General features: G+C 44.4%; 4 protein-coding genes and 2 pseudogenes across 7 annotated transcripts; 3 read left to right on the forward strand and 3 right to left on the reverse strand.

Annotated features, from left to right (window-relative positions):
• The first annotated feature begins 6,619 nt into the window (after positions 1-6,619).
• Positions 6,620-12,738, forward strand: LOC136464159 (uncharacterized). 3 transcript variants are annotated; one of them, XM_066463115.1, is made up of 8 exons: positions 6,620-6,908; positions 7,430-7,528; positions 8,637-9,000; positions 9,464-9,598; positions 9,860-9,942; positions 10,089-10,194; positions 10,298-10,397; positions 12,305-12,738. In XM_066463115.1, the coding sequence occupies exons 1-7, from the start codon at positions 6,754-6,756 to the stop codon at positions 10,388-10,390; spliced, it is 1,035 nt and encodes a 344-aa protein (XP_066319212.1). In that variant the 5' UTR covers positions 6,620-6,753; the 3' UTR covers positions 10,391-10,397; positions 12,305-12,738. The 3 variants fall into 3 exon arrangements, with proteins under 3 accessions (XP_066319212.1, XP_066319213.1, XP_066319211.1); XM_066463116.1 differs by lacking the exon at positions 12,305-12,738 and adding an exon at positions 10,913-11,433; XM_066463114.1 differs by lacking the exon at positions 12,305-12,738 and having other exon boundaries at positions 10,298-10,905.
• Positions 12,739-19,576: 6,838 nt separating this feature from the next.
• On the forward strand, positions 19,577-22,076 carry LOC136467493 (PH, RCC1 and FYVE domains-containing protein 1-like). The gene is made up of 5 exons (XM_066466209.1): positions 19,577-19,708; positions 20,413-20,499; positions 21,572-21,661; positions 21,769-21,855; positions 21,945-22,076. Exons 1-5 carry the CDS (start codon positions 19,652-19,654, stop codon positions 22,011-22,013), a joined length of 390 nt encoding a protein of 129 aa, XP_066322306.1. The 5' UTR covers positions 19,577-19,651; the 3' UTR covers positions 22,014-22,076.
• A 914-nt stretch (positions 22,077-22,990) lies between these two features.
• LOC136467489 (PH, RCC1 and FYVE domains-containing protein 1-like) lies at positions 22,991-26,517 on the forward strand. Of its 2 annotated transcripts, none has more exons than XM_066466206.1 (4): positions 22,991-25,053; positions 25,183-25,332; positions 25,420-25,790; positions 25,887-26,517. In XM_066466206.1, the coding sequence occupies exons 1-4, from the start codon at positions 23,011-23,013 to the stop codon at positions 25,984-25,986; spliced, it is 2,664 nt and encodes an 887-aa protein (XP_066322303.1). In that variant the 5' UTR covers positions 22,991-23,010; the 3' UTR covers positions 25,987-26,517. The 2 variants fall into 2 exon arrangements, with proteins under 2 accessions (XP_066322303.1, XP_066322304.1); XM_066466207.1 differs by having other exon boundaries at positions 25,186-25,332.
• Positions 26,518-26,817: 300 nt separating this feature from the next.
• Positions 26,818-30,024, reverse strand: LOC136467490 (protein REVEILLE 1-like). Its single transcript, XM_066466208.1, has 6 exons — positions 29,558-30,024; positions 29,266-29,397; positions 29,045-29,156; positions 28,865-28,926; positions 28,206-28,619; positions 26,818-27,807 (listed from the first exon to the last, which is right to left on the reverse strand). Exons 1-6 carry the CDS (start codon positions 29,570-29,572, stop codon positions 27,184-27,186), a joined length of 1,359 nt encoding a protein of 452 aa, XP_066322305.1. The 5' UTR covers positions 29,573-30,024; the 3' UTR covers positions 26,818-27,183.
• Positions 30,025-33,893: 3,869 nt separating this feature from the next.
• LOC136464160 (beta-amylase 2, chloroplastic-like) lies at positions 33,894-34,904 on the reverse strand (annotated as a pseudogene).
• A 268-nt stretch (positions 34,905-35,172) lies between these two features.
• LOC136466022 (phenylalanine ammonia-lyase-like) lies at positions 35,173-36,452 on the reverse strand (annotated as a pseudogene).
• Positions 36,453-71,095: the final 34,643 nt, after the last annotated feature.

Here is a 71,095-nt window from a genome sequence, read left to right on the forward strand (position 1 = left end):
TAATAGTGTGTCCTTAAGGTCAAATTTTACTAGCAGTCATGATTACTTTATTAGCTAACCTTTCTTAGTAACTGTTCTACCTTCAAGCAAGGGTTGAGCAAACAAAACCATTTTACCATCTTTCATATTCTAGTTCTTACTATGGTGCTAGATCGTAGTCAAGTCATGTCGTCTCACGAAAATGGTGATTCGTGAACCAATGTATCCCAGCTGGGTACCCAAAAACACACGCCTTACTTGTACTCTAGGCACAAACGAGACCAACCCATTTCACTCCTGTCGAGGGGTATAGGTCCCCGTCCAAACTTGGACACCATGCCCCCACACTTGAGACCTAGTCTTAGTGTGGTGTTTAGACCTCCACCTTTTCCACCTCTAATCAGTTAGTCCAGACAGAGCCAAAGCCTACGACAAGAGCGCAATGAGCCTTCCCGCTTCTATAAGCAAGTATGTGCTCATGATAATAAGTATGTGACCTAACTACCATCCACAGTAATGGAAGGTCCTCAATCGACACGGATAGGGAAAATAGTATAACCAAGCTAAGCCTCATTGGCCACAGGACACAACTTGTTACACCCACCAATATCTCATTCCTTATCCCTGCCTGGTCACCATTTTCTTCCATCATTTTATCAGGAGAATAATAATATTCCCTACTTGTGAGTAACGATAGGTTACCCACGCTACCGATAGCCTAAGCATAGCAGCTACTCGAACCTGCACTAGTAAGACTCTTAGGATGATATATATATATATATATATATATATATATATGCATGTGGTTTTCATAAAACTCCTGCAACATAAATGCACAACACATATATATATACGGTGAATATGAAAAATAGAGGTTATGCACGAGGGCTTACCTTGGGTAGGCGTGGTGTCAGCTAAGTCAGTTAGTGGCAGCTCCGGGACCTCCTCCTGCATGAGAATCTCCTCCTCGACGATCTCCTTGAACTCATGCTCACCAGTGGTCACAATCTCCGCCGACTCGTTCTCTATATGCATGCGATGATGATGATGCAATGACTTAGTACTTAGGCAACAACTCTTAAAATAAAAACACATATGTCATACTAACAAGCTAGCTCTAATGACTAAGATATTAAGCTAACCATCAGCTCTATCAAATCAAGTGTCAAGCTCACCCTGACAAGTGCTTTATTTCATAAGTCAATATTCTTCTCTTATTCATATTGAAGGTTTAATGGATATTTAGCTACCCTAATAAACAAGCTATCTTAGGGCTACAAAATTTATAGTAAGCACATAATAATACAATGAAGCTACTGTAAAAATTTAGGATTAAAGCTATCACCAATTTACCACAAAAATTCATACAATAATTACCCTAATAATATTAAGTACATTCAAACGATTTTAATAGCCCTTAGTTCCAACACAGATATGTATGAACTAACTATACCAATAGATAGACAATAATTTTAGGAACCTAACAACATTTGTTTTGCAATTTTTGGGCACCTACATGATTTTATATTAATTACCAAAGATTAGCTCAGAAATTGAAATAAAAAGCTATCACTAATTCCCTAATAAAAAGAAAAACGGATTCCACCGCGTGGCCCACAAACGCGTGGCCCGTGGAAGCATGGCCCACACGCAACACAGCCCACAACGAGGGAGCCCACGCGTGCTGGCGCTTTTGCAGAAGAGCCCTCGGACTTCCCCCAAATTACCCCTAAGTTCTAATAATATTCTTCCCTTTCTCAGACAATCTCATTTAACCCCCTAAGTTATCACTAATTTCCTCGCACGCACCCCCAGCAACCCTGTGCACGGCGACGCGCGCGGGCCTCTACACCGTCCACCTAGGACCTGTGCGGACCCATCTAGCGGGCCGATCACCATCTCTAACTTAGACAACTACGCTGGGTGGCGGTGATGGGTGGTGGAGCTCACTAGTGAGGGCTACAGCGACGTGCGTCCATCAACATCGGCGGTGTGACCATTCTGGTGAACTAGGGCCACTACAAGCCTAACCAGCTAACGTGCGAGCATCAGGGGCTTACCGTGGACTCGATAGAAGTGATCATTGGGGTAGATGATGACGAAGGAGGGCTAGCCGCGTGCGACCTAGCCGCACGGCGACGCACCACGGCGGACATAGTCGCATCAACGGCGCTAGGGTATTGGTAGTGGTTTAGATGACGAGCGTAGGGCGAAGAGGGAGTCGTGGTAAAACTAATGGCGTAGCTGAACCGGCCTCTCATGGCTACATTGGTGAGTTGCCACCCGCACCGGTCGGGCGCGGCCTTAATGGCACGGGAAACGACCAAATTGAGGCTTGGCCGGGCTCAACTCAAGGCGTGATGGGGTCGGGCAGCTAGGTGGCTTAATGGCGAGGCTGTGGACGTGTTGAATCGGATTGAGGTGATCTCTCTCTGGTTGATTTCGTGGGTGCGGCTCAGACGGCAGAAGCGGCAGGGAGAAGGGGTAGGTCCGAGCTCTGGTCGTCCTCGCCTTGTCGGCAAGCGACCAGCTGGACCCGAGACATCACCTACGCGCTCGCTATGAGACAACGCAACCAGATAACGTGTAAGCAGTTAGGGAAGCACAGCATGTGCGGCCACAGTGCCATTAAGGTGAGGCGACAACGTGAAGCAACAGGGGCTAGCCCACGTGCGCGCGGCAATGAGGTGCTCATATTAGCACAACATGGTGCCACAATGGTAGCAGCACCGCATGGTAGCAGCCAAAGGCGGCTGTGGTTATGCCCCAATAGATCGACAAGGCAGCAGCGGCGGTGGCAGCAGCACTGTAGCCCGCAACGCCCAGGCCATAGCCAGACTACGGCTAGACCAAGGACAGCCTCGGCCGGCCAACACACAGCAACGTGCGTGCACACGGTGCGGCCAACGTGGCGATGTCGCGCTCGCGAGCGTGGTGACCGCGCACACCCGACCAGACAACCCGAGGTCGTGTTTGGACATGAATTTTAAAGCACGTCTAGAAACTAATCTAACACAGTTGAGGCTCAACCACCTAAACCATGCTAAAGAGGGTACATCAGATTACCATACGAAACAAAAACATAGCACTGACCTTTAGCTAATTTTTTCAAAATTAATTCACTAATATGGCATTGTCACACTGTTTTCAAACTTAAAAATTTTTCTAAGTCTTGAATTAGATTTGATTTCAAGTTCTATTTCTAAGCTATTAGAAATACTAGCTAGCAATATTATTTTCCAAAGGCAAAAGTTGTATTGTCACCTACAAAGTTTGTACTTTAAACTTTATTTAGATGTCACACACATGTTCTATAATATTTTTGCTCAATAAAAAGTGGTTTTCAACCCTACTTGGCATAACCTGAGCTATTAAATCAATTTTCATTTAACATTTTTATTATTCATTTTAGGTTACAAGAAATTTATCTACACACTCTATCACATGTATTATCACATAAACATGATGCTCATGACATGATTTAGTAGTTTGTTTAGGGTGTAACACTGAGGGTGTTACAGCCAGCAAGCTCGGGTTAGGGGATGTCGATAGCAACAGTCCAGCGTACACCTCAAGCGTAGTGTGCATGCCTACCTTTCCTGCCGACTGGTGCACTAGATGGGGGTGCGGGCACAAGCTTGCCCAGGCGTAGGCCTCCCCCGCCTCTCTATAGGGATGAGATGATGGACTAAAGGGGATGAATAGTCATTTTTAAAATTAATCGCACCGGCTAACCAAAATAAATGCGAAATTAAAACTAACGGTTTAGCCAAGACTATATCCCTCTATCTAAGTTCTCTGACACCTTACAAAGATACTAATTAAGCAACTAAGGTGCCGGGCTAGTTAAAGCTCATCTAATCAATTTGAGAAGCAAGGTCACACAAACCTAAGCAACTAGTACTTCAAGCACGGGGAGCGCCTACACATGCTAGTAGCAAAAGCACTAAGCTCCTAAGCTCACTAACAATGCTCAATAATAAAGCTATACAAGCCAAATTAGAGAGCACAAATTGCTTAGCTACACAAACTAAGCAATGTGACTAACAAGGTTACTCAAACTAAATTAGTCACACAAGAGAGCTACTTCTATGCTACACAAGCAAGAAGGTAACTAGTAAGCTACACAAGCTAACTAATTACTAGAGCACTACACAAGCACAATGTATGAAATATAAATACAAGCTTGTGTGAAGGGGAATGCAAACCAACAGGATGACAATGTTGACATGATGATTTTTATTCCGAGGTTTACGTGTTTGTCAACATGCTAGTTCCCATTGAGACAAGCTTCAAGATTGCCGCCAGTCCTCTTGCTAGCGGTGACCCGCAAGTCACACTCTCCCACGTGGAGTGCTTACCACAAGCTCTAGCACTTGACCTGACCGGACCACTTGTCGCCCTCCACGTCTCTCTCTACTAGAATTGCTCTTCGCGACTCTCACGGGATGAGCACAATCCCCTTACAATCACTTCTTCGAAGCACCGTACAATTTTCTTTGCGTGCTTTGATGAAGGCCACCACCAAGCCATCTAGAAGGTGGCAACCTCCAAGAGTAACAAACACCACCGGCTTGCAACTCAATCACCTAGTACCACTTGATGTAATCTCTCAATGCAATCGCACTAGAATCACTCACTCACAATTGATTCGTACTCTTGCAAGCATAAGCGAGTTAGAGGCTCTCCTAGCACTCCCCAAGTATGGACACTAAGTCCTAAGGATGCCAAGCATGTGTTAAGGCCAACCACACACTCCTTTTATAGCCCAAGGGCTAAAATAGCCGTTACACCCTTCAACCTGATTTCTGCGCACTGACTGGATTCGCTGACCGGACTCACCCTAGAGTCTGGTCTAGAGTTCGGTCACTGAGATGCAGCCACGTAGCCTCACTGTTTAAAGATGACCATTGCTCGCAAACGGCTAGTTCCCGCGTGCGCATACTCCTGATCGGACACGCTGAGGCTGAGTCCGGTCACCAACGTGCCTCTACACAATTGACCAGACTCTCCTTTCTTCTATGACCGGACTCGACTCTCCCAGAGTTCGGTCACTTACAGAGAGGATCCAGAGAGCTCTTATGATGACCGGACGCGTCAGGTCATCACTGATCGGACTCTCCTAGCGTCCAGTCGCTTCTGCTCACCAAAAAAGCACTGACCGCAACTCTCGACCGGATTCGTAGGCACTGACCGGACGCGTCCAGTCACAGAGTCCGGTTACAGACCTTTCATCACTAAAACGATCATAACTCTTAGCTCTGGAGTCCAATTTCGATGATCTTGAATATTTTGGAAAGCTTTTTCAGAGGGTACACATCCCACTTGCATATATGATCCAAAGCACAATAGATCAATGCAGAATTCTAATCTAAGAACCATCCCATAGTTTAGAGTACACCGAAAAATATTTTTCTCTTCTCCAAGTTGATCCAATTCGACTCTAATAATTTCTCCTTTGCAAATATGCCAACACCACCAAGTGTACATCACTATGTGAATATGTGTTAACATTTTCATAAATATTTTTCAAAGGATTACTCACTCAATTCACCACGCCGCTCGATCCTAGCAACAACATAAAGTTAGATCGTTCAAGTGGCACTAGATGACCGATATGCAAACAAGTTTGTCCCTCTTGATAGTACGACCATCTATCCTAAACCCGATCATAAACTTTTCTACACAACATTTGACCGGTGAAATGAAATACCATACAAATATACATTTGTCTTACGCATTCCATTCCATCTTCTTTGATGTTAATGCAACATATGCACCAACTTGATCAACAAACGATATGATCCACTTCATATCATCACATGATCATATTGGTTCATCGATCTTAGCCTCACTTGCTTTTCACCGTTGCCTCGGTCCATCGATACCAAGTTCTCGATTTGTCCTTTCACACTTGCAACCGGTCCATCAAGCCAAGCCTTATCTTGATCTTCTCCACCTTAGTCACATGACTCAATGTCATGTCTCATATGCAATGAGCTCCTTCATCACGTGTGTGAACTTTACAACAAATCCAAGTCATTTTACCTCCATGACATGTATTGCTCACACACATGTACCTGTGGACTAATCACACATGTATATTTCACTTAAACATATATTAGTTCACCTAAGTTGATACTCAATTATCAAAATCAAATAAGAACCTTTCACTCTCCTTATGCGATGGGCAAGGTGAATAGAGGCATGGCACGGGACGCTAAGCAGTGCGGGATGTGGTCGGGCGTGACGATGAAGAGGAAGGCGGACGAGAGACGCGGTGGAGCGTGATCATGAAGCACAGTCACGAACTTGTGGCACTGAGGCGATATTTTTTTAAAAAAATTATGGTGCCCAAAGAAAACGGATATAAGATTAGATAAGAAAACCTCCTGGCATCACGGTCCAACGAAGGGGCCATCGACGAACGTCTCGCAGAGAACATTACTGTTTTTTAAGCGGAAGCAATTTGTAGAAGCTTATAACACAGCTGAACCTCGCGGCTAAGTTTTACATATTTGCCATTATTACAGATGACATCTTATACTGTGTCACTAACATATGAATCACTGACATAGTACTTTTTATACCACTTATATCATAATGATGGTAAATAAGTAAATAATCCAAACACCAGCGGGCGAGTTCAACCGTGTCCGTCCTCCCCGCTCCGTGCCTCCGTGCAACCGCCGAACCAAACCTGCCACCGTGCGGTTCTCGAATCCACTCCCTGACCTGTGCGGCGTGCCCGTGCCCCGCCGGAATACCGATCGCATGGCCTGCGCCGGCGCCGCGCGGAAGGTCTCGGCGGTGCTCTACCACTACCCGTGCCCGGACGGCGCGTTCGCCGCGCTCGCCGCTCACCTCTATTTTTCCGCCGCCGGCCACCCGGTCCGCTTCTTCCCCAATACCGTCTACGACCCCATCAGGTACCACGATGCCCTCTTTCGCTTCTAGCTGCTATCCACTGCGAACTCCAATGCACGCAACGGGTGTCTGCTGAGATCTGCAACACCGCAGGACGCACCTACGTTTCTGGTGTTTACTCTTGCAGTACTGTAGATTTGAACAAAGTTTTACCATACTTCCATACTGCAACTATTGACTGTGGCTGCAGGCTTTCAATTATCTGATTCCAAATGTGTGGCGATCTAATTGTCAATGGAAGTGTGAGCCTTAAGTGATTGTAGGCATTAGAAAAGTTCTGCTTAGGACTCTTCTAGTTGTATTTTGTTGAGGGAAAGATTCAATCTGTACTAGGTTTAGTATAATCAGAGCTAATGGAACTACCTTTGTTGGATTTCATTAAATCATAGGACACACACCACCTCTTTTGGTACTTTTGTGGGTTTTTTTTTATCTTTGTGAAACAAACTCTTGTGCAGTTGTGCTGATACTTTTGTTCTGGTATATTCTTCCTGCTATGACATTTTCTTTTTCTGTTTTGTAGGAGTGATTCACTTTCGTTGGAAGAAATAAAAGATGTTTACCTTCTTGACTTTGTGGGGCCTCCTGGTTTTGTTGAAGATATATCCACTAAAGTCGAAAGGTCTGTAAGCATCTGCACCCAGTTTTCAAATCCTGAACATAGGAATTGCTTTATGTGAGCAAATGTAGTGAAGTCACCTCCATTCTTGATTCTATCTCGCCAGAGGGAGGTAAAATCACAATCTAGATAAAATCACATATGTAAATCCAGTTAAGATAAAAAGGTCCTGTTCAAAGTTAGCCTTCGTAAACAAATGTGAGCTGGGGCTGCCAATGTAGCTCAGGGATAGAACACAGTTTTGTGCTGACCTACCGACTGCATCTGTGTTTTTTTAAAGAAAAATCGGCAAGAGAGTTGCCGAGTTATATTATTATAGAAAGGAAAAGTACCAAAACAAAACATACAACAACCAAAGTAAAAATACATGCAGCTGTGCAACTGCTTGGGGACTAACAACACCTCTCCTACAACTACTACTAAAAGACCAGCCAAAAGTACAACTATAAAAAGCTCAAAACCAAAGAGGGTGGCACTTGGAGGAAACTGCTTGGAGCTATTGGAATAATGATCCATGAGCCTTGGGGTCCCAGCTTTTTGCCAAACGAAATTTCCTGATATCCTCCTGAATGATGTAAGCTCATTGAACCAGTTGGAGACCGACTTTTTGGAATGTTCTTCGATTCCTTTCTTTCCACAGATTCCACCAAAACTAGATAGTTACCCCATCCAAATTCCTTCTGTCCTCTTTGGGGACACTAAGCCTGCTTTTGCTCCATCACTGATAAATCGAAGTTGCCATCAGAATAACCTGTAGGTTTGATAGACCATTCAGAATTGAGATGTCCTTGCATACTTTTGGTTTCAAAATCCTTGTTCTCCTTCACAGATAGTGCACATTAACTCTCCATGTTGTCATATTCTTTAATGCATATGAGAGTATGCATGCGAGATGTCATGTGTAGCTCAACAGTGATTACCTTGCCATATTCTGTTGCATGAAATTCATTAATCAAAATCTAAGAGATTTCTGTTGAACTCTTTGTACACTATGCAGTCATTTGGAACACTGAAACTTTCAATATGTATTTGATCCTTTTTGTTGATATTTTTAATTTTCAAACCCCTGTCCGATTGAACACTATTCACTTAAATATTTATCCTTTTTCAGAGTTACGATCCTGGACCATCATAAGACTGCTTTTGAAAGTTTGTGTGGGAATGCTACACTTGGGCAAAATGTGACCAAGGTGATAGACATGCAGTGTAGTGGTGCGACAATTGCATTTGACTTCTTTAGAAACAAGCTCTTGACAGAAGTTACCACCTTACGGGGTAATGAAAGTGGTAAAGATGTAGCCGAGGTCAAATATGTACCTGACGACAAGGTTGAAACAGTGCAAAAGCTTTTCAAGTTTATTGAAGATGGGGACTTATGGAGATGGAAAATTCCAAATAGCAAGGCCTTCAGCAGTGGTCTTAAAGATTTGGACATTGAATTCAATGTCAATGCAAATACTAAATTGTTTGATCAGGTAACACCTGCCTGATGTTAGTTCTTTTGTGCAGCAGTGACTTCTCACAAAAAGGAATTCCATTGTTCTTCCTTTTATCGCCTGATATTGTTTCATACCCAAATTATTGATTAGTTGAAGTTATTATATTAACATCTCAAGCTTAATGTCTACGAAACAATTGCTTAAATAACCGGTATTTCCATTTGATGTATAATCAAGAGGTTTCATGATTTTTGGTTTTAGTTGAATAATATGCATCTGATCATCTCAAAGTTTTCCAGTCAATGGAAAAAATATTTAAATTTTCACCATAAAGTGAGAAAAATCAGGAAAATGTTTTATGAAATGTTGTCATCCAATACAGGATAACTGTGTTGTATCTAGTGCTCCTACAAAAACAGTAGACCAGATAGTTTGGATATTGGACATATGGTGTCTTCTGCTTGACTGCTCCTAATGTTTTCTCACCTTGCTGTGACAGTTGCTGGAGTTGGATCCTGAGCATGTCGTTTCCCATGGACAAGTGACATTATTAGAGAAGCAAAGATTAATAGATGATTGTCTGGAGAAGGCCTATGAAATTTCCCTGGGATGTGGCCAGTTTGGGAATTGCCTGGTAATTATGTCACACATTATTTTTCACATTTTCTGTTTATTATCGAAGTTCAATTTTTAGTGACCATTTTGTTTTATTCATGCTCTTCCTACTTTTGTACTATTAGGCTATTAGCAGGTACAAAGCCAATTGGTTTTATATGGAGTCTAGTTGATCCTGTATAAGACTATGTTACATTTTTATTTTTTATTACTACCTTTGTATTTAGTCACAGGTACTACTTGTTTACTGATATAATTTTGCCTTTTCATGGTCCATTAGGCTGTTGATGCTGATGCTATTTCAAATTTGAGAAGCGAACTTGGAAATCAGCTAGCTAGCAAGAGCCGTAATTTGAATCTAAGGCAAGTTTTCCCCCTCCTATTGATATATGTATCCAGCCTCAGCCTTTTCTTGTATTGCTTCTTGATCAATATTCACTATCTAGCACGTTATTTGGACTTCGTTACACCATAGTTTCAATGATGTGAGTTGTGCCTTTTTGTTTCAGGGGTATTGGGGCTGTTGTATACAAAGTCCCTGAGTTGAATAATGACCAGATGCTGAAAATAAGTCTAAGAAGTTTAGAGCAGGAAGACACAACTTGTATCTCTCAGGTACATCTTTTCCCTGATGATGAGGTTTATAAGGCTGTTTTTACCTCATCTAACAAGAAGACACTACATAGATGTATTGATGCTTGATATTGCTTGTTTGTAGGAATATTGTGGTGGGGGACATCGTAATGCAAGCTCGTTTATGTTGAGTGTGACTGAGTTTGACAGGTGGAAGGTCAGAGCTGGACCTTCTTGACCAAAAGGTGCACAACCATTTGGCTTTCTTCATTGCTCTAAACTTCTATTAATCAAGAAGATTAATGAAGAAACGCATGCGGAGGAACAAAACCCCAAACTTGGGGTTGTGAGGCATGAGAAACATCATACCCACATAGTAGACAATTCTTGAAACTTATGCAACATTCTGCTACCATGCCATATCTTACCCTATGATAGTTATTAATAGGCTGCCGTGTGGTCACTCGCTTTTAGAAAACCTTCTGAAATCATAATTGCAGAGCTCTATGTCTCACATACTAGCTTAGACCCTGAATATGTTTTATTAGTGCTTAAATGCATCTTTTTAGATTTTATTTAAGCAAGTGCCACCGTGATTGATTTGTAGCTCTGTAAGAACATATGAGCATCGCATCTGTTACACTGTTTTGCGTGCTAACCACATGTATCACCCAATCTGCTGAAAGCATGAAACTGGGCTTAACATCCAAGAGGGTATTTATGTCTTCTCTAAATTCATTAGTGCTTCTGCCTTCCTCAGCCTCGCTTGAGTTGCCCTTGTCAGCTCCTGGTCCTGGGGCTTGCAGTAGCCACAACAACATAGGGTTCACAGCTCCTGGTCCCGCGTAACCCGCAAATATTAAGAGCCCCTTTGGAACAGAGGAATTGTATGATAATTTCACAGGAATCAGTTAATTTTCACATGAAAAACAGAAAACAGGAAATTTTCATAGGAATTGTACAAGCATGGCATGAGATCAAGGTCATGGTCATGTCTCATGGAGCTGCTTGGTGGGTGTATGTGGTGGACGATGACTTGCTGTCGTCATCCTATATCCACCAGGGCACCATGAATGTAGGTGTTGGAAATTGGTAATAACTTAAGATGGAAGCTGTTGTATATTTAGTTATTTGGTCTTGATAAACTTGGAAATGTGTAGCTGTATGGAAATGTATCAGCATTTAAATTTGATATTGCGGAGTTCAAATTGTGCTGATGCTGCTGTAGCTGTACCGAAGAATGTGAACGCGAGAAATGTGTCTCCATAATAAATTGTTTCTGGCTCAGGAATGGTGCATGTTGGATGTGATGGTATGTGTGTTAACAAATGGTTTTCAGCTAATAAAATTGGTGTCAATGTGTATCTGGAACTTCAGACAACTTATGAAAAACTGAGCCTTTAATGCTACGTATATTAATCTTGTAAAAACTGAGCGAGGATATAGAAGAACAAGGTAGTGTTTAGTTTTCAAAATTTTGCCAAATTTTTTAAGATTCCTCATCACATCGAATCTTTGGACGCATGCATGAAGCATTAAATATAAATAAAAAATAAAACTAATTACACAGTTTAGACGAAATTCACGAGACGAATCTTTTAAGCCTAATTAGACTATGATTGGACACTAATTGTCAAATAACAACGAAAGTGCTACCGTGCCATTTCCTAAAAGACTCTGGGGGCATCTGCGGTCGCACTTCTGAATTCTGACGCTGATTGTTCTTCTGTATCATGGGTTATTGTTGCTCGGGGGCTGAGGCCTTGTTTAGTTGGGTGAAATTTGAGAATTTGGCTACTGTACGTTTTTATTTGGCAATTAATGTTCAATCATAGACTAATTAGGCTCAAAACGTTCGTCTCGTGATTTCCAACCAAACTATGCAATTAGTTTTTTTTCGTCTACATTTAATGCTTCATATACGTATTACAAGATTCGATATGATGGTTACTATAGCATTTTTTGGAAAAACTTTTTGGAACTAAACAAGGCCTGAACCGCATGTCAGATACTCGTCAGGTTTGCTTCCGCAGAATTCAGAAGAACAGTCACCCGTGATACAGAAGAACAAGCAGTGCTGTTGTGAAATTCTCCTGTACAGAAGGAACTTAATTTGTATGTTTAGATTTTTACAAGTCACATGCTTCCGCAGGGTGCCGTCGGTGCACGCCAGCGTCTCTGCGACACGGCCCACGGGTAAGATAAGAATCACAGCGTGACGATTACAGGCCGGAGCTCGTTGCCGCAGCGGCGGTCGTGTCCGTCTATGGTGCCGAAGTACGCAGAGCCGGGCCTAGCGATCTCGACTGAGCGAGGTAGGTAGCAAGCCGGTTGCTGGTAACAGGGCGGCGCGGGCCAACTCGGGAAGCTTGTTCACGATGCACGGCCTTACTTGATCAGGATATGTGCTTGGCTGATGAATTGATGACACACATAACATTTGGGTCAGAGCGTGACTAATCAATAATGGCGAGATGAGATGCTGAGATCTATTCGGTGCTGTAGAGGATCATACCCTGTGAAGCTTTGCTTGCCTGGGTTTAGAGATGGCAACAGCCAACGACGGTACAAATTTTTCCTACTTTGTTTACGTTAGTGACTGGGGGATTTCGGGGAAGGCCTATGTGGGGTACCTTTCGGGTGTGGGATGCTCGTTTAACTTCTGTATTCATCTTGTTCCTTATTGGTGCACTGCGTTTTCAAAAGCTTCCTGTCGAACCGGCTCTTATTTCAATCCGTGCTGGACCGATCCATATACCAAATAATAAAGTCTCCAGTCAACTGGTGGAATGCATCGCATGAACCTGGGAGCATTAGCCGATCTGGTACATCAATACATGTTCCTATGCCCATTCCAATCTTGTCTAACTTTGCTAACTTTCCCTTCTCTACCCGTATCTTGTTCGTTTTGGAAACACGTCTTCCTATTCCATCTTTTCCCGAATCTCCCTTAACGGAAGAAATAGAAGCTCGAGAAGTAATACCACTAAAAACCTAGTTCGCTCTCAAATAAAAACCCAGTTCACTCGCTAAAGCATCCATGGCTGAATGGTTAAAGCGCCCACCAACCTAGAAAGGCTAAATGGGTAAAAAAGTAGGTTCGATTCCTGCCGGATGCACTGCCTCTTAAAGACAGAAACAGAGGAGGGAAAGAAGGCAGTATAGAGAACTTGCTTTTGGATTCTTATCGAAAGTGAATCCCTCTAACACTTCAGTTAGTGTTTTATGAGAAAATCTTTGCAGTCTAGACACAACAAGTGTGAAAATCTTAGTCACTGGGCAAGAATGGAAAGAGCTTCTTTACCTGCTTCAGGGAGTTTTACCAACCCAAACCCATGTCCATGAACATAAAAATCTACCCATTAAAAAACCCATCACGGGTATAATTTTGTGTCCAAATCCATGCCCACAGTCATGGGTACAATTTTGATCCCAAACCCATGCCCGCGGGTCACCCATGCCCACAAAACAGGTGCACCATGTCACAAACAGTGAGCTAATAGAAGAACATTTTTCTTGACCAGTTCCTCAGCTTTCATTTTTCTGGCGGCAAATTTCGAGGCAAATTTCAAATTTTCCAATAATAATACATTGCAGGGACTACGTCAATGCTGTGTCCTGTGCAGGTGGATGATTGAAGCATCCGTGGTTTATATAACATTGTAGCCTGTGTCTTCCTGTTGTCCAAGCAAGGTGGGACTTTTCCTACTATACATGAAGCAATCCGAGCAGCGCTGCAACGTATGTCCACAAACCGGTTTGGCTTTTTACCCATGAACAAACCCACGGGTAGAGAAGTTGAACCATACCCATGCCCTAATAGGATTAAATCCGTAGGGTTTCGGGTACCCGTTGCCATCTTTACTTGGGTTTGGTCACTCGAAGGAGGAACATTTTTTCTCAAAAGCTAGACATTTTTACCTGTGTAGATGGAGGGTGGTCTGTGCTTAAAAAAGAAGTGTTCTATCTTTATGAGAAAAATATATCTTTAACGAAATGTTCTCTAAATATATCTAAGTTGTGGCTTTTTTCTTGATAGATTTATTGCAAGAAGCACAATGGTGGAATCGAAATTTTAATTTGCATCTTTGGTTTATAAAGTAGGGCTTAAAGTTTCATACAAATAGTGATGTAACGAACTTGGCAATCAAAGAGGTTCTTTGATGGGCTTTTTAAAGCAGGGCTGGGCCGTCTTTAGCGGGGAGGACTGCAGGTGTGATGGCTGGGGGCCATACCACGGAGGGGCTAATGGGTATATGTATGAGTTTATGTATTTGGTATACCAGGAGCATACTCCGCGCGTTGCCATGGGAATTGCGGATTAGTGGATTTGCGTGATATGATGAGTGGACAACAAAATGTTTATTTATCTTGTTGACGTGGATGTTGTAGTTGTATGTGCTAGTGGATTTTAATCGTATGTGATAGTGCATTGTCTAGTTGGATAGCTTGCATGTTGAGATAAATAGCTAGTACGGTTTTGCTTAGTGGATTTTAATTCTATGTGATAGGCCTCGTTGGACAGCTTGCATGTCTAGATAAATAGCCAGTGTGATTTTACTTTATAAGAGTATAAGATTGAAATAAAAAGTTTAAATTCCCATGCACTTCGCAGTCCGCACAAGTCTAGCAACTAGGATTTAGCTTACCATCATCTTTTATTCTGATGTTTGGCTATTCTCGATCGCTATTCTGATCGATGCATCGTTTCACCTCCCTATCGCCTAGCCCAATCGCAAGACGCGGCGAAGCATATGCACGGGCTTTAGCAGCACAGTCCTCCACTCCTACAATCCACTATAGGCCCAGCCGGCCCACCTCTACACTAACCATGGCGTCCCCCTACGCGCCATGGGCGTTTGTTGTGTTCACGCCATGTCCGGCACGCGACGCGACCACCCTCAACCGGTCATCCATGTCTCTCTTTACCCACCTTTTCACCGCATGTACGCCTGCGAGAGACGCACACAAAGAGAGAGAGAGTAGTACGTTGAAAGATTCGGTTCTTACTCGATGGAGCGGGGTTCTTTTCACTTGGGTGAGACCAAAGCGGCCCCCACCACGGACGCATGCGTTGGTGTCGGCGAGGACATGTGACACTCGCCCTCGTGTGAGTCGTGTACTGGGACTGGGGGTGTGCAGGGCAGGGCACAGCACGCTGCTCTTCTTCACTGTTTTTGAACCGGTCGATCGATCGCTCGTCTCGTCTCGTCCGTGCTCCACCCAATTATTATTACCGCGCGCGGGGAAGGACGCATGGGCTGGAAGGGGCCCTGCGAATCAATGCGAACCTAAGATGGGTAGGGCATGGGCAGCAAAAAGGACCACCGCGGAGAGACGGACGATTTCGACAGCCCCAAGATAAGATCAGTGCTAACCTGGCTTTGCTAAAGAAAGACTAGCAGATCACAAGCCATCGACCTGCACTGCTCCTACGTATATACTGTACAAGTTCATAAGGCTGAACAATGACCAAAGAACGGGGGACAAACACGCAACATTCAGACGCCTGTTTCCTCTTTGGCTTTGGAGGGATCCGATCCTTTCGTGGTGGAGCATCGCAGAGCGGACGGCAAGAACGGGGCGTGTGCCTCGCTTTCAAGAGCTTTATGTTGTCGGGGTGCCCTAAAGAGGAGGCAGCGAGGTGAGAGAGCAGCAGCAGCAATCGATGGCTCCCTTTTGATCCTCCTGTGCCAAATGCATGCTCGCCCTCGCACGAATTGTTGTGCTGCCTGGGGACAGCTCTGTCACTGTAATGAGTACTGTAAATAGACTTGCCCTGCAACCTGCATGCACGCTTCGTCGCGCTTGCCGGCTTCGTCTGAACGGTAGCAACCGAAAGGGAAATGCATGCACTGCTAGCCTACAACAGTGCCTACGTGTATGCCCAGAAACTCTGGATTGTAGATGCGCAAATGCACATTCGTCTGGACGGTAGCAACTGATGGAAGCTGGCAGATTTTGGTGCCCAAATTTCAGTAACGTCAAAGCAAAGCAGCGCCACTGATGATGCGTTCCGGGTACGCTGCTACACTTTGTCAGGTTATACGTTACCTGAAGAATCTGAAGAACTGAACAGGACGCGCGCACCTGGGACGACATGGCCAGATCGCCAGATCTTACAAACCCCTGGTATGAAGCGACGACACCAGTGCTCCGTATTTTCAGTAATCGTCATCAGTAGCAATGAGGCCCAGCTCGCCGAGGGAGAGGGACCTGCCTACTGGTAGCATCAACTAATTTAGGCCAAATCACCCATAATGCCGAGTCGAATCAGTGTCAGTGATACGTTCTTTCACCTAGGAGGGGCTAGGATGGATGCCTGGATGGGTATGCTTCACATGCCAGGCCCGGTCCCCTCACAGTTCCATTGCCCAGCCGTGAATCTTTTGGTTTGATTTACTTTGAGGTTCGCTAGTTTTGACGCAGCTACCAGTATATATTGGGAGATTACTGCAAAGCCTAACAATCAGAAGCTACAGTTAGATACTAGGACACCAGATCAAGAGTAGAATAGGACACATCAATAGTGCCGGATTGCTGCTGTCTTTGGATGTGGGAGGATATGACTAGTAGCTGCTAACATCACCAATTCACCAGCATCGTTTCGATCGGAGCATCATACAATTCGCTACGGCAGCACAGGTGGTCCAGTAAAATCTCTGCAGTGGCTACTGTACAGTTTGGTCGCCCTCAGTCCTTTATTGGCGACGCACACGGACACATCGATGATGACGATGAACGGGCAGTAAATGGAGACGTCGTGAGCGGCCAGTACCGCACGGGGGTACATAGGGCCTGTTTGGTTGCTGTCCCCTTTAAAGCCGGGCAAGGATTAAAATTTGGGTAGGCTTGGTCTGGTTCCATCAAGTCAACGTACACTTATTTGGTTGCATAGACTATCTAAGTCTGATGTAGAATTGGTGTGTTTCGTTCCCTGAATTGGTGTGTATCAAGTCTGAATTCAGTTTTCAGTTTGTTTTTCCTGTTTTCAAAACTTAGAATCTTTGAAACCAACAAGTTTTTGATGTTGGTCCTTTAATCAATGTTAGGGATCTCAGATCGATGAACAACTTTGCTTAAAGACGATCATCAACAGCCTGTTCGTTTGCTCGTATACGATCGTGGATTATAAGCTGGAACATTACTTTTCTCTCACACCAAACTAGCCAGCAGTAAATAATCCACGATCGTTTACGGCCTGCCGAACAGGCTGCAAGTTGTTTTGCAAAATCGAGAGAACGAGAGAGAGGAAGATGTGTTGTCAATCACTACAGTAATCACCTTCTGCTTCACCGCCGGAAATCTCCACGCGTCAGAGAAATTCGTCGTCACAATGCCACCTCCGCCCGATTCCTCTTGTACGCAGCTTCGCCTCGCCCTTGCGCACCACCCTACCTGCTCGCGTCGCCTATAGACGCCGGAATCGTCCCCGGTGCCGGTTGTTGCCATGGCCGCCATCGGTAGCAGCACAGCAATGGACGCCCTCCTCGCCGTGGCCACCACGCGCAGGCGGCCAACGGCGCTCCCGCGGCGGCGCCCAAGGCCCTCGCGACCCCTCCCCTGGCGATGCCACTCCTAACACCGGCACCGGTCGTCGACCCCGGCCTCCAGGATCCGCGAGATCCATGGGCGAGGTTGTCGAGGGTGGCGCGACCATGCGCGGGACCACCAGGGACAACACGGACGTGCATGGGTGCGGCGTCAGGGATGGCTCGCGCTCGCGGCCACCGTTGGGGAGGGCCGTGTACGCGGCGACGGGCAGGGCACTCGGGGGGGGGGGGGGCGCGACTCGCGCGGGCCGGCGGTGGGCGCGAACGGCGGCAACGCGGGCGCGGAGGGCCGGAGGTGGAACAAGGCGCTCGCGACGGCGGGGTAGGGCGGCGCTCGTTGCCAACGGTGGAGAAGGCACGACACCGGAGGAAGCGGAGAGGACGCGAAGGGAGGTGACGGGAGTGGAACCTGCGCCTGGCCAAGCCTGGCTCCAGAAAACGGATCAGGATTTCGTTCTTGGGGAGGCGGGCCAAGTGGCGTATGGTGGCTAGCTTTAGCCAGGCTAAAGCCCAACTACAGGGAACCAAACAAGTCTAAGTTGGCTCCACCAAACCAGGCCAAGGGTTGGGCATCCAACCAACGCCCTATTCTGCTCATCTACTTTTCAGTCGATCTGTACTTATTTCGGCTTATTCTCATTTAAAGAAACACCGTTGAATCGACTGAAATTAACCGAAATACCACCGGTAGGACAGGACGCAAACAGGCCCATGGATTCATGGAGGATGTTCAGAGCAATTACGGAGGGGCCCGTGGACGTCGCCGTCTGCGTCCGTCACAGGCTCACGGCCATCGGCCACACTTCACTCTACAGCTCGGCGAAACCGCATCAGGACAGCAAAGCCTCCGTCCGAGAAGGCGAGAACGGCATCGTTTGCGGGCAGCGGAACCGTGCAGGCCCGGGCGGGGGCAGCGCCTGCCTACGCTGCGAACGTGCTGCGTCTTTAGGTTTGTTCGTTTCGCTGAAAATCTGGGTCTGGGCCAAGGCCATCATCCATCATTTGCTGTTCCAGATGAATCCTAGCGTTTGGCTGCAAAACTGCTTGCCTACACCTGTTACTACTCGGTAGCTTGCCAAATGTCCAGAGCCATGCCCGTTTCACATGCAGATTTCGCGTTCCCGGACCACCGCAGGACAAGCAAAATGCGACCTGACCATTCCATAGGAGTAGGGTGGATGACTTTGCACGTCCATGGGAGCTGTTCTGATTGAATCCTTCGTTGTTAATGCAGTCGGATAAATGTCGAGAGCACCGCATACTCCGTTTATTAAGGGCAGCAAAGTACTGTCTCGATCGTATCAGCCATGCTTATCAACCATGATACATTATTTTTCTCTTACAACAAAATAGCATCAGCCAGCTTATAAACCACAGAAACGATCAAGCTAACGGCTATTTGCTTGCAACTTCGACGATCCTGACATGAAATCCAACACTTCAGAAACGCCTCGTACAGCAATGAGAGCTAAAGGCCAAAGGGTCGCTTGCACCGTACCCACTACAGTCTACAAGGATGCTGCAATGCTATGTTGGAAAAAAACTAACTAGTACGTACACCTGTGCTTCTGCCGCGCACGGCGCACGGAGATGTCCTCTGCCTCACTGTCTCTGTGTGCTGTATGCATGACACTGCATCTCCTCTGATCCTCTCTCCTCTTTAAGCGCGCACAGCTAGAAATCGCTGCCGTTTCCCGTTCCGGCTCCCTTGAATCGCGCAGCAGGCAGCACGCTCAGTCCATCGTCCTCAACCTCTGCACCCTCCTCTCTTTACCTCCTGCTCGCTTTCCTTCTTTCCTCGCAGCGCTCTTTCCGTCACTTCACTGCCATCTTTTGCTCCATCCCCACTGTTGATCAAAGGAGGTTTGAACTTGGACTTCGCTCAAGCCTCAAGGCACTGCCGGCCTTTCCGTCCGCTTAATCTTTTGTAGTTGTAGCTACCTGCAATGGCTGGGGGCTTGGAGTGGAGGAGCTCTGCAACCACAACCAGAGGAGTCGAGCAGGTATGCAGCTGTTCTTCTTGCGCATTCTTCCAGAGAATTGTGGTGCCTCGAGCAGATCTATGCATAAGATTGCTCTGCAGTTTTCATCCTCCTATTGTCCCTCTTCTCTTCTGCAGCTTCTTGTAGTTTCAACGTTTCATCGCTGCATGCCATTCGTATCACAGGATCTGTTCTTTCTTCCTGGCCTGCACATCTCCTTCCCCGGGGGAGCCAATAAATACCCTGCAATTTGCTCAGAAAACAAAGCATATATGCATTAGACAGCATTGATTTCTTATGAAAGAGAATCCTGAATGTAAACATGGAGTTTCCTTTTGTGCATATGTCCCAGCTCTGTTCAATATATATTTTCTTGTCTGTGTCCTTTTGCTTAATTGTTTTCGTATGTACAAGACAATATCAAGGCCTTGTTTAGATCACCTCCAAATTTTTTCACTCTCTCCATCACATCAATTTTTGGACGCATGCATGGAGCATTAAATGTAGGTAAAAAAAATAACTAATTGCACAGTTTGATTGTAAATCACGAGACGAATCTTTTGAGCCTAGTTAGTCAATGATCGGATAAAGTTTGTCAAATACAAACGAAACGTGCTACAGTGTCCAGATTGCAAAAAATTGCAATCTAAACAAGGCCCAATACTGGGAAAGATGCATCTTAGATGAATAGCACTTTGTGGTTGACAGCTTGTTCCTTCCTACAGGTCATTATTACTCTCAAGAAAGGTGCACATCTCCTGAAATGTGGGAAGAGAGGGAAACCCAAATTCTGCACTGTCAGACTATCTTATGTGAGTAGTTTGGCTATATGTTTACACGTTTTCTTCCATTTGCTTCATATTTTTCTTTCAATGAAACATTGTGCTATGCAACCTTGCATTCACGTGAATATTTTTCAGTTAATATTTTGCCCGATGTTTTATTGGCAAACTAAGGACCAATAGGGTTCTGAAGTCCACTATCTGACTGCCAAAGGACATAGGATTGATCACTACAACACTGATCTTTTAAAACTTTTAACACGAGATTCCATCTAATGTTACTTACAGTGGTAGCTGTATTGCTTTGGTAGTCTTTTCTCTTAATGCTCGGCTATGTTGGGTCGTGAATTGTTTTCATGTAATTACATGAAGTTGAACTTTGTTGGTGATCTGTAAGATGCGTCTTGCAAATCCATGTGAAGTTTAAAACAAGTCTATATTTAGGGTTAATGAGACTCTAAGATAAAAAATTCAGTTCTCAATTTCTCAACCATCTCCTTTGTTATCAATGACCAGAACCTCTTCGGTGTATTTTGCTAAGTTCTGTTGTAGCTATCCTTGTTTTCTTACTATTGACAAAAAAAACAAAGCATATGCTAAGTTCTGTTGGTAAATTTGAAATGGACATCCTCCAATTGTTTCTCCAACAATTATTCAGGTATATATCAACCAAATAAGCACATTATGGCTATCACTCTGTCCCAATAGTATATTTTCTAGCAAAAACTGACTGGAGGCTGGAGCTCTGTCTTCTCATTTAAGCTAGGAAAATATTAATTACAGGTTACAATGGCGAGGAGTCTAGGCAACTCTTCTGACTAGGCAAGGATAAAACAACAAATAGAAACTGGACCTACATAAAAAAGCAAGAAAACTGAACGTAGTGTGGCACTGATAACAGGCCAAAGCTATATTCTTAGATTACTGTTCCTCCTTGTCCGGCTCAATTATATCTGAAGCAAGCTCAGTTTTGGTTTTATTAGGCTTCAGAAGCTTGCTATAGATTGACCAACTTGAGTAAACTGAAACTGAACATCTTCAATCTGTACACTTACATACCATATTTGGCTCTCTTATGTATTTGATAATTTTCTATTTGCAGGATGAGAGGGCACTAATATGGCACTCCAAAGAGAGGGAAAAACGTTTAAGCTTGAATTCAGTGTCCAGTGTAGTTCTTGGACAGAAAACTGTATGCGACTTTCCCTTTCACAATATATGCTATTAGCCCTTGGCCCCTTACTAGTAACACATTATGGTTGGAAGAGACTGATTTTCTAAGAATTCAATATTTTGCAGACAAAACTTTTGCGTCTGCATTGGCTAGAAAAGGAATCTCACTCCTTGTCAGTTATATACAAAAACGGTGAATCCTCACTAGACTTGGTATGCAGTAGTCCACATGGTTTAAATTTTGTAATCTCTTTACTCATTTAACTTACACAACCTTTTATTTGGGGATCATGTTAACCCAGGTTTGCAAAGATAGAGATCAAGCTGAATGTTGGTATTTAGGGAACTGTTTGGCTACAAAGCAACTCTAGATCCACCCAAGGGTATTTTCGTTGGAATGACCAGATTTGCCCTTGGCTCTATCTCACTGCCACTCGGCCCCACGTGTCAGGAGAAAAAAAAAACATCGGCTTCTTCTTCTTCGAGCACACGTACAGGGCGGGCTCGTGGCTGGCCAGCGGGTGCGGGGCGGCGCGAGGTGGGGCAGGGGCCATGACCGGAGCAAGGCCAGGGCGGGTGCGGGGCGGCGCTGGGGAAGACACGCGGCCGGAGCTGGAGAAGACGCGCGGCCTGAGCTGGGGAAGACATGGACGAGGAGGTGCATGGGGTGGCGGAGCCGGCAGGGAGGTGATGGGGTGGCGACGGGGAGGCCGCGGTGGAGAGAGCGCTCGCGACGGAAGAAGAAGAAGAGCGACGGAAAAGAATAGAAACGAATCGTTATGTTTGTGTAATCAGTGGCAGTGGTGGGTAATTTCTTCCAATTCCACCAATTTGGGTTTGGTGGAGCACCCCTTGAGGAGATCCACCAAATTGGTGAATCTGGCTCTCAGATCCACCTTTTTGGTGAATCCAAATTTGGTGGAGCTAGAGTGTTTGGCAAATTTTTTGGGCAGTGGAGCTGTTTTTGGTGGATCTGGAGCTGAGGGAGCTGTGTCCCAAACAGGCCCTAAGTAGCCTTGTTCTGAATTCCATGCTTGAGAAAAAAAGGACATATCAATGATGACTGGCATATTAGATCATGTTGAGGTTATATTGACGATGGCTACCTTGTTAGTTTATAGTTCATAGTGAAAATATTTTTTATAACTATTTTCCAACCAAAAATGATGATAATAATTTATCCACTAATGCAATTAAACTAACACGTTCCACAAGCCTTTAAACTGCATATACTTTGAGGGGCAACATTTTTAGTTAAGTACTATACCATGACTAGCGACTGTAAATAGCCATCACCTGTCATATGTTCCAATTGCATGATGCTTTTACTTGTACTGTTCAAATGATAATTTCTCCAATCATTTGTTCATGAAGGTACATTCGCTATATGGCAGTCCTAGGTTGATACAGAACAAGTACTTGCACAGTAATTTGGATTGCTCTGAACCATTCTTTTCTCCAAGACAGAAAGCATGGTCAGAACTAGATTCCTACTTGGAAAAGATTAGTCCCGAATTGGTAAATCAAGTAAAAAATAATTTGAGAGACATAAAATCTGCTGAAAAAATTAAGGACCAAAGAATTGTTCAAATGCCTAAACTCAAACAATCTGAGGAATCAAATGCAGCAACAGATGCTCTGAAGGACATTTTTGTCTGGGGTGATGTTTTGGGTCGTATGTCAGATCATGGACATGTATCAGCAACCAATATATCACTTCCAAGGTTATTGAAATCGTCGCAGATTCTTGATGTGCAGAGCATTGCCTGTGGAGAGAAACATGCGGCAATAGTTACTAAGCAGGGTCAGGTATTCTCTTGGGGTGAGGAAAATGGAGGGAGATTGGGACACAAAACAAGTGACAGTGTCTCTGATCCTAAGATCATTGACTCTCTTGCCTCCACACCTGTGAAGACTATTGCATTTGGGGCAAAGTACACCTATGCAGTTTCAGTTTCAGGAGAACTTTATGAATGGGGTGAAGGGGTTCATAGCCTAGGGTTCGGGAACAATCAGTGTCAAAGAAGCCCATGGTTCCCGCATAAATTGATCAGTACTTCAGATGGCATATCTGTATCGAAGATTGCATGTGGTCAGTGGCACACTGCTATAGTATCCTCCACAGGTAAGCTGTTCACATATGGACATGGGGCATTTGGTGTTCTTGGACATGGTGACACAAGTAGTGTTGTTCAGCCGAAAGAAGTGGAGTCCTTGAGAGGCTTAAGAGCCAAGTCTGTCGCATGTGGACCATGGCACACTGCTGCTATTGTGGAAACATCAGGAACACTTAAGAACAATGCTCCTGGTGGGAAGCTATTCACATGGGGCGACGCAGATGGAGGGAAGCTGGGCCATACTGACGAAAAGTCAAAGCATGTACCAACTCGTGTCGAACCACTCATTGATTGTGATTTTACTCAGGTATCCTGCGGTATGTCTCTAACAGCTGTGCTAACCATAACAGGTGTTGTATTTACCATTGGAAGCAAGGAGCATGGTCAATTAGGGAATCCTCGATCTGACAACTCATCTATTTGTATGGTTGAAGGGCCACTTAAGACTGAGTTTGTCCAAGATATATCCTGCGGCAGCTCCCATGTCGCAGTCTTGACAACGAACGGAAAAGTGTTTACCTGGGGCAAAGGCACAGAAGGGCAACTTGGTTTAGGGGATTATGTTGACAGGAGCTCCCCAACTCTAGTGGAGGCCCTGGAAGATAAACAGGTGGACAGTATAGCATGTTCTTCAAATTTCACTGCTGTAATTTGTGTGCACAGGGAAATCTCAACCAAGGATCAATCTGTGTGCAGCAGTTGCAGGTTGGCATTTCGGTTTACAAGGAAGAAGCACTACTGCTACAACTGTGGTTCCATGTTCTGCAATTCCTGCAGCAGCAACAAGGTTCAAAGGGCTGCCCTTGCACCAGATAAGAGCAAAAGGTACCGTGTTTGTGATGCTTGTTTCAATGAGCTGAATAAAACAGCTGAGCACGGCACAATGAGTTGTGGATCAAAGATCCAAAAAGAAGAATCGTATTTAACAGAAACAAGAACATATACACCAAAGTTATCACAAATGCTTAAGGAAGCAAATTTCATCATGGAAAAAATGGGTTCTGCACAAAGTCCCAACCAGAGAAATCAGGAATCAGCCACTCTGAATCAAATGCAGAAACAGAGGTGGGGACAGGTAGAATGCCCCGATCAATTCAAATGTGCAAGAGACAACATTCCACATTGGTTGACATCAAAGAAGCAGACAATTGATGTTTGCGGTATAGGGAGAATGACTGATCCAGTCTCACAAAAGACTACTGCCTATTTGCCACAAGCTACTAATGATAGGAGGAAAGAACAAGATTTGATGGAAAAGATACTGCTGGAGGAAGTGAAACAGCTTCAAGCACAGGTAATCTCTATAACTTATTAATTTCCAGGGACCCATATAATAATTCTTCTACTGAATTATTTTGGTTTTTTATTCTGTGTTTAAATCATTGATTTTCTGAGACAGATGGTGATCTTGCTCTTATCTAAGCAGGTAACCACTCTAGCAGAAGAATGCCAGCGTAGAAGCCTGAAAGTTCAGTTGTATAACCGAAAATTTGAGGAAACCTGGTTGATAGTGAGGGATGAGGCCACAAAGTGCAAAGCTGCAAAGGAGATTATAAAGATTTTAACAAATCAGGTATAAGTCTGACTAATAACAAATTTCAATATATTAGAACTTTTCTGTCCGATGTCAAATAAGTTCATCTTCTGCAAACTTGTGCAGAGGAATGCTTTATCAAATAAACTTTTAGATGGTCTGGAACTAGATGATTCCAGTATCGTGCCCGACCCACCCGACAAAACTCTTGTCACTGGCAAAATTCCACCGCTAAACAGCATCAGGGATCAACACAACATAGAGGAAGTGGATGCGCAATATACAACATCTTCTAACACTGTTGTGGTGGATGATTCAGCTGTGCATCAGAATGGCAGAAGAGCCTCCAATAGCAGCAGAGGCTATGATGGGGGAACAGATAGCACAGTTGCTCCTACTGATTCCAATGGAGTAATCGAGCAAATTGAGCGTGGGGTGTACATTACAGTCGTTACATCCCCCAGTGGCAAGAAGGGAATCAAGCGCATCCGGTTCAGGTGAACTCCTGAAAGCCTCTGCAAAACTCTTCTGTAGTCAGAGTTGGCTGAACATTGAACAAATTTTATGATAACTTGCTCATGTTGATCTCGCAGCCGGAAGCATTTTGGAGAGGCTGAGGCACAGAAATGGTGGGAAGAGAATGAGAGCAGGGTATTTGCAAAGTACAACAGCATGGAATACTTGGCAGCATAATCTCGATAAAGAAAATGTACAGGAGTAAATTCGTAGGATAGAGGAGATAGAAGGAATCATGATAGCTTCCTTTCCTAGTAAGCAGATAAACTGCATCATATCCTCGTTGGGGATTAACTTGGGTTCATGGTTTTACTTCGACTCAACAACAATTCAATTCTACACGAGTTGGGGTTTGTGTTCGAGGGGGTCGGGCTGGAGCCTGTGATGCGGATTCCCGACGCGGCGACGCAAGAGTACATTTGTCGGCTACACCGATCGGCGATCACAGATCAAAAGTAAGATTTCGTAGCTGACTAACCCTAGTTCACTCGAGTGAGCAGAGACGTACCGGAACGGCCTCGCCGTAGCCGCCGTATGTGCATCCCCTGCCCGCCCCTGCGAAGCCTGCTTCCCTTGGCGCGACCGGTGACGCCTCCCCCCGCGGCGCGTGCCGCGTGGCGCGGCCCCTCAGCCACCGCCCGCCGCCTCCCCCGATTAACCCCGCCGCGATGAAACTGCCAACCGGCAGAGTATGGCCCAGGATTTCGGGATTTTTCGTTTCATCGTCCGATTTCGGGGGGCCCAGATTGCTGCCCGGCGGACAGCTCGCCGTGCAATAATAGATTTGTGCAGTGTTTTGAGGGAGAGTCCAAAACCAAGTTCAGAACACCAAACTGGCTCATTTCGGCTTCTGCCTGTTACATGTCGTCCAGATGGTCCAAGTAAATTTACATGTGGTCAGACTATTGACACACACAACCCTCTCTGAGATCCAGGTTATCACAGTCTGCCACTGGCGGACTGGCCCCTGGATCTCTCAAATTGGAGCAAAGTTACACAATCACACAGTGAACAAAAGTGGAATATGAGTACATATTTGCCCAGCGGCGGATGCACGATGCGAGATAAGAGGGGCTAAAACAATGGAGATGTTGATTTGCATGAAGATTTAATGGTGAAATCAAACTTTTGCTACAGTGATTAGGCTTGAAATCAACAAATTAGGGGGCTCCAATTAGGGGGGCTGGAGCCCCCCAGTAAAGAACCAGCGTTGCTCATCCATTTCTGGAAAACCGGTTACCTGCTTCTGCAGAGCATGTGCAGCCATGTCAGCAGCAGCTCATCAAGAAACCGGAGCAAAACTAGCAAACATCCAAAACGTGTCTCGTGAGTCCTGACATCGAGGCTTCAGCTCCTGTCACAAGCACAGCCTCGTCAGCTCGCCGTCTGCTCCTCTCCGGGCGCCACCGGCCGCGGCGCCTCGCTCTCGGCCGTGCACCGCTTGTACGGCACGAACCCTCGCCCACTGAAGGAAGCCGAGCTGGCGCACTTGGTCAGCCGCCGGACGGCGGCAGCCCGCCGCAGCGCCGCGTACCCGTCGCTGGTGTTTTCTTGCCCGCCGGGACCGTGGCGGGACTCCGCGATGTCCGAGTTCTGCGCCGCCGATGCGGCCGGCACGGCGGCGCTGGAGGCCGCCATGTTCGAACCTGTCACTGACCCTTCCCTCTGCGCGCGTCTGTGATCCAGAGGCTCTGAAGCCTGCTGCTGCTCCTGAGCTGAAGCCACCGCCTGCGGGTAGAACACCGCGCACGGCAGGCTCCCGTTGTAGCCGAACCACGGCTGGGGAACCAAGTACATCAGCTGCTGCACCTGCACGCTGCCCGGCCACGGATTCCATGAGCTCGTCGCTCCTGCGGCAACGATAGGATTCCCGTTTCTGGTTGCCTGGGCAATGCTCCCAGGTGAAGAGTCCGTTCTCAGGTCTTCCACCACAAGTTTCTTTCCGAACAGCTTGAAGATTGGAGCTTCTGATCCCACTTCGTTTGCATCACCGAGCACCTGAAATCCACGTTCAAGAAACATGTGAGAAATCGCAGGGCAATTCTTTTGAATCAGATCACACTGTTTTCGTTTGCATCGCCGAGCACCTGAAACCCAACCGAAAATTTTAAAATGATCGACAGATATCTACAAATCTGTCTTCGCACTCGAAAGTAATTCCAGAATAATTACTTTCGCCGCGTAGTATTATCTGAAAGAGAGATGTACAGTCTCGGTATTGGATGTCGCTAAATTGAAAGCTTTTTATTTATTTTATTGCTTTCGAGTCGAGGAATAAAAATGGAAAGAACATGTGCTTCAGTTCACAATCACCACTTTACCATTATCATGTCTGCTGCAGTGCTGCCTAATTGCGCGAGAACGAAACAACCAAAGAACATACTCTTACTCTGTACCTTGGTATATGACGCTCTCGCCCTCGGTGATGCACAGGCGTCCTCTCCGTCCACCGACGAGGCCAGCGAGCCGCCGCCGTTGCCACGCTCATCCGAACCGGCAGCTGACAGGGCCGGCGACCTGCTGGCGCTCGAGCTGTTCGCGAACACGCTGCCCAGCCCCTGCTCCGCTCGTAACACCGTGTGCGCCGAGGTAAGCACCGACGTCGGCGACCCTTCTTCATCCTGGTCGCGCAGGGGCGGCGGCGGCTTCTCCAGCTGCTTGAGCTCCGGCGCGGGCTTCTTGGCCGCGCCGCCGTCCACTTTCCGCGGGTAAGGGTGCGCCGGCTTCTTCTTGGGGCGCGGCGGCGGGATCTGGATCGCCGGCGCGGCGCCCGCGGAGGCGTTACTTCCTGACGACGATTCTCGGACCACCTGCAGCACACGACGCAATTGCGACATCAGAAAAGGTGTAAGCAAGCACCTTGCCGATCGTTGTCTGCCTGCTCTACTAGCATATGGACGATTGGGGTGACTTACTTGGGCGTTGAGTCAAGTAGTGACACACAACAACCCATCGTTTTGTTTTGTTTTTGGTTCGTGGCAGGGATGAAAGAATTCGTTTTGTTTACGCTGGGGCTGGGACCTGGGAGAGAGAGGCGAATGGTTACACGACCGACCTTGGTGAAGAACTTCTGCGCGTGGCTCCGGATTTGCACGGCGGTCTTGGTGCCGATGTGCTCTGCACGCACGCACTCACGAACAGAGAAGAAGAGAGTGAGTGCTTGTCCTCGTCCTGACGAAGAACGACCGACCGCGCAGAGACAGAGAGAGAGGCCGACCGGACGGCCGGTACGTACCTTGTATGCGGCGCCAGGCGCGACCGTGCAGCTGCAGGGCCTCCAGGAACCGGCGGTGCTCGTCCTCCGTCCACTTCTCCCTCTGCTTCGTGATTGTGTACGGCTTCCGCGCCTGGTTGGTCAGGCAAGCGTGGAATGGAAGAAACAGAGTGAGAACACGCGGTCGGATCGATCGCACAGATTCTGCGGCGACGCGGCCGCGATTCGCCGCTGCTGTGTACCTTGGGCACGTGCTCCTCCCCTGACAAATCCATGTCGCCGGGATTGAGAGGGTCGTTGCGATGATGATCCACGGCGGTTCCACCGCCCGCTCGGTCGGCAACGGCGGCCTCGTCGGTTGCCATCGGAAATTGCTGTGGGCAACGGGGAAAACATGCAAAATTCAGGCCCCAAGAAGGCGATAATAACACCATTGAAACCAATCGGCTCGAGTGAATTTCACCCCCGCCCCGAAACGATCTCTCCCACCCGGGCCAGGAAAACAAGACAAGGAATGAAGACCGCAAATATTACCTCCAAACAGGCCATCTCTCCGGTGCTCGAGCCAAGACCAAACTTCCCGAAACCAATCCGACCCAAGCCGCCGCCGATCAGCCCCCGAGGTCGCCACCTTCCAATACCTCAGGCCTCTCAACCCGCGCAAGGAGGAGGAGGAGGAGGAGGAGGAGGGCGAGAAGCGAAGGAGGCGAACGTTTTACCTAGGCCCGGTTTGCACTGGTGGAGATTGGAGAAGACAAAGAGGGAGGGAGGCGTCGGGAGAAAAAGAGCATGGACAGGTTCGCCACGTCGGACGGGATTTTCCCACTTTCCCCGCTCTTTTTCCCCCACCTTCCCTTCTCGTGGCTGCGATTTTCTCGGCTCTTTTTTCTCGGTCGCGGCGGGAATAATCCACCAGTCCGGTGCCGGTGGGGAGTTGAATCGGAGGAAGGAGAGGGTTCGGGAGCCCGCTGGTTCTCGTGGCTCTGGCTGCTCCTCCGGCACCCCGTCGCTGTCATGTGTTGCAAATGCTTCCCTCCCCCGGCCGGGGCCTCCATAATTAATCATCACTCGTGCCGTGGCGTGGCGTGGCGAATGGCGATAGCAGCCTCAATTTTTAGGCGCTCCATCTCCATGCACTCCGCGAGAGCGGGTTTCACGTTTTAGGCTCGCTGACTATGCGGCAAAGGCGGGTGAGGGTCTTGATGCACGTTTGGGCAGTGCTGTATGCGTGCTTAGTTAGCTGTTTAACCATGATCAAACCTGGTCTTTATACACCCTGTTCAATACCCGTTCTCTGCGTGTCTGGCTCCCAAAGTCACGTGGATGCAGGTCAGTAGATGACTCGAATCACGAAAGCCATGCAGTGTGGATTGAGGAGAAGAAAGCTAGGAGTACTCATCATCAATCAATACGAAGAGGAAGGGAAAAAAACTTTGTGGCCATAAAAATCCAGAAAAAAAAAAATCCCCAGCCTTAGCGACAGGGGCACGGCGGATGCCACGCTGCGTGGACGCCTGGACGGATAAAAAAGTGCTAGCCCTCCGCTGCGGATCGGATAAAGCGGAGCATATTGCAGGTGGGTGCACTTTATGACACGTCACGCAACAACGAACGGATGCCGCGGTCGCCTCCGGGGGGGGGGGGGGGGGGGGGGGGGGGGGGGGGGGGGTGGGGGGGGGCTGCCTGACACTCGGCGAACCTCCTAGAAGCAGCAAGGCTCTGGCCACAGGTGGACAGCTTCTAGCCACAAACTCCCCTGGGCCCTGGGTTGGCGCCACAAAATGCACGAAATCTCCTGGCCACATGTTTCCAGGGGACCCGCCTTACGTCGTCGCGAATTGGGGTAAACTTGCACTCCGAAAGAATGCGTTTTTTAAAGGAGTCAAATAATTTAAATACAATTAAACAATATAAAAAATACTAACACTTATATCATTAAACTAATTAGATAATATACTTTTAAATAAATTTATTTGAAGATATAAATGCTAACACTATTTAATATTAATTTAGTCAATCTTGAACTAATTTAACTGACATGAATTCTATGATTACATCTTTTTGGGACGGAGGGAGTAGATGGAGCCCTTGGAGTACATAGAAGAGATCATCGGCCCGTTCGTTTGGCCGTGGCTTGTCGTAAACGATCGTAAATTTTCAGCCGGAACAGTATTTTTCTCTCACATAAACCAGCCAGCAGTACTTCTTCACGAACCAGCAACGATACGAACCAGCCAACCGAACAAGCTGCATGTTAGCATATGAGGTCATTCAAAAAATTCTAAATTTTTAATTTCACAATTTGCGAATTAAAAGATTTTTTGCTACTCTAAATCGTTTTAAATAAAAACTTGTCAACTACCAAGTTGTAGGTCTCATTAAACTCTACAATTTTGATATAAAGTTCATATTCATATAAAAAATATTAATTCTTTTAGATAACATTAAAGGTTGTGGTATAACTGTTGGGGACATAATAGTTACTTTTAATTTCTCACCCTCAACTACTCCTAAAATTATTTAGTAACTGTGTCTAAGAGCCTTTTGTCACCATTAAAAAGTGCCATCCAGCAAAGTAGTATCCATTAGCAAATATCAATATTGAATGGTGTCCTACAATAAATTCACTGGCAGCCACGAGGGCCAAGGGTGTGACGCGTGGGACTGGCGGCGGGTGTTTGGTTCCTTGCACTTTAACGTTAACGTAAAATGGATTTAGTTCAAATCTCTCTCTTGCTGGTAAGTGGTAACGTCGCCAACTTTATTTTATTTCCGTTTGTGTTACGGTGGACACAACCAAACAGTTCGATATTCGGGCACGTTCGCTTAAACTTATCAGCTAGAATCTATATTATTTTTTACTCACAACAAAATAGTTTCAGCCGATTTTAATATCAGCCGAACACACCCCAACATCTGGATGTTGACCAGGCCGGCTTGGTAGAGGCTACTGTAGCTCTCAGCCGTTATTCTAGCACTTTGTTTCTTTTCCTTTGGGCTAGTTGGCTGATTAGAGGTCATGTACGTTTGGATTTCTTCGAGAACAAATGATAAATGTACGTAGTTGGAACTGCTTAATCTAAGTCTTACACTTGTATATGCTTATGTGTGTCTTCTAATCATCTTGAGGTGATTTGGACGACTAACCCAATAGATCGGGCTAGTTTCTATTCATTCGGAGTTGAAATGATCAATGTGAAATCTCTATTTTGGCAAAGTAAAAGACTTGTGGAGTTTTGTGTTACTCATATCCATATTACAACATCAAAACATTAGTACATAAATGATTTTTTTTGCTAACGGTCAAAAACGATTTTCAAGGTTAGTTTAAAAAAAAACTGTTACTATGTCATCGATGGTAAAAAGAAGTGACTTTCAGGGATGGTTTAAAACCATTCCTAAAAGTCGATTTTCAGAGACTATTCTCTTATGGCAACCACCATTAAAAATAATTTTTAGATTTTTTAAAATCATCTAGAAGTCTATTAAAAATAAGGAAAAATATTTTTAGTATGGCCTCAAGCCTGGAGGACCGATCACAGCTCACAAGACTTAACTTTTGACAGTTCTGAATATGTGCATTTGCTGAGATTCAAACTCACAATCTCTCGCATCGCATGTTCTGTCCCTTACAACCGTACCATATAGATACTATCTATTTGATATATATATATATATATATATATATATATATATATATATATATATATATATATATATATATATATATATATATATATATATATATATATATATATATATATAGGGAGAGGCTATTCAGCAGCCGGCTACAAAATAAGTTATTCTGTAGCCACCTCCATTTACTATAATTTTATATACTAATTTACTATAATGTCAATACATATTTACGATAGTTGGGTTACTATAACACATGGGGATATTTACCATAACGTTATATTAAATCACTTAGTAAGGAGTTACTATAATCTCGTAAATTAACATAGTAATTATCGTAACTCAAAATGACTACAGAATAAGTTATTCTGTAGCCAGCTACAGGATAGTAGTTATATATATATATATATATATATATATATATATATATATATATATATATATATATATATATATATGAATCTTGTAATCATTATTTTGACTCGTAATCAGTCTTAAATGAGAAAATTTTCAACTACAAAGTTTTAGATCTCGTCACGAACTACAACTTTGATATATGACATTTCTCCATTCAGAAAAATAAAAAATTTAAAATTTGAAATATGAGAACTTAATACATATATCTGGGTCCTAAACGATCTCGAATAAAAATTTCATCAATTAACTACAAAGTTGTGGATCTCGTCGAGCTCTATATCTGGGATAGTTACAAACGATTTGCTAAGTAAACCATCCTTAAAACATGTACTAGTGAAATAGTGTTATGAAGGTGCTCAAAGATAAAAAAAGGATAGCATTTAACAAACTTATTATAGGAAAGGATACTACAACGTCAAGATAGTGTTATTGAACCCACTATGAAATATAAAATATGACATGATAGTGTATATATCTGGTATTATTGATCTAATTATTTCTACGTGTGTTGTGGACATCTGCGTTGTATTGTGTAATTTAAAAAAGAGTTAAATGCACCAGAGATCCATTAACTTATGAGGAAGTTTCAGTTGAGTCAATCAACTTTCAAAGTGGCTTTTTGGGTCCATAAACTTTTAAAATGATTCACTGCAGTCCATACCTATTTATTTAACCTTAAATTCAAAACACATTTGTAGAAAACCCCTTCCCACACGCGTGCAGTGCATGTGTGGCCGGGTTTAGTGCTTTACTTGCTCGTGCCTTCCTCCACGTACGACCATCTCGGTAGTGGGTGGGAACGCCGGCCACCTGCACATCAATCGGTGAGCACGACGGCGGCCTCGTGCACGAGCGGCTGGGTGGCGTGCGCGACGCCCTCGGCCTCGCGCTCCACCTGCTCCCGGCACGCCTCCCGTGCGCCCGGCTGGGACATGCGCTTGACGAAGGCGGCGAAGCGGCGCCAGTTGTCGGGCTGGAACAGATCGGGCCCCTTGCACAGGTACGTGAACGCCACCATGCGGTCCTCGGCAGCCCTGTCGGCGGCCGTGGCCACCACCTGGTCGTGCGCCGTCTCGTCGTAGCGTGGCAGCGCGTTCTCCCCGGCCAGCCCGACACCGGCCTCCCGCGCCGCGGCGGCCACCTGCTGCACCAGCGCCTCGGGGCGGCACTGTGCGTCCTGCGGCTGCTCGTGGTCCCGCATCTCGATGCACGTGAAGTTGAGCACGGCGCCGTGGCGCGCCAGCATGCGCGCAATGGGCGCGTGCCCGTCGTGCTGCCGGGTGTTGTAGTACCCCGCCGTCAGCTCCGCCGCGTGGGACCAGGTGCCGTAGTGCCAGTGGATCCCGACCACCTTCACCGAGATCTTCACGCCGGGGGACCCCGTGAACACGCCCGTCGCCGCCGACAGGATGCGCTCGCCGTGCTCCAGCTGCATCTGCGAGTACCAGCTCATGAAGAACTGCCCGTACTCCGTGCTCCACCCGCCCTCACGACAGAAGAAGCCCGTGTCCTCCGGCTAGTCCTTGTAGCCGCCGGAGTCACCAGGACCCGCGTTGCCCCACTTCGGCTTGCCCACGGCCTCGGCAGCCGCCTTCAAGCTACTCAACATGTACTGCATGAATGCACATGGATATCGCAGCAGGTCAGTTACAAGCTCTGAGAGGGGTACAAAAAAACGAACGAGCATGCATGCCGTACCCTGTCATAGCACTGGAACTCGCCGATGCCAGGGAAGGACCAGGTGCCGTTGCTCTCCGGGTAGGACGGGTAGCGCAGCTCGCCGGCGGGGCCCATGCCGACCTGGATCTCCACGATGGTGTTGCCCATGAAGGTGTAGGCCCTTGAGCACGGGCTGCGCGTCGCAGCCTAGGGAGACGTACTCGTAGTTCTGGCGGCCGCTCCGGTCGGTGTAGGCAGTCCTTGTCCATCTCCTCCACAACCCATCTCGGGAGCGGTATGCTGCAACGTCCAATGGTAATTAAGTAGTTCGTCAGTGTCTAATTCACAAACCTTGTCGTCGACCTTACGTTCAGTCCACATCCACTAGTGTGTAGTGGATGCAATTTTCGGACTTTCCAGAGTAGAAAAAAGTCCAGTTAAAAACAAAGGAAAAAGTGCAGAATGATGGAACCCAAGACGGAGTGGCGCTCGCTCGTGATGGTGCGGCCAGCATGGTGGCCCGGCAGGACCCCGAAGACGCGTCCATGTCCAGCTCGCCATTTCCATCCGTCCCTCCACCGGGAGCTCCAGCATGACGCCCTCCTTGCTGTGCAGAGCGCTGGAGGCCTTGCCGAGCTCGAGCGTGCGCTGGTCCGAGATGAGTGCCAGCTGTAGAGCGCGGCCAGGAACTGGAGCTCAGAGCAGTAGGACGCCATGGCGATCTCGGCGCCCTTGAAGCCGTAGTCCAGGCTCGGGTTCCGCCCTCCGGACAGGTTGGACGGCAGGCCGTTGTTGTAGAAGTCGTTCACGAGCTCCGAGAACTGCGCGAACATGAGCTTGCCGATCGCCGCGATGGCAAGCCTGGTGTTGTCCATCGACAAGCCGATGAGTGCGTACCTGTCCTGCTTCGGCTTCATCAGGGGGTCCAGCCGCCGAGCTTCTTGGCGAGCATCATGTAGGAGCTGCCGTCCAGGATGTGCTCCATGATGGCCGCGGACTCGATCTGCCCCGGGTGGTGCTTCAGCTTGTGGGTCAGGTGGTCGGTGTACTCGGGCTTGCCGTTCATCACCTCGCAGAACACAGCGGACATGACCTCGGCGAGGACGGCGAGGACGTTCGCCTCGAAGAGCACGATCGACGCCAGCCCAGAGCCGACGGCCGTGCCGTTCACCATGGCGAGCCCTTCCTTGGGCTGCAGCTCGAAGAAGCCGTGCTGGATGCCTGCGATCTTGAACGCCTCCGCGGCGTCCACCTTCCTGCCGTCGGGTGCCACCGCCGTGGAGTTGGCCCGGCCGGTGACGAGTCCCGCGATGTAGGAGAGCGGGACCAGGTCGCCCGACGCGGTGATGGTGCGAACTGAATGAACTGAATGAACTGATCAATACCACCTCAAATATACAAGCTGAAACTCAATCTTCGGCTCCCTCAAACTATCAAACCAGCCCGATCCCGTGAAAGGTGTAGTAACAAAAATTGTAGAGCCAGAAGCGATCTACAAGTTTGTTTACATGACTTTGGGATTATTCGGTTCTGTTTGCAAACTACACCCTCAACTGGTACTTCGGCAACAACCGAGAGCGCCGTGAAGAGCTGCGTGCACGCCGGCAACACCAGCAACGTGCTCGACCAGCACCGACCACATCTTCTGCATCAGCGGGTAGTTGGCGCTGCAGGGGTCGTCCGCGTACGCGAACACCGCCTCGCGGTCGATCGCCATGAGCAGGTCCTTCTCGCAGAACCGCGCGCTGTGGAGGCCCTCCGTGGCGCTGGTGCTCAGGGTCTTCTTGGCCACCGTCATCACGCAGCTCTTCACGGCGCTCTTCAGGTTCTCCTCCAGGTGGCGTAGGTCGACGGTCTGGCACAGCGCGATCAGGAACGTCGGACATGAGCTTCAGCACGTCAACGGCCTCGGCGGCCAGATGCAGGGCTGCACCTTCACGCTCGGCCTCGGCGAGCCCAACCTCGCCGGCAAGCCCGTGCTCGAGTACGACCCGCACGAGCTGCACGCGCTCGAGCCCAGGCCAGCGCCGGAGCCATGCATGCACCTGCATGCGTGTGGGGAGGGGTTTTCTGCAAATATGTTTTGAATTTAAGGTTAAATAAATAGGTATGGACTGCAGTGAACTATTTTAAAAGTTTATGGATCCAAAAAGCTAATTTGAAAGTTGATGGACTCAACTGAAACTTCCTCATAAGTTAATGGATCTCTGGTGCATTTAACTCTTTAAAAAAAATCATAGTTAGAAGGGTGTACCTATAGAACAAGGTTAAAACGACATCTACATTAGAAACACACGGAGTATCATCTTAATAAATCGTGTGCCTTATTATTTTCAGGTGAGTTTTGTCCTATTGTCGAATCAGTTATGTACTATTTTACTTGCAATGGAATAATTCTCACGTTCCATGTCTGTGTGGCACCTCCAAAAGACTTTAGGTACTCTTGCCACATTTGGATTTGGATACCTTCGTACCTTGCATGGATACAAAAAAGGGACCCCGAGCCTAACTGGCTGCACTTTAAAGTTATCTGTTAATTTGCCCTGCTGAAAGATCTTTGGAGCCACACAAGCAAAGGCATGGATGCCAACTCGATTGCAGCTAGTAGTGAATAGTGGTACATCAGTCATTGCCGTCGTGGTCTAGTCGGGACATACAGCATGCATGGCATGAGCACGTTCCCGTTTCGTGCCTGGCATGCCAAAAAGCACAAAAGCAACTGTGAGAATTCCGTCTAAAGCGTGATCACTTGGCTACAAATATCTTCCAGGGCTAATTAACATATCACTTTGATATGCAGTCAAGTTAGGCTCAAGGGATCTTTTTTCTATCCGTGCAAGGGGTCCAAACATACATGGCAAAGTACCTCAAATCTTTTGGAGGTGCCAAACTGCCAATAGAGTAACAGAGTAGTGATATACTTCTTGCAACGTGAGAATTCCATTGAAAGTAAATCAAGCTAATTCAGAAATAGGAGAAAACTCTCACACGCCTAATAAACAAGGCTCTCTCTGATCTAAATCGAGGTCCCACTGGAGTATACGGCTACTACTACTGCTGCTCCGGGATGTCAAGGCACGTTCGTTTAAAAAGGGTATGCAACTGCATGTGTATAGATGTCTTAAAAATTCAGGTACATGACTCTATTTTTGTCCCAATTCCAATATCACGATTGTTCTTGCTCAGCGAACGAACGAGTGAACACCATGCGTGCAGATAGGCCGGACTTAGCAGCGTGCGTTTCTTTTTTTTTTCTACGGCTTGAGTCGAGCCATTCCGTGCCTGCGGCCCTGCGGGTCCGGTTTGTTCCACGACATGCGAACATCGGCCGGATGTTTTTTTTTCTCTTTTTTCTCGTAACCCAAGTATTTTATTTATTTTATTAGCAGCATCGGCAAGTTATATAGAATAACTTATATACACAAGTTATATAAAACAATTTAGGTACACAAGTTGTGTTTGATAACTTTTATACATAAGTTATGTTTCATAATATTTGTGTTTCCAAGTTTTAATATAAGTTATAAGTTAATCCGTTCATTTGCATATTGTTTTATGTGTTTTTAGTAATTTTCATTTATTTTTTATCCTTCTTTTATATTTTTTTCTTTTTAATACTTTTTTGCAACATTGGTAAGTTGTATAGAATAACTTATGTGCATAACCTGTATAAAATAACTTATGTACATAAGTCGTGTTTGATAACTTTTGTACATAAGTTGTGTTTTATAACTTTTATGTTTCTAAGTTTTAATATAAGTTATAAGTTAATCTGATTCTTTGTGTTTTGTTTTATGTGTTTTTTTAGTATTCTTTTTTATTTTTTGTATTTTTATGCTTCTTTTATATATTTTTCTTTCTAATATCCTTTTTTAGCGTTGACAAGTTATATAGAATAATGTATGTGCATAAATTGTATAGAATAACTTATGTACATAATTTATATAGAATAATTTATGTATAGAAGTTAGGTTCGATAACTGTACATAAGTTGTGTTTTATAACTTTTGTGTTTACAAGTTTTGGTATAAGTTATAAGTTAATTTGTTCTTTTGTGTTAATAACTTTTGTGTTTTCAAGTTATAGCATAAGTTATAAGTTAATTCGTTCCTTTGTGTTTAATAACTTTTGTACATAAGTTTTGGCATATACGTAAGTTATATGTTGTAAGTTAATACACATAAATTGCTACTAGAATTTTTTTTGAAACATATACATGTGGGGTCTTGTTTTGTTCACCTCATCGCGAGAACACATCAGTGTAGACGGGATTAAAAATAGATACATCGTTTAGAAGTTATAGCATTTTGAATAAATATTTTGCTTTTTTCTACTTGCATCACGCTGACATCAGAAAAGGATTTCTACTTACATCACGCTGACATCAGAAAAGGAGCAGATGGCTACGTGGTGAAGGACCAGACCACCGTAAAATAAAGATGGCAACGGGATGTACCCGTCGGTATCGCCGGAACGTTTTCTTTCCCGCTATGGAGAATTCATTCCGTCTTTATCCCCATTAACTGTCTCGGATATAAATTCTTGCCCATCCCTGTACCCGTCGGGCATCGGTCGGCTAACAGATACCTGACGGGTACTGCATACCCGATAAACAAGGACACTTGGGGTCGCAGCTTTGCAATCGAAGATGTTTCTTCTTCACCCGGATATAAGTGTCGAAGTCTCGAAGATGCCAAGGAGAAGGAGCGAGGTTGCGAGGAGGACGAGCAAAGATGGTAGAGACCGAACTGAGGAATCGAGGAGCATGAGCGCTCGTGAGGCAGGCGTGCTTGTGCTGCTGATAGAGATGGTGAGAAAATTAAACTAGGGTTCTTTGAACGCACAAACTATATATATATATATATATATATGATTGTTCAGATTTGGGCTAAAATACCTTTGTTGAATTTTTTTGGGCCTAATACTTGCATGACAGCTCAAATAGTGGGGTCCCCAACGGGTAACAGGGATGGATAAACAGAGAACGTTCCCGTACCCGCTATACCCGTCGGGGATGGATTTTTACACATTTAGATGTCCACGAGTAAAGATATGATCCCACTCCCTAATGGATCATATACCCGTCGGGTATCGGGGCCGTTGCCATCTTTACCGTAAAAGAAAGCAGAAATTATTTCTTTCCTAAAATTGAAAGTCACGGTGATATCAGAATTTTGATCGCAACGAGCGAGCGTTCGTGAAATAGTATAGCCGTATTTTTGTCGTCGATCAAATCCGTACAATCCGGCTCCCCTCGCACTCTGACAGCGTTCTCCTCGTTCTCACTCCGGTAGGCTCCAGCTCACCCTCCCTGGCCGCTCCTATCATATGTTTGTGTTATAGATAGTTAAAAAATAACAGGCCGGGAAGCCAAAGATGGAATTAGAAAAACAAATAAAAAAAGATTAAATTTGGCCAAATCTGTTAGTCTAAGTCCAAAACATGCTTTTTTTGTTTGAAACCCCTTGGATTGGTGAGTTAGGATTTCACGTGGAATAGTTTTCTACTGGGATGCAAACACCTCCTCTATTTACATAAGGGGGATCATGTGACAGAATCGTTCGAAATAACACGTTTTTAAAGGCGCTCGTCTTTCACTAGACACTAAGCACCTCGAAGTGAGCTACATTGAACAGTTCCATCGAGCACACCTTAAGAGAGAACTCGAAACAATCCACGTTTTACATCCAGAATCCAATAATAAGTACGAGCTTACAATACTTAGTTCATTTCATACGATAAGAGTTCTTAAAAATTATTTATTATAATACCAGAGTTCAGAGTGCGATAATTAAATAGCGAAATAAAAATAAATATCTAGCGAAAACGATACACGGATCCGTCTGTGCCCACCAGAAGAATCCTCCACACAAGAGCTACTTCTCAAGCTGCACCTGCAACGGGGGTAAATAAACCATGAGTACACAATGTACTCGTAAGACTTACCCGACTAGTGGGAATAGTTTTTCGACTCCAAAGAGTATGATAGGCAATATGGGCTTGCTGTTTTCTTTTTGTTTGCGGAAAGCATTATTAATAGTTCATCCTTACATTTAAGTTTTATTAACAGTCAAGATTACTTCCTTAGCTAACCATTCTAGGTAAGCGCATGTTGAAAGGTTCTAATATGGCTATAGGGGGTGAATAGGCTATTTAAAAATCTACAAATCGACTAGAGCAATTTAATTAGTATAATAAATAGCAAAATATAAATTTGCTCTAGCTCTACAAGGATTGCAAGCCATCTATCCAACAATTCTAGTTGCAATGATCACTGGACACATAATTTGCTATGTTACTACTCACTAAGAGCTCTCACACTTGCTACATTAAAGAGCTCCACTAGATGAACTTAAAACAATAAAGCAAGCTCTCAATTCTAATTACACTAAGGAGCTTGCTACAACTAATTTGTAAGAATATAAATAAGTGGGTAGGGTGATTATACCACCGTGTAGAGGAGTGAACCAATCACAAGATGAATACTAAATCAATCACCGGAAGAATACCAAAAGACAAGAGACAACCAATTTTTCCCCCGAGGTTCACATGTTTGCCGGCACGTTAGTTCTCGTTGTGTTGACCAACACTTGGTGGTTCGACGGCTAAGAGGTGTTATACGAACCTCGTCCACATAATTGGACACCACAAGAACCTATCCACAAGTGAGGTAACTCAATGACACGAGCAATCCACTAGAGTTACCTTTCGACGCTTCACCGGGAAAGGCACAAGACCCCTCACAATCACCGCGATCGGAGCCGGAGACAATCACCAACCTCCGCTCGACGATCCTCGCTACTCCAAGCCATCTAGGTGGCGACAACCACCAAGAGAAACAAGTGAATCCCACAGCAAAACACGAATATCAAGTGTCTCTAGATGCAAACACTCAAGCAATACACTTAGATTCTCTCCCAATCTCACAAAGATGTTGAATCAATGATGGAGATGAGTGGGAGGGCTTTGGCTAAGCTCACAAGGTTGCTATATCAATGCAAATGGCCAAGAGAGTGGGCTAGAGCCGGCCAAATGGTATTTATAGACACCCCCATTCAATAGAGTCGTTGGCTCAATTATTGGGCTGACTGCGCATCGACCGGATGCTCAGGTCGTGTTGCACCAGACGCACCGGTCGTGTATACCGGACGCGTCCGGTCGCTACCTGACTGCCACGTGTCCAATTTCAAATGAAGTAGCTGTTGCTGCCATGAGTCCCATACGATCAGACGCTCTGTTATAAATGATCGGACACTGAGCCACAGCGTCTGGTCGAGTCTAGAGAGCACCCAGGGCCGACCGGACGCGTCGTTAGAAAATGATCGGACGCTGAGCCTCAGCGTCCGGTCAAGTCCAGTAAGCACCCAGGCCCAACCAGACGAGTCCGGTCACTCCGGACCAGAAGCTCCCAGTGTCCGATCAACTGTTACATTGAACATCGACTTCACTGATTCACACCGAACGTGTCCGGTGTGGCTACCGGACGCGTCCGGTCGCTCTCTGCAATTCAGTACCGAGCCACATACCGGACGCGTCCGGTCACCATACCGAACACATCCGGTCACTCTGTGACCAATGCGACTAACTCCTTTTCAACTCTATCTTCTTCACCCTTGCTCAAATATGCCAACCACCAAGTGTATCACCTTGTGCACATGTGTTAGCATATTTTCACAAACATTTTCAAGGGTGTTAGCACTCCACTAGATACTAAATGCATATACAATGAGTTAGAGCATCTAGTGACACTTTGATAACCACATTTCGATACGAGTTACATCTCTCTTAATAGTACGACTATCGATCCTAAATGTGATCACACTCTCTAAGTGTCTTGATCACTAAATCGAAAAGCTCCTATCAATTTCACCTTTACCTTGAGCTTTTTATTTTTGTTTCTTCTATTCCAAGTCTAAGCATGTGATCATCATCATGGCATCACCATCATCATGTTCTACTTTCAAGCAAAGGTTGAGCAATCAGAACCATTTTACCATCTTTCATCTTCCAGTTCTTACTACGGTGCTAAACCATAGCCAAGTCATACCGTCTCATGGAAATAGCGATTCACGAATTAATGTATCCTAGCTGGGTACCCTGAAACACACGCCCCATTTGTACCCCAGGCACAAACAATACCAACCCATTCTACTCCTATCGAGGGGTCTAGGTCCCCGTCCAAACTTCGACTTCAAGCCCCCACATTTGAGACCCGGTCTCAGTATGGTGCTTAGACCTCCACCTTTCCCCGCCTCCAATCAGTCGATCCAGAAAGAGCCAGAACCCACGACAAGAGCGTAACGAGCCTTCCCGCTCTCATAAGCAAGTATGTGCTCAAGATAATAAGTTTGTGACTTGACTACCATCCACTACAACGGACGGTCCTTAATTGACATGAATAGGGAAAACAGTGTAACCAAGCTAAGCCCCGTTGGCTGCGGGACACAACCTGTTACACCCACCAATACACATACCATATCCCTGTCCGATCTCTATTTTCTTTTCATCATTTTATTATGAGAGTAATGATAATCATCTATTATGAGTAACGGCAGGTTACTCACGCTACCCAGAGCCTAAGCATAGCAGCTACTCGAACCTGTACTAGTAGGACTCATATGACAGGTATATCTATGCATGCGGTTTCCATAACATTCCTGTACCGTAAATGCAGATAACATATATAAACAGTGATCATCCACAAATAAGGGGTTATGCACCGAGGCTTGCCTTAGGCAGGCGCGGTGTCAGCTGAGTCAGTCAGTGGTGACTCTGGGACCTCCTCCTACACGAGAATCTCCTCCTCGTACTCCTCGATGATCTCCTCAAACTCGTGATCACCGGACCGGTGGTCAAGATCTCCGCCAACTCGTTCTCTACATGCATGCGATGATGATGCAACACTTAGCATTTAAGCAATAGCAACTCCTAAACTAAGAATACGCATACTAAGCTACTAAGCTAGCTCTAATGACTGAGGTACTAAGCTAACTATCATCTTTACCAAGCAAAGTATTGGGTTCAACTAACAAAAACCAAGCTTTACAAATGAACGATATATCATTATTTCTACTAATGATTTAATGTATATTTGAAACAAAGATCATTTAACTACCCTAATGCTTAGTAGCACATAATAATACAATGAAGCTACCATAAACATTTTAGGACTAAAGCTATCACCAGTTTACCACAAAAATTCCTACAATATTTTATCTAATAATATTAAGCACTCTCAAATGATTTAATAGCTCCTGGTATCCACATGTATATATATGAAATAAATACACTAACAGATAGAGCACAATTTTAGGAACCTGACAAAATTTGTTTCATAATTTTTTGGACACTTACACGATTTTATATGATTTACCAAAGATCAGCTCAAAAATTAAATTAGAAAACTATTTCTAATTCCTTATCAAAAAGAAAAATGAATTCGCCTGAGCAGCCCACACGATGCAGCGCGCGCCCGCGAGCGCACGGTAGCCCGTGGTGCGGCCCACACGAGAACGGCCAGCAGCGCGAGACGGCCCGCAGCAGGAGAAATCCCACGCGCGCTAGTGTTTTTGCAAAATAGACCTCACACTTCTTTCGAATTACAACTAAGTCCTAATGCAATTCCTCCCTCTCTCAAACCTTCTCACTTAACTCCCTGGCCTTCCTAGAATTCCTCCACGCACACCCTCGGTGACCCAACGCACGACGGCGCAGCGACCGGTGGCACAGCGTGGCTGCGCTGGCCACCTAGGACCTACAACAGACCACCTAACGGGCCGGTCAGCATCTCTAACCCAAGCGGCTACGCTAAGCGGTGGTACGGGGTGACATGACTGGCTGGGTGAAAGGTCCTTGTGTGGTTTTGGTAATTGAGTGACAACCCTAGGTGGACTAATTATGTTTATGTGAGATACACATATGATTAGTCGACAGGTACATGTGTGTGAGCAACATATGCCATGGAGGTAGAAATGGCTCGGAGATGTTTCAAAGCTCACACATGTGATAATGAAGGAGCTCATTGCACATGAGACATGACATTGAGTCATGGTGGAGAAGATCAAGACAAGACTTGGCTTGATGGACCGGTTGTAAGAGTGAAGGGCAAGTCGGAGGCTTTGGAGTGATGGACCATGTGGCGGTGAAGCTTGAGCAAGTGAAAGTGCATCTAGCCCTTGAGTGTGTTTTGGATGATTGAATGACAACGTGATTAAAGGTCTAACCCATTTGCTAAGTGTGGACAGGTAATAGGTTATCTCATAGGTACTTAATGAAAGCTAAAATAATGTGTTGTTGTATAAACAATCTAGTACAAGTATAAGACAACAATGCAAATGGAATTCATGCAAAGGCTTATTTATTATGGGATTTCCATGTACTGTGTGAAAGCAAGCTCGTAAGAATTAATTAATAAGACATGAGGGATTGAATATGGAATAGTCTCATATTTGAAGCTTGCTAAATTGAAATAAAAATATAACAATACAAATGAATGGTTGATTCAACACAAGATGTGACTTGATGGCTTGAGATGGTGAAGATAGCAAGGAAAGTGAAAGGTCCTTGTTTGGTTTTGGTAATTGAGTGACAACCTAGGTGGACTAATTATGTTTATGTGAGATACATAGGTGATTAGTCCATAGGTATATATGCGTAAGCAACATATGCCATGAAGGTAAAAATGGCTTGGATATATTGCACAGCTCACACATGTGGTGATGAAGGAGCTTATTGCACATGAGACATGACATTGAGTCATGTGATCAAAGGTGGAGAAGATCAAGACAAGACTTGGCTTGATGGACCGGTTACAAGCGTGAAGGGCAAGTCGGAGGCTTTGGAGTGATGGACCGCATGGCGGTGAAGCTTGAGCAAGACTTGGCGCCGATGGACGGAGGCAATGGTGAAAAGCAAGTGATGTCAAGATCGATGAACCAATATGATCACGTGATGATATGAAGTGGATCATATCATTGTTGATCATGTTGGTGCATGGGTTGCATCAACATTGGAGGAGATGGAATGAAATGCGCAAGGCAAAGGTATAACCTAGGACATTTCATTTCACCGGTCATAGGTGTGTAGAGAAGTTGATGACCGGGTTTAGGATAGATGGCCGTACTATCAAGAGGGGCAAACTTGTTTGCATATTGGTCATCTAGTGCCACTCGAGTGATCTAACTTTGCATCGTCGCTAGGATTGTGTGGCGTGGCAAGTTGAGTGGCTAATCCTTTGGAAAATGATTGTGAAAAGCTAACACACATACACATGGTGGTGTACACTTGGTGGTGTTGGCACATTTACAAAGGAGATGAAGTTGGAGTTGATGTGGATCAACTCGGTGAAGAAACGGAGATGAGAAAGGTCCCATAGAGTGGACCAGACTATGGTCACGCAGTGACCGGATGCTGAGGCTCAGCGTCCGGTCAGTAGTGGCAGTCAGCGTGCAGCGTTGGTCTATCGACCGGACGCTGGCTCTGAAAGTGACTGAACATTGGAGGTAGTGTCCGGTCCTATTGTCGGACGAAGCAGTGTCGCTGGAGAGTGACTGAACGCTGGGGCTGCGTCCGATCACGTCCGACTAGACATGTCCGGTCGGGGTCGGTACCTTACTGTAAATGACCGGACGCTGAGGGTCCAGCGTTCGGTCAGTTGAAGCTGCTGCGTCCAGTCGATTGATGACCGTTGAGATTGGAAGAATGCCATTAAACGCAGGTGACACGTGGCTATCATCGGGTGACCGGACGCTGAGACGCGGTCCAGCATCCGGTCAACACGACCGGAGTGTCCGGTCGACCCGACAGTTGCCCAGTGAAGGGGTAACGGCTAGTTTAGCCCTTGGGGCTACAAATAGAAGTGGCCTCGGCCATGGCTGGGGCTGAGCACCTTGGGGGACTTTGTGTCCATGCTTGAGAGTGCTTAGGAGCCCTCCATCTCACACATACTTGATAGTGATCATCCGATTGTGTGAGTGAGCGATTCTAGTGCGATTGCATCATGAGGTTGCATCAAGTGGCACTAGGTGATCGAGTTGCAAGCTGGTGGTGCTTGTTACTCTTGGAGGTTGCCACCTCCTAGATGGCTTGGTGGTGGTCTCTGTCAAAGCCCGCAAGAAGCTTGTGCGGCGCTCCGGAGAAGAGCTTGTGAGGGGCATTGTGCTCGCCCCGCGGGAGTCGCGAAGAGCAACTTTAGTAAAGCGTGTCATTGAGCTACCCTCACCTTCGGGGTAGGTTCTTGCGGCGCCCGACATGCGGGCTTAGCGGGTGATGCTAATTAGCCACCAAACCACCAAGTGAGCGGTCAACACAACGGGGACTAGCGTGTTGGCAAACACGTGAACCTCAGGAGAAAAATCATCATGTCAACCTTGTTCTTCCCATTAGTTTGCATCCCCATTACACAAGCTTGCAATTACTTTTATACATATTAAGCTTGTGTAGTTGCTCTTGTAATTAGTTAGCTTGTGTAGCTTACTAGTTACCTTCTTGCTTGTGTAGCATAGAAGTAGCTCCCTTGCGTGGCTAATTTGGTTTGCGTAACCTTGTTAGTCACATTGCTTAGTTTGTGTAGCTAAGTAATTGCGCTCTCTAATTTGGCATTGGTTGCCTTGTTATTGAGCATTGCTAGTGAGCTTAGTTGGCTTTGTGCTTTTGCTTACTAGCATGTGTAGGAGCTTCCTTGTCGCTTAAAGTACTAGTGGCATAGGTTTGTGTGACCTTGCTTCTAGAATTGGTTAGGAGAGCTCTAGCTAGCCCGGCACCTTTGTTGCTAATTAGTATCTTTAGAAGGTGCTAGTGAATATAGATAGAGGGGTGTAGTCTTGGCTAGACCGATAGTTATAATTCCGCACTTGTTTCGGTTAGCCAATGAGATTAATTATTGAAAGGACTATTCACCCCCCTCTAGTCTGCCATCTCGACCCTTTCAATTGGTATCGGAGCTCGGTCTCTCATTTGTGGTCTTCACCGACCCGAGAGGATGGCGAACTTTGGGCTAGAAGTTGTTTGTGACACTCACATTTTTGATGGCACACACTATGCACGGTGGAAACATCATATGCTTGATCATTTCCGTGAATTGGGTCCCAAGGCATGGTGGATCATTGTTGTTGGTTTTTCTCGTGATGCCTTGGATAAGGATAACCTCACCCGAGCACAAGAGGATTGCTTACAACTTGATCATCGTGCTCTTTATTATCTAACGTGTGCTATACATGATGATATTTTTAGACGTGTGTGGGACTTGGAGAGTGCTCATGATATGTGGCTAGCACTCCAAGCCTTTTACGGTGACTCCTCCACATGGGATGATGGTAAATTCAAGAAGGAGGATGAACCAAAGAAGGAGGCACATGAGTGTGTTGAGCATAACCACAATTTGGTGATTGTGGAAGATTGCTCCACCTCATGGTCAAGTGATGATGATGACGATCGATCAACTACAAGTTCACTTGACAAGGTTGATGATGATGCCACAAGTGTTGCAAGTGATGATGCTACCCCATGCACACTTGATGGTAATGATGGTTCATGCTCAAGCCATGAAGAAGATGCTACTACATGCACTCCAACCACACCACATTGTCTCATGTTACAAGGTGACACCAAGGTATCAAATGATAATGTGGTTGATCATGTTGATTCATATGATGAGCTTGTTAGTAGACTTGCTAGCATGACCATGTCTTTAGAAAATGAGAAAGCTAAAACATTGAAATTAGAAAATGAAAACTCATTTCTAAAGAACTCTTGTGAAGAACATAAAGACTTACTTGATGCTTATGAATCTTCACATGATGAGCTTAAATTGAATCATGAGACACTACTTGCATCTCATGATGAATTATTAGAACAATATGCTTCTCTCATTAAAATGTTTACCAAGAAACTTAAAAATAATGAGAGTTCATCACATGGGTCAATTGATCAATCACATATTATTGCTAACCCTTGTGATGTAGGCAAGAAGCATGTATCCACCTCTTGTGATGATTTATTAGATATGCCATACCCTTCACATATAGATGCTTGTTCTACTTCTATGTCTTGTGAGACTAATATTTTGAAGGAGAACATTGAGCTCAAAAGTGAAGTGAAGAAATTAAGCAATAAGTTAGAGAGGTGCTACAACTCAAAAGTCACCTTTGAGCATATGTTGAAGATTCAAAGAAACTATGGTGACAAGTGTGGCCTTGACTTCAAGAAGAAGATGACAAAGGGTGAAAGAAAGAGAGAGAGAAAGATGAAGAAGCTACAACAAAGAAAGCTCTCTCATACCATGTGCTACCGGTGTCATGAAGCGGGACACCTTGCAAATGGTTGCCCTAACATTGAGAAGCTCAAGAATATAAAAGAAGAAGAGAGGCTAAAGTATGTCAAGTGCTTCAAGTGCCGCACTTGGGGTCATCTTACCTCAATGTGCCCAACCAAGCAATTGGTGAAGCAACAAGTGAAGCCTCAACCAAAGTCACAAGTTGAGCAAGAGAAGACACCCCAAGAGCAAATCAAGATCAACCATGAAGATGGTGGTGACTTAATGATGAAGAAGAAAATAAGAAGGGGTGGAAAGGCAAGGCATCCAATGCAAACTCAAGATGCCAAGATGATGAGCAAGAATGAAGATGATAAGAAAGATTATGCTCACATCAAGTGCTTCAAGTGTGGAAATATGGGACACTTTACCTCTAAGTGTCCTACCAAGCTTGAGAAGAAGGCTCAAGAAATCCATGAGAGGCAAGGCAATGAGAAGCACCATATGAGCAAGGAAGAGAAGGCTCAATCAAAGAGAAAGTGCTACTCATGCCGGGAAAGGGGACACATGGCCCATTCATGTCCCCTAGGTAAAACTTCTAAGCCTATTTCAATTGATGATGATTCTATACTTAGGAAGGATGGTAATGGTACCTCTATGGTCGCTATTACAAAACATCCCGCTATTCATACTAAGGCTATGCCTAAGTATGTTGCTCCTAACTTGAGAGGACCCAAAGTTGTTTGGGTACCATCAAAAAGTGGATGATTGTTTGTAGGTACCATCGGCATTGGAAACTTGATTCAATTGATTTCATATTGATCATCATATGTTGAGTCAAGATATGAAGCCTAGTGCACATCCAAACCCAATGCCAAGTGAAAATTGAGTGAAGTCCAAGTGCTATCAACATACAAGTGCTATAATTTAAGTTGTTGGTAATTCATTGGATATATTTGATGACTTGCAAATAATTGAGTTGAAGCTTTCTAGTTGGATGATCATGAGCTAACCAAGGTATATCTCTTGTTGATTATTTCATTTGGGTGCATATGAGTTGATTGAATTGGATAAATATGCAATGTTGCTTGCTATGAGATGATTGAATGGATAATTGATTAGTAATCAAGTTTGGATTGATTTGTGTTGGATAAATTCATAAGATGACATTTAGTAAGTGGATTGAATGTATATATGTCTTATGGAAGTATTCAAACAAGTTAGTTTCAAGTTTGATTCATACTTGATGAAGTATAGCTCAAGTGATTGAAATCTGTCCTATATTGAAAATCTGAGCTAACTATGATCTTAGCCATGTTTGAGTAATCAAAACTTATTGGATTGGCATGAAAATTGGTGTACATGCTCTAGATTTATGGTATGAGATGCTGTAGAAATTTCATGAGAATTGGATAAGAAATGCTTCAGTTTTGGAGTGGATCTTGTCAGCTATAGTGCAGCAATTTTCAGCATATATCAGTGGTGGAAAAAATTGAAATATTGCAGCAATATAGAAGTTAAATGAAGCTCAAATTTTTACAGCTTCTAGATAACTTAGTAAAGAACATCTCCACCAAATTTCGTGATATTTGGATTTGTACTTTGGGAGATATGCTTATTTCTTTGAAGGGTACAAAATCTGTCAGAAAAGTGACAAATGTTGGATTGATCTAGAGTCACTTTGATTGAAAGGTCCTCAAGTTGGAAACATGTTTACAAGTGTTTGAGGTACCTAAGTTTGGTTTTGAGATGATCTAAAAGCATGACAAGCAAAGAGTACAAGGTCATTTGATTGTGGAATGTACTTTGCATACATTTGGTACTCAAATTGGAAGATCAAGATCAAACTCAAGATGAAGTTGAAGGTTAAGTTCTAGTGATTATTGGAGATCATTTGGTAGAAAGAAAAGAACTTAAACAAGAAGAAAGAAAAGGACTTAAAAAGGGAATCAAGGTTACTCATCAAGTTAAGTCCATCACTTGGATCAATCAATCAAGTCATTTCAAGTGAGTATCAAGAATGATTCTTGAAGAGAGGTCACTTCTCCCTAGTGTAGGGGCTTGCCGCCTATGTGTAGGTGAACCAAGTGTGGTACTTGGAAGGCTAACATGGAAGTTATGATTCGAGGAACATTTGAGATGCTTAGTTGAAGCAATCAAAAGGGTTGATCAAGAAAAGCAAGCAACACCCAAAAGAGAGCTTGTCATGATATGTCAAGTGGTATTCTCAAATTGATGCTCTCATGCAAGCAAAGATCAAAAGATAAAGCAAGCCAACCACAACAAGAAAGTGCTCTTAATTATAAGTGGTATTCATTTCATATGGGTGAAGAATGAAATTCAACATGGTATCTATTGGTCTTCACCAAGCTTATAATTGGACTTCACATTGCTATTGGAGTAATGAATTGGAATCTATGTGACTATCCTCTACTCCAACATAACAAAGGTATTATTGTAATGTGCATGATCATTTCATCCCTTACTAAGTATGCGGTTAGTGCATATAGTACATGCTTCATAGGATCATGCATAACAAATGAAATGCTTAAATTCATAGCCTACCACTATTGTTTGAATGATTACTTGATCTAGTGGTTAGTACATGAATTTGTTCATGAGCTAGTGAACCCAAGTACTTGACTCAATTTGGATTGCTAACAAGTGACCAGTACAACATTGACAAGATAACCCTTGCAAGAGGTGTGAAGAAGCTTGTCATTGGTTCAAACCGGACTTGAAAGTTTAGGCAAATCAATTTAGTTCAAGTCAACCATAAAAGCTCATGATAGTGATAAGAGTACAAGCACAAGACAACAATACAAATGGATATATAGTTTGTATGTTTCAAATGGTATCTAGACTCAAGTATTTCATCAAGAATTCATAAGTGATGTCTAGATCAACTCACAAGTGATATCCTATAAGTAGTACTCATAAAGATAGCAAATGTTCAAGAAAATGATCAAAATTGATAAATCCAACAAGTGGTTCCAAAATAGAAATTTATTTCAAATGGTATCACATCTACATATAGTATCAATTATACAAGTGATATCAACCATGAAAGATGATGGTTCCACAAGTGATCCTCAACTTTAAGTGATCATCAAATGAAGAATGCATCCCTCAACCACAAAAGCTCAAGTGTATTAAATGGATAACCCATGCTATCACATAAGGGGAGGTATCACACTAATTGATATCAAGATCAAAGATCATATATGTGGTATCTCAAGAAGCCCTACACAAGATTCAAGTGGTATAACTTTCAATTGGTATCAAATTGGTATCTACAAGTGGGGTCATTCCAACAATCAAGTGATGTCCATAAAAAATACAAGACTCAAGCCTCAACCATCTACCCCAAATGTATACCTTTGTATCAATAAGAAGCTCGCCTTTTATGGAAATTGATGACAAAGGGGGAGAGATTGTACAAAGATATGAAAGCTTTTATAAAGGGGAGAGATAAGATATGAAAGCTTAAGAGGTTGGACATGGACATGGACAAAGAGGGAGCAACATTGAAGAAAAGAGATGGATCAAAATTTCTTGGACAAGAGAAGCACACAAGTAGGGGGAGCAAGCTCATGAACTTTGATTGATTGCATTTGATATGTGCATATTCATGTGCTTGCTTGCATTGCATAAGCTTTTAAATTCGATATGCATGCTTGTGTGGTGTATGCTAGTTATAGAACTTGAATGATGATTTGATAACTAGCATGCATAGGATGATAGCTAGACACTTGGTATGCTTTTCAAGTAATGCTAGTACCTTGCTTTTAATGTTGATCTCATAAGGTATCTAGTGCTTTTATTTCCAAGTGATGTCTAGCTAACCATGGTGCTAAGGATGAACTTAAAGGAGCAACTCTGATTGGTACACACTTCAAAGGTTTATTCTATACACCTTAGCATCATTTTGTAGTAATTACTCTCCCACAATTTTAATCTATGCATATGTGCGAGCTTCAAATCAAACACTCTAGCACATATGTAGGGGGAGCTAATACTACCATTTCAGGTTTGTGGTACTTGTCCAAAATCATTTACACATGGTAAAATTGCTTGGGCAAGCAACATGAATCCAAAAGAGCTTAATTTCCATATCTTTGTAGAGTTGTCATCAATTACCAAAAAGGGGGAGATTGAAAGGTCCTTGTTTGGTTTTGGTAATTGAGTGACAACCTAGGTGGAATAATTGTGTTTATGTGAGATACATAGGTGATTAGTCCACAGGTACATATGCGTGAGCAACATATGCCATGAAGGTAAAAATGGCATGGAGATGTTGCACAGCTCACACATGTGGCGATGAAGGAGCTTATTGCACATGAGACATGACATTGAGTCATGTGATAAAAGGTGGAGAAGATCAAGACAAGACTTGGCTTGATGGACCGGTTGCAAGCGTGAAGGGCAAGTCAGAGGCTTTGGAGTGATGGACCGCATGGCGGTGAAGCTTGAGCAAGACTTGGCACCGATGGACGGAGGCAACGGTGAAAAGCAAGTGATGTCAAGATCGATGAACCAATATGATTACGTGATGATATGAAGTGGATCATATCATTGTTGATCATGTTGGTGCATGGGTTGCATCAACATTGGAGGAGATAGAATGGAATACGCAAGGCAAAGGTATAACCTAGGGCATTTCATTTCACTGGTCATAGGTGTGTAGAGAAGTTGATGACCGGGTTTAGGATAGATGGCCGTACTATCAAGAGGGGCAAACTTGTTTGCATATTGGTCATCTAGTGCCACTCGAGTGATCTAACTTTGCATCATCGCTAGGATTGTGTGGCGTGGCAAGTTGAGTGGCTAATCCTTTGGAAAATGATTGTGAAAAGCTAACACACATACACATGGTGGTGTACACTTGGTGGTGTTGGCACATTTACAAAGGAGATGAAGTTGGAGTTGGTGTGGATCAACTCGGTGAAGAAACGGAGATGAGAAAGGTCCCATAGAGTGGACCGGACTGTGGTCACGCAGTGACCGGACGCTGAGGCTCAGCGTCCGGTCAGTAGTGGCAGTTAGCGTGCAGCGTTGGTCTATCGACCGGACGCTGGCTCTGAAAGTGACCGGACATTGGAGGTAGTGTCCGGTCCTGTTGTCGAACGAAGTAGTGTCGCTGGAGAGTGATCGGACGCTGGGGCTGCATCCGATCATGTCCGACCAGACACATCCGGTCGGGGTCGGTACCTTACTGTAAATGACCGGACGCTGAGGGTCCAGCGTCCGGTCAGTTGAAGCTGCTACGTCCGGTCGATTGATGACCGTTAAGATTAGAAGAATGCCGTTAAACATAGGTGACATGTGGCTGTCATCGGGCGACCGGACGCTGAGGTCCAGCGTCCGGTCAACATGACCGGAGCGTTCGGTCAACACGACTGGAGCATCCAGTCGACCCGACAGTTGCCCAGTGAAGGGGTAACGGCTAGTTTAGCCCTTGGGGCTATAAATAGAAGTGGCCTTCGGCCATGGCTAGGGCTGAGCACCTTGGGGGACTTTGTGTCCATGCTTGAGAGTGCTTAGGAGCCCTCCATCTCACACATACTTGATAGTGATCATCCGATTTTGTGAGTGAGCGATTCTAGTGCGATTGCATCGTGAGGTTGCATCGAGTGGCACTAGGTGATTGAGTTGCAAGCCAATGGTGCTTGTTACTCTTGGAGGTTGCCACCTCCTAGATGGCTTGGTGGTGGTCTCCGTCGAAGCTCGCAAGAAGCTTGTGCAGCGCTCTGGAGAAGAGCTTGTGAGGGGCATTGTGCTCGCCCTGCGGGAGTCGTGAAGAGCAACTTTAGTAAAGCGTGTCATTGAGCTACCCTCACCTTCGGGGTAGGTTCTTGCGGCGCCCGACGTGCGGGCTTAGCGGGTGATGCTAATTAGCCGCCGAACCACTAAGTGAGCGGTCGACACAACGGGAACTAGCGTGTTGGCAAACACGTGAACCTCGGGAGAAAAATCATCGTGTCAACCTTGTTCTTCCCATTGGTTTGCATCCCCATTACACAAGCTTGCAATTACTTTTATACATATTAAGCTTGTGTAGTTGCTCTTGTAATTAGTTAGCTTGTGTAGCTTACTAGTTACCTTCTTGCTTGTGTAGCATAGAAGTAGCTCCCTTGCGTGGCTAATTTGGTTTGCGTAACCTTGTTAGTCACATTGCTTAGTTTGTGTAGCTAAGTAATTGCGCTCTCTAATTTGGCATTGGTTGCCTTGTTATTGAGCATTGCTAGTGAGCTTAGTTGGCTTTGTGCTTTTGCTTACTAGCATGTGTAGGAGCTCCCTTGTCACTTAAAGTACTAGTGGCATAGGTTTGTGTGACCTTGCTTCTAGAATTGGTTAGGAGAGCTCTAGCTAGCCTGGCACCTTTGTTGCTAATTAGTATCTTTGAAAGGTGCTAGTGAATATAGATAGAGGGGTGTAGTCTTGGCTAGACCGATAGTTATAATTCCGCACTTGTTTTGGTTAGCCGACGAGATTAATTATTGAAAGGACTATTCACCCCCCTCTAGTCCGCCATCTCGACCCTTTCAGAAAGGCTTCGAGGTACTAAGCAAGGGTGAAGGGCAAGCGATGACTTGGCGGCCGAAGAACCTAGCTAGGGTGAAGAAGGAAGTACTTGCATTTAGTTGAGGTACTAATTAAGCTATGATGGCCATGTTAATGTGAAGGATCAAATCACTATTGAAGTGTTTGATGGAAGTGACTTGATACATTTGGGATTACTCAAATTTGATGAATGGAGTCAAGTCACATGCTCAAGATGGCTATGCTCAAGTGAAAAGATCAATATCAACATGTTGGCACCCTCACTTGATGAAGATTGGAATACACGGCTTCGGTTGAAAGAGATCAACTCAAAATGTTTAAATTCGTTATACTTTTAAATTTGAGTTAATAGGAATGCCGTACTATTAAGAGAGATGCATCATGTTGATAGATAATGTTTCATAAGTGCTCAAGCCAACCCAAGTGAGTTTTGAGTGTTTGAGAGACAAAAGACCTAATCTGTTTTTGCTGCTCTGGCACCGGACGTGTTCGGTATGTGCCTAGCCAGGATAAATTTCTTATTGTTCTCGGGTTGGTTCGTCGGGAGTTCCAATGTGGGTTGGAAGTTTCGACAGTCGGGAGTTCTGGCATAGGTTGGTAGTTCCAACGTTTCACACTTAACTGACTCAGAGGTTCACTGTCCTGCTCATACCGGACGTGTCCGGTAATGTCCGGTATGGATGACCAGAGGCCAATGACTGGTTTTCAAAATGCCTTGAGGGTCGGGAGTTTCGACATGCGTCGGGAGTTCCGACATCTCACAAACTTCAACCCAGTTACCTAGTTTTCAAAATATGCTGAGGGTCGAGAGTTCCGACGTGAGTCGGGAGTTCCGATGGTCGGGAGTTCCGACATTCATCGGGAGTTCCGACGCCTCACATTGTCACTATAACTTAGTTACCGTTGGCACAGTGTAAGTCATACCGAACATGTCCGGTATGGGCAACGGCTATAAAATGGCTAGTTTTTCCAAGGGGGCTATAAATACCCCCAAGCCTCCACCTTTTGAGGCTGCTGATGCCACTGATTTTGCTGATACACATGCACGTTTTTGAGCCTTGCCAACTCTCCCAACCCTCTCTTAGTGAGTGATTGATCAAATTTGCCAAATCAAATTGTGGGTTGAGTGAAATTCAAAAAGAGAGCAATCCAACCACTTGAGCACTTGTTCATATTGTTAATCTTGTGATTTGTATTTGTTACTCTTGGACTCTTCGGTCCTAGACGGTTAGGCGTCGCCAGAGAGCACCCGAGAGATTGTGGTGTGCCTCAAAAAGTTTGTAACGGTCGATTCCGCCGCCTCGAAATCAACTAGTGGAAGGAGGAAAAGGAGTTGGAAAAACTCCGGCTAGAGTGACCTTCGTGGTACCCTCTAGGGTTGACCTTCGCTGGGTCGCCCGCAGCCCCCTCAACGGAGAGTAGGACTCAAACGAGTTCAAACTTCGATAAAATAAATATCGTGTCTAAATTCGCATTTCATTTGATATTTGTGTTGCTCTAGCTCTTGTGTAGGCTCTCTGTGTATATTGTCATCTCTAGTAGATGCCTATAGTTTGGTTTGAAGATAGAAATCGAAAGGGGCAAGTTTGGGGCTGATCTGCAGAAATCGTGTATACCGGACATGTCCTATATTCATACCAGACACGTCCGGTATTAGAGCTCAGTACTAAAAATATTTATTCTTTGTTCTAACTTTTTGTTGCAGTGTTGTAGCTTCTAGATATATTCTTTATACCTTGTTTACCCTATGACCAACTTGTGAGGGGTGGTATTATTCTTAATTTGGAGTTTCTATTTTGGAAACTCCCTTTTCTAATCGTTTCCGCATTTAAAGGTGTTAATTTTCAGAAACGCCTATTCACCCCCTCTAGGCAGCATCCTAGGTCCTTTCAATTGGTATCGGAGCAGGGTTCTCACCTAAAGCTTCACCACCGTGAGAAAAGGATGTCGACACCTATCGAGTTGGAGTCGGTGCTTCTCCAAAATGATGGTTCAAACTTTCTACCTTGGTCAATTTATGTACTCAATGCTTTTAGGGATATTAGTCCTCTTGTTGAGCATATTGTGGATGCAAGCATAACTCTTCCTATAGTTGATTGGAGCAACTACAAAAATTTGTCAAAAGAGGAAGAGATATGTGTGCAACTCAATGCTTAAGCTATTAATGTCATTTTGAGTACATTAAGTGTAGAGGTTCAAGATGAGGCAATCTTCAATGGACAACCACCTTCAGAGAGTGCTCAACTCATTTGGACTAGACTTTTTGATTTATATGGAAAATCCAAATGTGATGATGCACTTGAGATCAAGTCAATGGAAAGTATGTCCATTGTGTCTTCATGCAGCGAAGAAGCCTCACAAGACCTCAAGAGCGCTGAGCCAGAGCAAGAAGTGCAAGCAGCGCATGACTTGCTGTTTGCCAGCACATACCGGACGTGTCCGGTATGGCCGAGGCAGCAGAATAGCAAGTAGTTGTTTGCAACGATGCTCAAGCCCGGTGGTGACCAAGTGATGAGTCAACCTCAGTATCTCATGATACTCATCACTTGTGTCTCATGGCCAAGAAAAGCAAGAAGAAGAGTAACAAGAAAGATCAAGAAAAGGAGAAAGCACAAGTAGACGATCAAGATGAGAGTGATGTTAAAGTTGAAGACAACTACAACCTTGATCATCTCAACCGCAAAGACAAGTTCATCATCATGAAGATAGTTAAAAAGAATGAGGAGCTTAAAGAAGAGATTGAGAAGCAAGAGCAATCACTTCAACAGTAAGAATTGTTTCTCATGTCCAAGATGGAAGAACTAAAAGCTCTAAGTGAAAGGTATGGGAAATTGTCAATTGAGCATTCTTTAGTTACTAACTCCTCTTCTAGTGTTTCACAACTAGAGAAGGAAAACTTGGAGCTCAAGGCAAGGCTAGATGAACTATCAAGCAAGTATAATGTGCTACAAGCAAACTATGTTCATCTAAAGTGCTCTCATGATGAAGTAGTAGAATCAAGCATCATGCTTGAGGTAGCTCATGAGGTTGCGATCACATCGGTAAAATTTTCTCAACCTCTTACACATTCACTCAGTAGTACACCATCTCAATTAAATATTTCTTGTACTAATGAATGTGCTCCTCAAGCAAGCCAATCTTCGATTGAGCTAAATCTCATAGAAAACATAGAGCTCAAAGAAGTGGTGGAAAGATTAAAGAAAGATGTGATTTGGTTGAAGGGTAAGGAGAAAGCACAACATTCTCAAGATAACCGTGATAACATGGTGAAGAAGCTTGAGAAGGGTTCAAACCTTGCTTCCTCCAAAACCCAATAAAAGAATCACATCTCAAGCAAGGCCAACACAACCAAGAGCAAGAAACATGGAAAATGTTATGCTATGGTTGTGGATTATATGGACATGAGTGGGCCATGTATCCACATAAGAGTTGGGCCGACAAGTGTGAAGTGGCCGAACAAAAGGCCTCAAACAAGTTGGCCAACCAAAAGAAAAGTGATGGACAAAGTGCTTGTCTCATGAGCAAGAAATTGGGGCATCCTACCAAGAAATGCCCAATGTACAAAGAGGCAAGAAAGTAAGCCCAAGTTGCAACAAGAAGATGCTATGGATGCAATGAGATGGGCGACAAGGTTGATAGATGTCCATACAAGCAAAACAAGCATAGAGCAAACAAAGGCCGCATATGCTATACTTGTAGAAGAAAGGGGCATCTAAGCTATGAATGCCCAAATGGTAACGCTCCTAAGCCAAACACATTTATTTATAATGATATGCTTAGGAAGACCACAAATGGAGTTAGCACTAGCAAGGTGATGTGTTCACCACAAACTAGTGCTAAAACCATTTGGGTGCCTAAGCACTTGTTGACTAACCCAAAAGGACCCAACAAGAGTTGGGTACCAAAGTGTGCTTAGGTTAATGATGTAGGTACTTGATGATGAGATGAAGGCTTCGGGGTGGTTGAGCAAGCAAATTGATAATATTCACTCAATCTATCAACCAATTCTTATCATAATCTCTTATATGGTTGACCCGAAGATAATTTAATGAATATATCATTTACTTCATCTTCACCATTGGTAACAAGTACCTAAACCTTATAGGATAGCCACTTTAGTTGTTTTGTACTAAATGACTCACAAATAGGCATATTTGTGAAAAAAATGAAAGTGGCTAATTAGTTTTACTTGATAATTATTGTTTGCCATATGGTGCTTTTAATAGTTCTCTAGTAGAGCAATTCATTTTTTGGATCAAGAAATGACAGAGAGGGGGATTGGAATTAAGTGAATGAAATTTGGAAAAAGAACAGCCAACCTGCAAATACCAGACGTGTCCAGTATGCATACCATGTCTGGTATGAGCGGGGTTATAAAGCGGCCGGTACCCCTTCGGCCCTAGTCCTCTATCTCTCTTTTCTCTCCTCCAAGCCGATGCAGCCACCGCTGTTCCGCTAAAATTAGCGATCGGGTGATTCCATCGAGAAAAAGAAGAGAGAGAGATTGGATCGGAGGAGATTTGTATCAAGATCGAAGGCTCCGGGACTTGGATTTCCAATCGCATCTTCATTCACTCTCTCAAGGTACCCTAATCCCGAACCTCATCTGATCTAAGCGGTTAGGGCATGATTTTGAAATCCCTTCGGTAGAGATGCTACATTACCTATCTAGAAGCAATGCCTAGAGTTTGGATTGGATTAGTTGAAGATTGAGCCAAGGACCCCGGTTAGGGTTGCTGTCCGCTCATACCGGACGTGTTCAATATGCATACCGGACGACGTGTCCGGTATAGGACAACAGAGCAGATTTTGCTCCCTTGTTTCAATCCTCTCAGTGGTTGATTCTTAGGACTAAGTTTAATTGTCTATTGTATTTTGTGAACCTTTTGACCTAGTTTGGTTGAGGTGATTACAAAGCATAGGATAATTATTCTTATTTCTATATTTCAACTAAAATAAGCTATTGTTAGGGCATGTATCTAAATTTCCTTGCAAATCATTGGATAAAGGACAACAGCTATGAGTGGAAGACAGGAGCCTAGGTCTAAGCATAGGCATGATCCAGCTTTGGAGAAATACAAGAAGGCAAGATGGGAAATGCATCCCAGATATAGTCAGCAGGAGCAGGGCAGTAGCAGGGGACTCTCCAGGGCTACTAGGGGCGATCCACAGTTTAAAGAGGGAGATAACAATTCTTCCTTTGACACAGATACAGAGGAGTATAGGGTGGAGCCCAGTACTAGAAAGAGGAAGAGCACTGACAGAGGTTCAGAAGGTGGCAGCTCAGATGATGAGCAAGAGATTGAGGAGGAGCAGGCAGTACCTCTAGCTCAGCACCAGCCAGGTCAGGGTATGCACTATGGTTTACTTGAGCCACATCCACCTAGTGTACCCTCTTATGTTTCTAGAGTTGACTATCGAGGGAAAGACATGACCAGAAGGGCAAGAGATGAAAGAAGAATTGATCCAAGGGGCTTGTCTAGGATTTAGTTTGATCATCGATTTCAGACAGCCTTTCATATGGACTACTACACCAGTGTGATCCTCACCAGGAACCCAGTGATTGCTAGGTCTTAGTGGATTGACTGGTAGTACATCAGAGATTTATAGAAGGCCTCCATTGATCACGCTATTGCCATTTGTGAGCAAACATGGGTTTATGAGATTATGGAGTTCCAGCATGACTAAAACACAGAGGTGGTAGCTCAATTCTACGCCACTCTGTATGTTGAGGAGGATGAGAGGCGTATGCACTGGATGCTTGAGGGCCAGTGGTATAGTGTTGATTATGATGCTTTCACCGCCCTGCTTGGTTTTTCAGAGGAGGATCTTTAGAGGGATAGGATCCATACAGAGCAGGTACTTCCTCTAGAGCAGCTGGCTTACATGTACCCACCAGGGGGTGAGAGAGGAGTAGTTGGGAAGGTTCTAGGTCTTCACCCTACTTATAGATACCTAGATAGGATGTTCAGGAAGACCATTGATTGCAAGGGTGGAGATAAGGGAAACATTACAGATTACTCTAGGAACCTGCTCCATAGGATGGCACCTGATGGATGACCTTTTAGCATCTTTGACTTCATTTGGTGCGAGATCAAGAGTGTTGGCGAGAGGCCCCTCAAGGGCTATGATTTTGCTCCCTACATGATGCACATGATTGAGCAGGTCACATGGCATACCTTTGAGTATGACAAGGTACATAAGGCCCTGAAGATTGTTGCAGACTTGCCTAAGGTTGGGGTACCTCCAGCAGGACCAGGAGGAGGAGCAGTAGCACCAGAGGTAGATGCACCTATAGGTGGTGCAGCAGCAGGATGAGCTTCTCCTCTACCACATGCTCCTTCACTTTCTTCTCCACGTCACCGCAGTCCTCCTTCTCCTATTCGCAAGATATTTAGTGCTATCTTTGGTATGTGCAAGGACATACGGACCTATCAGTAGAAGGAGAGGGAGGCTACGAGGAAGGACACTCAAACTCTAAAGCAGATTGCTTCTAGACTTGAGCTTGATCCTCCTAGGTCTCCACTATCAGATGAGGTAGCTAGTGAGCCTGAGACTGAGGAGCAGCAGCAGGGTAGGTACGACATAGAGTTTGCTGAGTTCCTTCAGCGATAGCAGCAGCAGTAGGCTCTAGAGCACCCTGACACTCTACCACTATAGGCTCATGTGCCTACTCACTCTCAGCCACGTCCCAGTGCAGTAGATGCGTGTGCTTTAGACTGGTAGAGTGACCTCATGGGTAGTTTCTATGACTCGTCTGGTGCGGGTGGTTCTTATCCTACCGGTGCTACACGCTCAGATGATGAGGATGTTGGTAGAGATAAAGATGATGATGAGTGATCACAGCTTTTAGAGACAGCTTGCAGCCCCTTTGTCCTTAGTATGTCATTGATGGACCTTTGTGGTGATAGATGACAAAGGGGGAGAGAGACTGATTAAAGCTTTAGGATTGTTTCATTTGCTTATCTTTGTACCTAAAGATATGTACTTCAGGCTGTAGTTTCTTGAGACTCTTTTTAATTTCTAAGCTTCATTAATGTAATCTTTCGAGCCAGATTGTATCATGTGAGAGATAAGACTCACTTATGCTTTATCTATGTATCTCATAAGACATGATCTTTATTTATATTATATTAGTGGCTAGTGGACTTGAGAAAATGTGTAATGAGTGTTATGTGTGACATACATGCGTTATATTTATTTTCATAAGGACTATGCATGCTAGAATAAAAATATTTGATGTGATGTCTTTATATTTATTCTTGTGTGATATATCTTGTCATATGCATCATGGTTTTACTTATCACACACACATGCACCCCACGAATGCAATGATTTAGGGGGAGTCTCCTATATGTTTTAGTATGTGCAATTGACATTTGAGGTCATTTTGTGAATTCTAATCATAAGCACATATTAAGGGGGAGCCTCTCATAAATCGTTGAACCCAAAAGCTTAAATGTTTATATTCTTTTATAAGTTTTAATCAAGTTGTCATCAATCACCAAAAAGGGGGAGATTGAAAGTGCATCTAGCCCTTGAGTGGGTTAATGTGATTAAAGGTCTAACCCATATGCTAAGTGTGGACATGTAATAGGTTATCTCACAGGTACTTAATGAAAGCCAAAATGATGTGTTATTGTATAAACAATCTAGTACAAGCACAAGACAACAATACAAATGGAATTCATGCAAAGGTTTATTTATTGTGGGATTTCCATATACTGTGTGAAAGCAAGCTCGTAAGAATTAATTAATGAGACATGAGGGATTGCATATGGAATGGTCTCATATTTGAAGCTTGCTAAATTAAAATGAAAAAGATAACAATACAAATTAATGGTTGATTCAACACAAGATGTGACTTGATGGCTTGAGATGGTGAAGATAGCAAGGAAAGGCTTCGAGGTACTAAGCAAGGGTGAAGGGCAAGCGATGGCTTGGCGGCCGAAGAACCTAGCTAGGGTGAAGAAGGAAGTACTTGCATTTAGTTGAGGTACTAATCAAGCTATGATGGTCATGTTAATGTGAAGGATCAAATCACTATTGAAGTGTTTGATGGAAGTGACTTGATACGTTTGGGATTACTCAAATTTGATGAATGGAATCAAGTCACGTGCTCAAGATGGCTATGCTCAAGTGAAAAGATCAATATCAACATGTTGGCACCCTCACTTGATGAAGATTGAAATACACGGCTTTCGTTGAAAGAGATTAACTCAAAAGATTTAAATTCGTTATACTTTTAAATTTAAGTTAATAGGAATGTTGTTGTCGATGGGGAACCCTACTGGCCCCCCATTGACCCTACTATATGGAAGTGGGCCTTGGTAATAAGGCCACAGCCCAATCGCTAAGAAGAGCACGGAGCAAAGCAACGTGCAAGACCAAAACTCCAATTCAGACTATACAAGGAAAGGCGCCTGAAGCATAGTTTAGGACTCTGACCTTGTATCCGAGTAGAACACAAACAACTCCTCTCAGCACCTGGACTATAAAGGGCTGGTGAGGATATCCCTTGTAAACGACAGAACACACCCAATACTCAAAGCAATACGACACAAACAGGCTAACGCCGAACTGGACGTAAGGTTATTACTCGACCAAGTCGAGGGCCTGAACCAGTATAAATCGTGAGTCTCTTTGCGTAACCGCCGAGTTCCACTATTCGTTGAAGCCCGAACAACTGTCCCGGGTACCCCCGTGGCAGGCTATCGGTGGTAAAACATCGACAGCTGGCGCGCCAGGTAGGGGCTTTCGACGAATTTTTTCTCGAGAGCTCGGCAGACCTCGACCTCAAGATGGCTTTTCCGACGGGAACAACCTTCATCTTTGGATCCTGGATCTATGAGGCTGACGGCGACGACAAGCTACGTACCCGTCTCCGAGAAGAAAAAGAACTCGACAACAAAGTTGAATATGAACTCGCCGAGAAGATGACGAAACTTTCAACTTCGAATCCAACACGGAAAGGAGAAGAAAGCGGATACAAAACTGATTCTGAGAAGGAGATGGAGTATGACTCCGACTTGGACAAGGAGATGAAGCGCAATTCCGACTCAGACAAGAAGATGGAACATAATTCTGACTCGGACAAGAAGATGGAGCATGACTCCAACTCGGATAAGGAGATGGAGCACAACCCCAATTCGGATGCAATTTTCAAAACAAAGGAGCCACACCTGATCGGACTCAAAGACGCGACGACAATCATGAAGGAATACATCCCATACAACTCCAAAAAGAACTCGGGAACGTATGGACTATACAACACGTCATCAATCTACCAACACTTTACCCAAGACAAGATGAACTCAGCAAGAAAAATACTCCTAGAGGGAGCACAAGAAGGGATGATCATGACAGTTACCCCACAAGACTATGTGGTGCATTGGCCGGGTTTTTTCACCTCAAGCAAAGCTCAGACTGGCACGCATGTTGAAGAACTACCTTATCAAGAGGGAAAAGAACTCGGATCCAGCTCAGAAACTACCGACAGCTCAACCAAACGAAGGACGAAATACCATACAAGAAGAGCTCAGAAGAAGTACACTGTATACATGGTGGAGTAGTTAGAACAACCTTTGGAACCACCACAGATACCAGATATAAAATCTTCAGACGAATCAGAAGGCAACATCTCGCCAGATGAGAAAAGCGACGGCAACAAAAATGATGAGTAAAGACTAGCAAGACTAAAGAAAAACAAATTGAAGACTGGAAGGAGGAATAGGGCTAAACAAAGGAAGCAAATCTAGAATAAATATAAGGCGGAACTAACAGAATACAACAGAAAGAAGGCGGAAAGAGAAGCCACAAAAAGTACAAAAAGGGAAAGAATTGAAGAATTAACAAAGGAGTTGCACACCCTCACGAATAACGGAAAAACAAAGGAAGATCAGAAGAAAGAAGTCAGGGGATCAGAAAAACAACCCGGCGAAGAAGTTCCACACGAGCCACAAGGGGAGCAACCACCCAAAAAATGAAGTTTTCAAAGGCTAGGACTAGTAGAAAGTGTTGATGTTAATGGAAGGTAGGAACATTACTCAAAGCAACAAGAAAGAGGCAAACCAGAATTGAGACAACGCTACCAAGAAATATCAAGAAGATTTGACAAAGAAGATGACTACAGAGAATCCGAGTTAAAAGAAGACAGGTCTTATTACAGAAGGGCAAGATCACCAGACTATGGAAGAATGGAACCATACGACAGATTCCCTTGTTTTGTAGGAAGACTACAAACATTGAAGCTACCGCACAAATTTAAACCAGCAAATCATTCCAAGTACGATGGCAAAGTAGAACCAAGACAATGGCTAAGAGTTTATTCCCAATCTATTGAGTTAGCCGGAGGAGATGACGACATCAAGGCTCTATTTTTCCTAATGGCCCTCGAAGCAATGCCACTACAATGGTTTGACAAATTGAGGCCAAGATCAATCAGATATTAGGAAGACTTGCAAGAAGCTTTCTGCAACAACTTTGCAGGCATTATTACCCATCTAATGACCGCAGCCGAGTTGAAAGGAGTAAGGCAAAGGAGAGGAGAAAGTCTAAGGGAATACTATAGAAGATTTGGAGAATTCAGGGCTCAAGTCCACGACATTACCGACAGAGAAGTGATAGAAGCCTTTGTGGAAGGAATCTTAGCAAACTGGCAATACAAAGACTATTTCAATGAGAACCCAAGAACAAATGAAGACTTCAAGAGGGTTGTTGAAAAGCTGATTTCATCGGAAGAAAGAACCCGGCACCGGTTTGCTAGGGACATCCCAGAAAATAGAAGACCTGATTATAGACAGCAAGACAAAAGGCCAAGGCAGGACAACATGGTGGCAACCACAGACAACAAGAGAAGATACAATGACAACAGCAACGGTGGCAATTACAATGGCAACTACAATAATAAGAACAATAGTAACAACGGCGGGTACAACAGTAATAGAAACTATCAGAGCAACAACTACCGAGGAAGAGCACCAAAAAACATAGAGAACATACCATGTCACATACACCCAGGAACCAGACACAAGTTAGTTGAATGCAACACTTTTCAGCGGCAATTCATAAAGAGAGAAAACAGGAATCAAAACAACTCGGAGCAAAAGCAAGAATAATCCAAGAAGGAGGAAAAGAAAGCTGAAGGAGATTATCAAGAACCCAAATGCCAATTAGCAGTTATATTTTCAGATGTTCCTAACACACGAAGCAGAAGGCAAGAAAAACTAGCTCACAGAGCCATCATGGCAGCTGAACCAGCGACCCCAAGATATCTAGATTGGTCAGAGTACCCCATCCACTTCATAAGAGAAGACCAATGGACCAGTGCAGCAAATGCAGGATGCTACCCGCTGGTACTGGGTCCAACTATTGCAGGAGTGGCAGTAACTAAAGTACTCATCGACGGAGGAGCTAGGCTCAACATAATTTTCGCAGATACTCTCAGAAGGATGAATCTAGATTGTGAAGGACTAATGACACCAACAAGCACACCATTCTATGGAATAGTACCCGGTAGAGCAGCTATGCCACTCGGATAGATAACCCTACCAGTCACCTTTGGCACACCAGACAAATACCGGACGGAATTCTTCAAATTCGAAGTTGCAGACTTTGAATCATGCTACCACGCAATACTTGTGAGACCAGCTTTAACAAAATACATGGCAGTACCACACTATCCATATCTACTACTCAAGATGCCAACAACAAAGGGAGTATTATCATTGAAGGGAGATCTAAAGAAAGCACATGATTGCGACGTACAAGCAGTACAAATATCTGAAAGATTACAAGACATAAAGGAAGGAAAAGAGATTGCAACGCTAGCCAGCGAAATGAACCCGGATGAGATTCAAATACCGACTAAGAAACCAAGCAACTTTGCACCACCAAAAGAAGCCGCTACCAAGACTATTGACTTGTTGATTGGAGACCCAGAGAAGACGGCAATCATCAGTGCAAATCTTGATCCCAAATAGGAACTCGCACTCACCAACTTTCTTCGGGACAACAAAGACATCTTCGCTTGGAAGCCGGCCGATATGCCAGGGGTCCCAAGAGAGTTGGCTGAGCACATAATTGATGTGAACAAAGGGTCCAAACCCATTAAGCAGAAGCTACGAAGATTCGCTCTAGACAGAAAAGCAGCAATAAAAAAAGAGATCGCCAAGCTCATGGCAGCAGGATTCATCAGAGAAATAATCAACCCGGATTGGCTTGCCAACCCGGTCCTAGTAGAGAAGAAGAATTCAAAAGAATGGCGCATGTGCATTGACTACACAGACCTCAACAAACATTGCTCAAAAGATCCATATGTCCCACCAAGGATTGATCAAATCATCGACTCAATAGTAGGATCAGCTCTATTATCCTTTCTAGATTGCTATTCAGGCTATCATCAAATATCCTTAAGAGAAGAAGACCAAAGCAAGACATCGTTCATTACACCCTTTGGGGCATATTGCTACAAATCAATGCCTTTTGGGCTAAAAAATGCAGGGGCAACATATCAAAGAGCAATTCAAACTTGTTTGGGGAGTCAAGTCAGAAGAAACACAGAAGCATACATCGATGATGTAGTAATCAAGACAAAAGAACCCGGATCATTGATAGAAGACCTCGAGGAGACTTTCAAGAATCTAAAAGCATGGCAGTGGAAGCTAAACCCCACAAAGTGTGTTTTTAGGGTCCCATCAGGACAACTACTCGGATTTCTAGTCAGCAACCGAGAAATTGAAGCAAGTACAAAGCAGGTTAAAGCCATCATGCATATAAAACCTCCAAAGAAAGTTAAAGACATACAGAAGCTTACAGGATGCATGGCAGCACTCAACAGATTTATCTCCCGACTAGGAGAAAAAGGGCTACCTTTTTTCAGATTATTGAAAAAGGCAGGAAATTTTGAATGGACAGAAGAGGTAGAAGAAGCATTCCAAAAGTTAAAAGAGTACTTGGCATCATCACAAGTAATGACACCACCAAAAGGCAAAGAAGACAAGATGCTATACATTACAGCAACCAAGAACGTTGTCAGCACAGCAATTGTGGTTGAGAGGGAAGAACCCGAACACACATACAAAGTGCAGAGACCAGTCTATTACATAAGTGAAGTATTAACAGAATCAAAAGTGAGATACCCACACGTGCAAAAGCTACTTTATGCAGTGTTGATATCATCAAGAAAGTTGAGACATTATTTCCATGAACACAAGATTACAGTGGTAACCAACTTTCCACTCCAAGACATTATACGCAATAGAGATGCAACAGGTCGGATATCAAAATGGGCAGTAGAACTCGGTGCTCTCAACCTAGACTTCAAACCAAGAACAGTAATCAAATCTCAAGCACTATCCGACTTCATTGCTGAATGGATAGAAATAAGTCAAAAAGAGACCGAATCAATACTTGATCATTGGAAAATGTATTTTGATGGATCCCTAAAGTTAGGAGGAGCTGGAGCAGGAGTGTTATTCATATCACCAGAAGGAAGATAGTTAAAGTATGTGCTACAAATACTTTGGTAGGCAACTAACAATGAAGCAGAATATGAAGCATTAATACATGGTCTAAGAGTTGCAAGCTCACTTGGGATCAAAAGGCTACTTGTCTACGGTGATTCAGCTATAGTAATCAATCAAGTCAACAAGAATTGGGATTGTACAAAAGACAATGTGGATGCATACTGTGCAGAAGTCAGAAAATTGGAGAAAATTTTCCAAGGGCTCGAAATCCATCATGTACTAAGGGATTCCAACGTTGAAGCAGATGTGCTAGCCAAACTGGGATCAGATAGAGCAAAAGTACCACCTGGTATATTTGTAGAAGAACTCATAGCCCCATCTATCAAACAACCCGGGAACACAGAAAAGGAGAAGGAGACAACAGATCCAATGGAAATAGATCAAGCAGAAGAACCAGACCAATCAAGACAGATCATGGTGATACAAAATGATTGGAGACAAACATACATTGATTTTATCAAAGAGAAGAAACTACCCAAAGACAAAGCAGAAGCAACCCGGGTTATACGAAGAAGCAAAAACTACGTTCTAGTGGGAGACAAACTATACAAAAGAGCAGCATCATCTGGAGTACTACTTAAATGTGTTCCAACAGATAAAGGAAAGGAAATCTTGGATGAAATCCACTCAGGATGTTGTGGAAATCATGCAGCCTCTAGGACACTGGTCGGTAAAGCATTTAGAACCGGGTTCTATTGGCCAACAGCACTCAAAGATGCAGAAGAACTCATCAAAACATGCAAGAATTTCCAAATGTTTGCCAGACAATCACATGTGCCCGCTCATAATTTGATATGCATACCACCAGCTTGGCCGTTCTTATGCTGGGGGCTGGATCAAGTTGGACCACTCAAAAAAGCAAAAGGAGGCTTCGAATACATATTTGTGGCAATCGACAAATTTACAAAGTGGATTGAATACAAACCTTTGGTCAAATACAGTGCAGAAAAGGCAGTGGAATTTATACAAGACATCATGCATAGGTTCGACATGCCCAACAGAATAATCACGGATCTTGGTTCACCATTTACAACAAGAGAATTTCAATACTAGGCAAAAGATGTGGGATAGAAATCGACTTTGCTTCAGTAGCACACCCGTAGGCCAATGGACAAGTCAAAAGATCAAATGGACTCATATTACAAGGCTTAAAACCAATATTATATGAAGATTTGAAAGATTATGGTGGAAAATGGATCGACGAACTACCAAAAGTAGTATGGGGTTTAAGAACCCAGATCAGCAGAGCCACCGGCTACTCACCTTTCTTTCTAGTCTACGGATCAGAAGCAGTACTACCAGCCGACTTGATATGGCTATCTCCAAGAATAGAACAATACGAAGAAGGCGAAGCCGAAGAAACAAGGCGGTTAGAAATTGATTCAATAGAAGAAATAAGAGATAGTGCAATAATCCAAAATGCAAGATATCAGCAAGGACTACGAAGACATTATGACAAAAGTACTCAACCCCAATCACTAAAACCAGGGGACTCAGTATTATGACTAATCCAGAAGAAAGATGGACGACACAAACTACTCAGTCCATGGGAAGGACCCTTCATCGTGAAGACAGCAACAGGACCTAGCACATACGAGTTGATGACTCCAGATAAAATACCTGTAAAGAACACTTGGCATATCTGCCAGCTCAAAAAATTCTACAATTAAGTGCAACATTTTGTACTCAAGTTTCAAGAGAAATAGAGCAGAAATTCTTCAAGAAGAACGACTTCAAATATAAGCCCTGTCCAACAGGATAGAACCAACCCGTAATCAGGTTGGGGAAAAAGGGGCTTCCCTATTAACAGCCAACCCGGAAACAGTTGCGCTACATGGGCAATTTTTGTCACTCAACCATATAGAGATGGTTTGACTGATAGCCCTATCCAACGGACTGAACCAACCTGTAATCAGGTTGGGGAAAAGGGGCAGCCCTACAACAGCTCAACCCAGAAATGGTTGTTGCTAAACGAGCGCAATCACTTACCCCAAGAGCTGGTACGATTGCTTACTTACC

This window comes from Miscanthus floridulus, chromosome 7 (assembly GCF_019320115.1).
Source record: "Miscanthus floridulus cultivar M001 chromosome 7, ASM1932011v1, whole genome shotgun sequence".
Lineage (NCBI taxonomy): Eukaryota > Viridiplantae > Streptophyta > Magnoliopsida > Poales > Poaceae > Miscanthus > Miscanthus floridulus.

Excerpts from the sequence above, each read along its gene's own strand:
- LOC136467490 (XM_066466208.1), bottom strand. Across the intron at positions 29,157-29,265 it reads GGGAGGAGCACGTGCCCAAG|GCGCGGAAGCCGTACACAAT; the intron begins GTACACAGCAGC and ends CTGACCAACCAG. Across the intron at positions 28,927-29,044 it reads CGCCTGGCGCCGCATACAAG|AGCACATCGGCACCAAGACC; the intron begins GTACGTACCGGC and ends GCGTGCGTGCAG.
- LOC136467489 (XM_066466206.1), top strand. The coding sequence starts at position 23,011 with ATGAAGGTACATTCGCTATATGGCAGTCCTAGGTTGATACAGAACAAG. Across the intron at positions 25,333-25,419 it reads TAAAGATTTTAACAAATCAG|AGGAATGCTTTATCAAATAA; the intron begins GTATAAGTCTGA and ends AAACTTGTGCAG. Across the intron at positions 25,791-25,886 it reads ATCAAGCGCATCCGGTTCAG|CCGGAAGCATTTTGGAGAGG; the intron begins GTGAACTCCTGA and ends TTGATCTCGCAG.
- LOC136467493 (XM_066466209.1), top strand. The coding sequence starts at position 19,652 with ATGGCTGGGGGCTTGGAGTGGAGGAGCTCTGCAACCACAACCAGAGGA. Across the intron at positions 19,709-20,412 it reads CAACCAGAGGAGTCGAGCAG|GTCATTATTACTCTCAAGAA; the intron begins GTATGCAGCTGT and ends TCCTTCCTACAG. Across the intron at positions 21,662-21,768 it reads TAGTTCTTGGACAGAAAACT|ACAAAACTTTTGCGTCTGCA; the intron begins GTATGCGACTTT and ends AATATTTTGCAG.
- LOC136464159 (XM_066463115.1), top strand. The coding sequence starts at position 6,754 with ATGGCCTGCGCCGGCGCCGCGCGGAAGGTCTCGGCGGTGCTCTACCAC. Across the intron at positions 9,001-9,463 it reads ATACTAAATTGTTTGATCAG|TTGCTGGAGTTGGATCCTGA; the intron begins GTAACACCTGCC and ends TTGCTGTGACAG. Across the intron at positions 9,599-9,859 it reads GCCAGTTTGGGAATTGCCTG|GCTGTTGATGCTGATGCTAT; the intron begins GTAATTATGTCA and ends ATGGTCCATTAG.